The sequence below is a fragment of the Magallana gigas genome, chromosome 1 (genome assembly GCF_963853765.1).
Source record: "Magallana gigas chromosome 1, xbMagGiga1.1, whole genome shotgun sequence".
NCBI classification, from domain to species: Eukaryota; Metazoa; Mollusca; class Bivalvia; order Ostreida; family Ostreidae; genus Magallana; species Magallana gigas.
In genome coordinates this window covers 33,067,776-33,139,864 of record NC_088853.1, presented here as the reverse complement: position 1 = coordinate 33,139,864, position 72,089 = coordinate 33,067,776, and the positions used below count along the sequence as shown (strand labels likewise).

The 72,089-nt window shown below is 34.4% G+C and overlaps 2 protein-coding genes and 1 non-coding gene across 6 annotated transcripts; 1 reads left to right on the top strand and 2 right to left on the bottom strand.

The window, feature by feature from the left end:
* Positions 1 to 19,526: 19,526 nt before the first annotated feature.
* LOC117685954 (uncharacterized) lies at positions 19,527 to 26,741 on the top strand. 2 transcript variants are annotated; one of them, XR_010707696.1, is made up of 3 exons: positions 19,527 to 19,694; positions 19,903 to 26,462; positions 26,671 to 26,741. XR_010707696.1 is itself a non-coding variant. In XM_066066370.1 (2 exons), the coding sequence occupies exon 2, from the start codon at positions 19,991 to 19,993 to the stop codon at positions 25,949 to 25,951; it is 5,961 nt and encodes a 1,986-aa protein (XP_065922442.1). In that variant the 5' UTR covers positions 19,527 to 19,694; positions 19,903 to 19,990; the 3' UTR covers positions 25,952 to 26,627. The 2 variants fall into 2 exon arrangements, 1 of the variants encoding a protein (XP_065922442.1); XM_066066370.1 differs by lacking the exon at positions 26,671 to 26,741 and having other exon boundaries at positions 19,903 to 26,627.
* An 11,604-nt stretch (positions 26,742 to 38,345) lies between these two features.
* LOC117688716 (uncharacterized) lies at positions 38,346 to 48,038 on the bottom strand. Of its 2 annotated transcripts, none has more exons than XR_010707692.1 (3): positions 47,948 to 48,038; positions 39,463 to 39,510; positions 38,346 to 39,136 (listed from the first exon to the last, which is right to left on the bottom strand). It is a non-coding gene; the product is annotated as an uncharacterized protein (transcript). The 2 variants fall into 2 exon arrangements; XR_010707693.1 differs by lacking the exon at positions 47,948 to 48,038 and adding an exon at positions 46,024 to 47,941.
* Positions 48,039 to 50,705: 2,667 nt separating this feature from the next.
* On the bottom strand, positions 50,706 to 71,273 carry LOC105323209 (uncharacterized). 2 transcript variants are annotated; one of them, XM_066066300.1, is made up of 7 exons: positions 71,144 to 71,273; positions 68,397 to 68,624; positions 67,621 to 67,875; positions 67,340 to 67,477; positions 53,200 to 53,403; positions 52,953 to 53,055; positions 50,706 to 51,135 (listed from the first exon to the last, which is right to left on the bottom strand). In XM_066066300.1, the coding sequence occupies exons 1-7, from the start codon at positions 71,196 to 71,198 to the stop codon at positions 50,952 to 50,954; spliced, it is 1,167 nt and encodes a 388-aa protein (XP_065922372.1). In that variant the 5' UTR covers positions 71,199 to 71,273; the 3' UTR covers positions 50,706 to 50,951. The 2 variants fall into 2 exon arrangements, with proteins under 2 accessions (XP_065922372.1, XP_065922373.1); XM_066066301.1 differs by lacking the exons at positions 50,706 to 51,135; positions 52,953 to 53,055; positions 53,200 to 53,403 and adding exons at positions 64,308 to 64,833; positions 64,940 to 65,198.
* Between the last annotated feature and the right edge of the window lie 816 nt (positions 71,274 to 72,089).

Below are 72,089 nucleotides of genomic sequence, written 5' to 3'. Positions count from 1 at the left end.
TGCAGACATTTGTCAAACAAACGTATTTAACACGTCGCACACAAGGTACAGATGTGAAATAAAGTGCAACAAAATCAAAGGCTTTTATATAACATGATTCAGGCAGGTGTCCTTTTAGAAGTCGTGTTCAGCTTTGATTTAAATTAACTTTAGTGTATATGATAAATCATAATATACATGTACATTGTATATTTAAAAGAAACGTAATTTCGACCAAATTTTCTTAACCAAATTAAATTAAATAAGGATAAATTTTGGATGAGTACAACTTAAACGCCATTTCGACCCTTCTGGGATTAGATATTTTCAATTAATATTAATTAACATTATGTCGATAAGTCTCATTTCTAACTAAGCTTGCACAAATTAATTTTTTTTAGAACCAAGCTAGGTTAGCGCTTTCCAGTTCTTTCAGTACTTTGATTTTATGTTGTTGTTTGTAAAAAAATATGTCAACCAGACGCTACAAAAGTAAACTTGATATGCTGTTTGACATTTTGAAGCTGTTTAACAAGTTTCATGTTATTCCTCAAACGCTTGAAGAAAAAAGTGTGGAAAACTGAAGTGGGAGAAGCAGACAGACTGACGGACAGATTGACGGACGCATAAGAAAGCTATAGTCCCCTTCGGTGAAACCGGTAGGGGACTAAAAAAAGAAGCGTTCATTCAAAATCTCCTTTACTTACATTAACTTTTGTGCTCGTATGGTTACGTGTAAAACTCTGCGTGCTACTTGCTCTCCTAAAAATTCAAATCCATACGGTTGTTGCCGAACTCGGCATTTAAATGCCGAACCTTTTAAAAGCTGAAAATAAAGCCGGATTTTACTGAGTATAGTTACATTTGTTAGGCTTTAAAAACGTTCGGCAATAGGCTGTCGATATAAATTGTGTTTACATATTTTTTTTGTATTTAGTGCTGAATAGACAATGCAAGATAAAATTAAAAATGAAATGTGACAAACTTCAAGAACTGTCTATTTGAATTCATATAGAACTAGAAAGCAAAATATATCTTTTAGAAACGAAACATGATCTGCCTGATTTAACAAATGTAAATAAAAACATGACGCTGTGGCTGTTTGCATACAGAACGTCTCAGAGTTCTATGTTTCATTTAAATATTGACAGAGAGTATATACTTTAGTTTAATATTTATGATTTTAATTAAAGAATAAAATGTGTACGCTCTACGTAATAATATACATATCGCCACCATCTTTATTATTATTTTTTTTTTTGGGGGGGGGGGGTTCACATTTAGCTGGGTTTTCTTGCTTGAAACTCTTCGGTGATTTTATTTTGCGATCGTCTTTGTCTTTCTTGTGTTCAATTAGAGGATATATTTTTTTAACGAAAGAAATATATTATATCAGTTGCCTTTGACTGTATAGTGGATTTTACCGATGAATTTGTGTGCAAAAAGAATATAACTTGACATTGTTTTATACAGGTCATATGGAGTTTTGTTTAAGCTTTATATTACTCGAAGTTGTACTTAGATAATATTAAAAACGATTAAAAACTACTTTTGCCGATAAACATCACAGGTGGTGATAACGAACAGTGTTCAAAATCTAAAAAGTCTAAAGGAAAAATACAAAACAGGAGACGAATAAACACGGACCTCTTTAAAAAAAAAACCCTAAAAAAACAGAGGTAGGATCAAGTGCCACGGAGGAATGAGTATTCCCTGTTGACCGGCCATACCAGCCGTGTTCTTTGTCGTAATCCGGAAAACAGCAAACTCCGTAGACAATTAGGGTGATTAATGACGACCCAGTGTAGGATTGTATTCACTGACAAGGTTCGTTGTATCGACCAGAGAACACATGAAAAGATTACTTCAATCGATATTGCTGATAGTCCTGTTTTATCAACACTTTCTGATAGATTGCTTCATATCAGAAACTGTTCATATGTAGAGCATGTCCTTACGTATAAAATTAAAGTTTTTGAATACATTCTGCTTCATTTGAAATCAAAAGTATGTCTGCTTACAATGGGGCACAATTTGTATCCACGAGAATTCCAACAGATTACTGGAAGACCTGATTTTCAAAAATTACATAGATGTTGTCTATCAAGAATTTAATCATCTTTTTGTGATCGGCTTCGGCCGATCACTGTTGTGTCCATATGAGGCATCCGGCAAATGCTTCCACGTGCCCACACATTCCGCTTGAATAAGTAGTTCTTATAAAAACTTGAAGTTTGGTTTAGTATTTATATAACATTTTACTCAGGGTTTTTTTCAATTCATTTACCTTACGAGATGCAAACGTACATAAAATACAGTTTGACCTGTTAATTCAAGAATGCACATTTTGTCTCACGCGTAAGAATTTCGATCGAAAGATTCATTCAGTAGTGCAGTTGACCTCGATGAACTGACCTCGATCATAAGAAGATGCTCCATGAACTGACCTCGATCTATTGCTGTTGCATAATAGTAGCTAGGAAGACGGATTTATAAACAAGGTTGCATCATAATGCGACCTCAATAACAAGTTATGATGGCATTCAATGTTTTTCAGTCGTATTTTTATGCAACTCTTTCTGTGTATGTGTGTTAATGCTCTTTGAAGAGCCCTACCTAGTATTCTGAAGAAGAAGAAGATACATCAACATTTATTAATTACGTTAAAAATATAAAACTAGACAAGTAGTTTACGAACGGCTTTCCCCAAATTTATATCAAAATTAAATTTGTTGACGGTTTATAATGATGAAATTATGGTGAACAGATTCAAAATATTCTATATTTTGTAAAAATACAGTATTTTTTAATTATTTTACATCAAGTGATCATGTTGATTGCTTCTAGCTATCTATATATCATTATTGCCGATCATTCCTTTAAAAGAAATACTTGTTTAACTTCTTGCCTTGTCTGCAAATGTGATTTATAAGGCAAAATTTCTGTTTTATCCTAAGACTACTGTCAATTTAATGGTAGAGCCACTGTAACAGCCACAAACATGAACTTTAATTCTTGCTTGTGACGTTTCATTTTACAGCGTTCAACGTTTGACGTCATAATAAAACTAGTCATTCTAAGCCTTAAGTATCCTGTGTGTGTTACAGACTTATAACTGCAGTATCTTTTCACACACTTAACATGCAAAAAATATCTGGAATGTTAATATATGTTTATGTTAACATTAACAAGTTGATATGTATTGGTCATTTTATTGTAGTAAATTAAGAGCATTTTTTTTAAAAATTCATTCAAAACTTGACTTTTTTTTCGTTTTCAGTCGCATAACAAATGCATTATATATATATATATATATATATATATATATATATATATATATATATATATATATATATATATATATATATATATATATATATATATATATTTACATCCACCAAGTATGGTTTTTCCAGTTGTTATGAAATATAAATTGTAATTCATAGCTCTGTTAAAACTGACTTGACTGAAATAAACCGCCATGTTTATCGACGAGTTTTGATACTTCAATAATCTTAAATACCACTGTTTCCAAACTACGCTTTTCCAGTAAAATGAAAAATGTCCGTATTATCTGTTTTGTACCGATCACTTCATTTACCTCTTCAGGTTTCAATACACAACCAATAGTACGCATGAGTTTTAAGGAAGCATATGGAATCGATGATGCATGTAATTCCGCGATTAAAAAAATATTAGTTATTAAACACCCCCATTGTATGGCTCTATCGAACGTGGAGGACTCTGTTAAACGCGGAGCGGTTAATACGGAAGAGACAAGTTCTTTACTCCCCCCACATACTCGCTCATAAAATGTTTAATACAAATTTAATACAAGTTTAAATAATAAGGAGATGATTAAGCTTTCAGCTATTGCAAAATTTTTACACATTGAGAAAGAATTGTTTTCTGCTGTTGGTATTTTAACATCAAATCGTCGATAAATTTTGTAAACAAAAATATTAAGTAACAAGTTTGACCGTTCCACGCTGCTCTGTGTTTGGCAGAGTCCCCCGCGTTAGGTAGAGCCGTATGATGGAAGTTAATCTATTTTATCGGAAAATAATAAATTTTTGATCTGAATCAAAACAGTAACGTAATCGTAGGATTTTACGTATCACGATCGAACTTAGGCGCTAAATCGTCCACTTGCTTTCTGAACATCCCTGCGTACGGCAGTTTTGCATTGCAGCAGACATAAACACACCCGGATAAGGTGAAGACATTTGAAACTAGATGCTGCCATTAGACAGTAATACCCGCACCATGTGATTGCCCCTAAATAACACTGTTGTGTATCAGTTTAATTAAAAATGAAGGCTATATGCAAGCTCCGGTAATACAATTAAAATTTATAATTTTCATAACTGAAGGATGAGATCCCTTCCCATATGATAATACACATCGTGACATGAGCAGCACTTTATGTGCAATTTGGGGTAGAACTGTTTGCAGTGAATTTTCAGTTAATCAATAATCTTAACATGTTATGTCCTAGACAGTATAATGGTCTACATAATTATTACAAACAAAATTAAAAATTAAATTATGCCCCCTCCCCGAAGCGGTTGCCGGTTTTAGATTTGCTTCTGTGTGCCTACATAAACATCATCGTGTCCACAGATTTAGAGAAGAGGTGGGAGTGAGGAGTCCAGATCCCCCCTCCCCATGAAAATTCATTTATATCAATTGTAAAATTTCCAAAAATACACCTCGGACCCCAATGCTCTTACAGACATGTAAACGGTCAAACCCATTGCGCTTCAATGTTAGGTAACATTATTTGGGGGGGGGGGTAAATATTTAATCAATATTTAATATACTTTATTGTTTATCTCAATAAAAAGTATACATGTACATCACAATATGCAGGTGTCCTGCACCACCTTAAAGCTGTTATTCATCTAATAAAATAGTGCAAGTGGATTTGAAGAATAGGTCATAAAAATACATGCATGTTACAAATGAATGATCTTTGTCTGAAGTTACGTACACAACACAGGTCTGCATGTCTCATTAGCGGGTACTAGTTTTACCCAGCTCTTCGATTAGATGGGTTCACGTGTATATATACATGGGTGTTGCTAAAACGCGGAACGGAAGGGAAAACGGAAAATTGTGTCTAATGTTATTTACCTCATAGATTTGTTAATCATGCTAAAACGATATACTTTATGTACCTCTTTAATTTTTTTTGAAAGATTAGCAATATAAGATTATTTATTCAAGAATATTTTTTTCCTCAAAATTAACAGTACATGCATTGACCACTTTCTTCTGTTCCAAAATATCCTCGATTCACTTTTTGCTGTATATTGCGTGGACCCTGAGGTCCACGCAGAAAATATATAAGCGAGGTAAAACCGGATGCTATGGGGAAAATTCAGCCTGCGCATGAGCAAGCTTGGTTCCTGTGCGTAATGGGTAGCTCAGGGAACCAGGCTAGCACGTTTATCTGAATCGGGATCGAGATTCCGTGCCATATGCACACATAAGTTCAAAGGCGCTGTAATTGTAAAGTTGTCGGTAAACAGTACAGAAACAAAGTATTCCTTTTAAAGAAATGATTGGCATGTGATATGAACTATCAGTATTATGAAATAAGTTAATGTTATGCCGTAACTACAACATGCATCAAATACCGGTAGCATAATTTGCAATGTTTTGTTGTTTTCCGAATACACATCGTGACATGTAACTTGAATTTACATTTATAGTAGGCGAGGCCAGAGAACTTCCCGATTGAATTTTTTTAAGCATTTAAGTATGATTGAATAATTATGTCACTATAAAAATTGGAATCTCAAGAAAAATGCATCAACATATGAAATTTTTAATTTACACAAAGCTGTCACTGCATAGTCAACAAAGTAGTGCGAATCGTAATTTGTGCGCAAATAGTAGAATTCACCGAATGCCTGATACTATATATGCAAACTTCATTCATAGATAGATCAAAATTATTTTAGAAGTATGAATCCTTTAAATTCTGAGATAAAAAGTCAGGGCTATACATACATGTATACGTAATACAACGTACAGATTTAGTGGTTAAAAGCAGAGGGCTAGAGTCGGTGGAGTCTCTGATAATCTTAAGGCTTTCACGTTTTCGTTGGAAACACATGCAAATGGTACGAAAGCCGAGAAGGATCATTCGAGATTCGAGATTCGAAATACGAGATTCAATATCTAAATTAACCAATCAAATCATGGATCTGAAACCTGTATCCTAGCAACATCAAACTGTTCTAAATAAAGATCATTCGTACATGCTCTTTCCTACAAATAAATGTCTTTATAGCTCTTAATAAATGCTATGTTCACTTCTCCCTACCTAACTAAATAATTATTTACTTTTACACAGAATATCTAAGTAGACTAGTAATAATGCAGTGTGCTTCGCGGATCTAAGTGATTCTGTTTGCCCTGGTGCATTTCAACTTGATGCGTTTGAACCCTGGGGTATTTCACCACCAGTAATAGTTTAAAACCCGGGTTTATTCACCCCTTTTTTGTAAAAATGCGGTTATGGTAGAGAACTTCATAAGCGTAGCTAATTTTTTCTGTAGGAGGTCCTAGGCCAATTTTAAAAAATTTTACTATGTAAATTTAATAAGCTCCAATTTTCCCGAGGAGGGGGTCCAGACCCTTTCTAGATCCCCGCATGAAGATTAGTACATGTATCTAAATAATCTAAATATAAATAACCTGTCCTGTTTCACTAATAAATATAAGCATTACTTATCGTTTTTATGTATGCATACAGTGATACACTTGTACTATGATTATAAACAAATCATTGAGATATTATCACATTATACGGTATTAATAAATACAATTTATTTTCCTTTTCCTCAGTAAACAACTTATTATGAGTCTTATTTTTGGAATTGTTTTCAATATAGAAGGATACCTACTCTCTACAATTAAAAGTAGGGATGATAGGGTGCCAATTTGTTCACATTGCCGATTTCTTGTGCAGAGAACAGTAAAACTTTTTAAAAATTTGATTGTGCATGAATATTTGTTGTAATTGTTGTACATGTATTTTGTTATAATTCATTCATTGATATATCAATAAGAAAGATTAAAAGCATATGTTTCACAGCCAAGTTTCTCTGTAGTTTCCTACCCCCCCCCCCCCCCCCCCCCCCGCACCAAAATTGACAATAATAACATATGTCATACAAATGTTTACTTTTTTTGTAAGTAAATCTCTAAAGATGTAAATAAGCACTGCAAACAAAGATGTGTGTATTTAATATACTACTACATTACACTAAGCCAGATCAAATGTAATCAGGGTGAAGCTACAAGGGGTGAGTGGTGCAAATTTACCAATTTGTCGCCATACACACAGAACACCAACTAAAGAAACTGTGAGTGGTGTGTGGAATGCATAAAATTATTATAAAATTATCTCAAATAATCAGTGCAAAAACCAACAAATAGACTGTTATTTGTTACATATCCTGCAAAAACATTGATAAAAAATGCTATCGTCCCATTACATAGCCGATTAAGTTAATGTGTACATATGGTCAACGTACATGTAATTCTAATATACAAGAAGGCGGACGTATTAGGCGTGGATCCAGAAAATTAAATTTCAAAAATGATCGGTTGAATTACATTAAATGCTTTGAAAATTGTTTTAAACTATCGCACGGGTCAAAATGCATGATAGAAGTTATGTACAGTGTAATTTGAAACTTTCATTTTATATCAATATGTAGTATTACCTATTATAACAAATGAGAGTATAGCACAACTGCCACAAGCAATACATGTCCTTTACCGGCACCACCTCCCTCCCCATAAAAAAATGAAACAATTGTCGTTTTATTTGCTAAAATGTGTGTGGTTCAAGATTTTTTTAAAGGACATACCCGATTAGAATTGAAAAAGAGTCGTACGTTTAAAACTAATTTTGTCAATTTTTTTAGATTCATTGGTTATATTTTGGTCCATTTGGGTAAATAGATGCACCAGCGCAGCTCTTATTTATATATAATCAGGCCATAAATTCAAAATATTTTCAAAAATTAATAGCTTTAAATCCAGTGGATGAAAAAAAGGAAAGCAAGTCGAACTCGATGAGTGCTAATACCTGTGTTGAATGAATGGTACAGTAGGATATGCGCAAAAAAGTCCCGTCTACTATTTCCTACCCTATATTTATTGGAATATTAAATCCAATTATAAGAGTCAAACTAAAAATCAAGTACGGATATGTACCTGTTTATCAAAAGTAAAACTACTCATAATTTATCTACAGTGCATCGTTATGGAGCTACACAAAAAGTTTTATATTAATTTGCCGAGCCAAATAAAAAAACCCCCTGGAAAACGAAGAGAAAACAAAGTGGGGACAGAATAACTGGCAAACTAAATAGGACTTTATAGCCCCCCCCCCCCCCCCCCCCCAGATTATTGGAGTACAACATCCGCACACAATTTAAAGAAAATTTCATGTTTTTTTTTTATCATTTTCGCTAGCTAATGTAAGACATCACAAATACCCCAAACCCCCTCACGGAAAAGGAAATGCTAGGTGATGAGAGAGAGAGAGAGAGAGAGAGAGAGAGAGAGAGAGAGAGAGAGAGAGAGAGTCGATGTAAATCACAGGTGCGCTAACACCGTTAAAATTAAAGCTTGCTTGTTGGTCTGCCCTACCCTAGCTACCTCCTCTCTTTTCTCCTTTTAGAGGCTTAATTATTGTCCATATATGCTTGTAACAAATCAAATCAATTTCAAATTCTAAATCAAAACTGAATTTGACACTACAAAACTCTCTCTCTGTCTGTCTGTCTGTCTGTCTGTCTCTCTCTCTCTCTCTCTCTCTCTCTCTCTCTCTCTCTCTCTCTCATATCGACATATTCTTATCTGGATTTTTTACTTTGAGGTTGTAAATCCAGGCACGTAGCATCGTTTTTGAAAGTGGGGGGGGGGGGGGGGCCAGACCCATCCAAAAAATCTTGACATGCAAAAAAAAAAAAAAAAAAAAAAGGAGATTTAAAGTCTCCAAAAATCTTCAAAATCCTAATCCGTGGGGGGGGGGGGGGGGGGGAGGGAATCAACTATACTTCCAAAAAAAATTCTTCCCTACCAAAATTTTTTTTCCTCCAAATCATGAAATTCCTAATCCGTGGGGGGGTGGGGGGGTGGGGGGGTGGGGGGTGGGGGGGGGGGGGGGTTAACTTCAATTTCACTACTCATTTCCTTATTTTCATATCAATTTTTTCCTAACTTCCAAAAAAGTGGGGGGGGCAACTCCATTATGATTCATTTTTTTATATGTAAATTTTAAAAAATTTGTTCCTGCGAGAAAAAGTGGGGGGCCAGGCCCCCCCCTGGCCCCCCCTGATGCTACGTTCTGCAGAGTAGTGAAATTGAAGTTAACCCCCCCCCCCCCCCCGGATTAGGATTTTGAAGATTTTTGGAAACTTTAAATTTCCTTTTTTTTTTTTTTTTTTTTTTTTTGCTTGTCAAGATTTTTTGGATGGGTCTGGCCCCCCCACTTTCAAAAACGATGCTACGTGCCTGAGTTCATAACATGAAGAATTAATCTTTTATTCACTATCAATAACTGATAATGTTGATTCTCTGTACTGTGAAAACATTTGAACAGCTGACTGATATTCACCTTTATTGAACTGTAAAAATCAAAGTACAGTTGAAAGAAAAATGAGTATATCATGGTTTATCGGTTGATAGAATTGCTCACATCATATTTAGATTTCATGTGCTGGGTTCATTATTGTTACAAATTCTTATTTTTTTCCCATTATTTTCAAATCATTAAAACGCAAGATTTCTAAATACACACAGTTAAATAAGATATGAAATTGTCAAGTTAAGTAACATTAATTTAAATTTTCAAGATTAGAATAAAATGTTGACAAGTTTCACCTGATATCAAATTTTTATATAGAATAATCCATTTATATAAGGTTCTGTCTGTCTATGTTGCATACACTTTCATGATATGCCTATATGAATTTTATATATTTCTTAAAATCATACTTTCATATAAGTCCTTATTATATGTTATAAGTAATAGTACCAGTAATATCAGGTTTTTTTTTTAATACAGACTTTTCAAACCTCCAAGAGATGAGAACATCACTGGTATGTGTTAACGAGGTCATTCCTAATACAAGACACAATGCGGAAAAATATAAGACTAATGTAAAGAACTGAAACCATGAGTGATGAAGAGAAGAGCTGATAATCAGATTATTGTCTCTGTTATGTTCATCCTGATAAAGCCTTTCCCGATTGATGCCCTGGATCATTTATTTGGTAATTTAAGGATGACAATATTTATTTCAACATTTATGATATAATATTAAGACAATTAATAAGCAGCACAACATATCCTGAAACATGAAACTGGATCAAACCAGTGATAATCTACCATTTATGATTTATTACATTTACTTGGATTTGAAAACCATTTCTGAAACTCCAAAAGTCATGAATAATTTGGACATATAATGCATACAATTAAGAATTAGTATTGTAAAAGAATATATATTATGATAATGCATATGCTATAAGAAATACAATTGATAGATATCAATTCAAAAGGTGTTTATACTGACCAAGTGCAGTAATGAAGTTTGTAATGGCTACGGTATATTCTGTTCATGTGGAGAAACTGGTTTTTAAAATATATGTCTTATGTTTATAATTATGTTTAATTTGATGATTGCATAGTATATCAAATCATCATTTCTGTCTATTAGTGTCTGTCTGTCCATCCATTTATCTGTATGAAGTCTGTTTTATTTTATAACCCTGATGAGGTTACTGATGTAGATCAAGTTGAGATCATCATTATGACACTTACATACAACAAGCCTCACAGAAAATATCAGTCCTCTTAAATTACAGAGTTTTTGAATGAGTTATGAATGTATGGTTGAGTAAAATTTTTATTTTAAATATTTTTTGAAATGATTTTTGTGAATAAGAATATTTTTGTTATAACTTATCCTTATCTATATTTTTATCATTTTTGCATGAAAAAAATATACAAATCCTAGTTAGGCCACACCAATATAATTTCTTGCTTGTCGGACATTAAGTGGAAAAGGGTACAAGCGGGCTAGCGATAAAATAATAAGATTATTATTTTTTGTAGCCAAATTTTGAGGCGGTCCATAATGATATGATTTGTAAAGTTTTATTTAAACACGAGCATGCAGGATCCGATAAAAAAAAAATTTAATTGGTGTGGCCTTCCACATGTTCTATATTTTAGTTCAAATTGAGGCTGAACCATTGTAATATATTACCCTGCATAATCATTCTGATAAAGTCTCAATCATACATTATAAATAGCATTAAGACCAATATGGGGACCAAGGAAGGGTTCAAAGTTCAAAGGAATTATAGGATTGCATACAGTCATGTATATACATAAGGACAAATCATAAATCATTTCAGAATCTGCAGTGTTGTTTAGTCCAATCAGATAATATGATTTAAAGAATTATCATGATTAAGTATCAAATTTCATTTTATACCTGTAATCATTTGAAAGATTCTCCTATTTTCCAACACCCATTTTAATGCAATACCTTACAAATCAGACAAAACTTTTAAAGATTGATAGAGGAAATTCAAATTAATTACAATCAGTATATGATTTTGATGAAATCTGTGATTTATTTGATTTGATTGTATTTTAAATCTATTAACAAAGGCTTAATAAAGATTGTGTGTATTAAAGTTTTCATGCATGTTTTTCTTTTTTGTGTACAGAGACTAGAGTTTATTGATTATATCAGATGCACAACTATGACACTCTGTTAATTACCATTAAAATAAACTCTTAAGGAAGTGAAAAAATTGTTAAATTAAAGAATCATTTTCTCTTTATATGATTGGTTTTTAGAAATACTACCATTTATGGCAGTGTTGACTTTCATGAAGCGAGCAGAGTGATTTTTTGTAAAAGTCAGATCAGAGGAAATTCGGATTTTCAGCCTTTTTAATTCAATTAGTTGTAGTATTTACAACACAACTCCTTTAATTTTGTTCGACAAGAACTTATGCAGGTTCACAGTATAACTAGTTGAAAGAAATCGCCATTTAAAACTGAATTATACGTCTTTTTTTAACAGCATGTAGGGTTTGTAGCATCTATTTCAATAGAGGTCAGAGGAAATTCAGACGTTATTATCTTTTTTTCTAATTCACGAACATGCCAATTATTGATTACTACTTTTTTGCTATTTATCATTTCTTCAAAATTACATTAAAAAAAAATAAGAGTGTAATTATAGGAAATTGTATTTTTTGCAATTTTTCTAGCTCGGGTCACGTCAAAAAATGTCACTTTTTTAGTGGTCAGAGGAAATTCAAAGTAAAATAGCGGATTAAATAAAAGGAATTCTTATAATCCATTTTCAGATAAATAGAGTATTTTATTAACCTTTTTAATATTTTGGTGAGAAAAGTTTTCTAGTTAATTGTAAATATGTCTTTTATGACATTTTAAATTTGCATGTAAGGTTTGTTGTCTCGTTCTAATTTTTTGAACATGGGTAAGTTTAAAGGTCGTTGCCATGGAAACGAACTCACGAACATATGCTTAAAATGTTTTTTTTGACAAAAACAAATGGATTAGAGTCTGTTTAAACAATTTTTTCAATTATTCAATTAGTTTCATGTCAGGTTCACATGTCCTTAAACATTCTATGAGCGAGTATGTGGGGGGGAGTAAAGAATTTGTCTTTTCCGTATTAACCGCTCCGCGTTTAACAGAGTCCTCCACGTTCGATAGAGCCATACAATGGGGGTGTTTAATAAGTAATATTTTTTTAATCGCGGAATTACATGCATCTTCGATTCCATATGCTTCCTTAAAACTCTTGCGTACTATTGGTTGTGTATTGAAACCTGAAGAGGTAAATGAAGTGATCGGTACAAAGCAGATAATATGGACATTTTTCATTTTACTGGAAAAGCGTAGTTTGGAAACAGTGGTATTTAAGATTATTGAAGTATCAGAACTCGTCGATAAACATGGCGGTTTATTTCAGTCAAGTCAGTTTTAAGAGAGCTATGAATTACAATTTATATCATCTTAACTGTGTACCCCTACCAAATGTTTAGTTTTATATCTTGCGTAGGATTTTCTTATTCTGGTAAGAAATAGTATTTAATGAAGGTACAATGTCAAAGATTACGTGTATGCAAAAATAAGTGTAAAATTCGAATACTTTACCATATTTTTTTTTGTTATTCTACCAAGGGACCATATGGCACAATATCTTTTGAACGCCCATTGTTGCTCAGGTGAGCGATGTGGCCCCATGGGGCTCTTGTTAATTAAACTGGTACAAAAAAGTGTTATTTAGGGGCAAACACATGGTGCGGGTATTACTGTCTAATGGCAGCATCTAGTCTTGATTTTCATTCATAAAATCATTAAAAGCTGCATATTTCACTAAATAATTTGAGAATGTTGTTTCTGTTAACATCATTACCAAATTGTTGGAAAAATGAAATTGAAAAATTAATTAATCTTTTGCCTTTATAAAGGGGGGGGGGGGGTGTTAACATCACAATGGTTTATGTCATTTTGCTGGTAAATAGATAAGAAATACCTGTAATATATGCTCATGTTTAATAAATAAATAAAGCAAGTAAAATCAATATTTATCAAGAATGTATCATAATCAACTTGACAGATACTATAGTGATTGCTTTTCTGTGACAAACTGTTCAACAAGACTTGTGTTTTCTGATTTTCAGTATTATTCAGTCTTAATGTGGAATTTATGAAAATTGACTTTCTTCTTGTTCTTGTTCTTTCTTCTGTCTCTTTGATATTAAGAGGCAGTGCAGTTGATAAGAAAACCAATGCCTACATGTGAAATGATAAATATTTATCAATTTCAAATTCAATATCTATAGGTATCAATGAAAAATATTATAATAAGTTACATTATATAATAATATGATTTTTTTTTTAAAATAAGCAACCAAATATAGACGACTTTTTCCCCCAATTGCGTCATAGTTGCTGAGCGCAGACATTAATTGGTCACGTGACGCACCCGCCATTACAACCGTGAAAAATGTATAAAGGCGGAAGTTGTGAATCGTGTGCGGTTTTTCGCTGCACTAACAACAGAATAAAAGTTGTATATATGGAAGCAATCTTTTTGTCAAGAGCACAAAAGTATTTTTCACAATAATTGCCCTTGTGTTGTCCCGTTCAACCTGTATACAGTACCTAAAGAAAAGGAGAACGAGAGACTGAAATGGAAGCGGGCATTACATCGGAATAATATGCCGAACTAGAGTCGAGCTCGTTGCAAAGCAACGAGTAGGTCTTCCGTCGCAACTTCGTGTCGCGAAAGGATTGTCCATCAGTCTCATTAAAATACCTCCTTCTCCTGACACTTGTCAGAGCCTGACAGACCCTGTATTGATAAAAGGTCATCTTTACATGACAATTTCTTCTTACGAATTAGAGCTTTAGAAAATTGATTGGAACTCTTCAAATGGAGACAAAAAAAATTAATTCATACCTGTTTTCTATGTAACCTCTAGATTGCGTATTGCACTACTCATTAAACAGATAAAGGCATATCTTTGCTAAGTAGGTGTTTATTTAATTTGTATGCAAATGTGGAGGTCAAGTGGGTATAGTCTGTTATTGATACAGGTCTATCAGAACCTGGCGAGTGTAAGGAGAAGGGAAATGGTTTTTAATTATACTGGATTATCAATATGATAATAGTAAGTTCAAGAAATCGAAAACGAGACTCAATTTCAAAGTATTATTTTCATACCAGGCAAGTTCTTCGTTTAACTTACTTCAAGTTTAGGATAACTTTAAAAAGTACATCATTTATGTACATGTATATAATTAATTTAATTATAATAAAAGTGTGGATGTTGCGGTGGGGGAAATGACCTAAAAATCAATTTTCTAAGCGTTAACTTAAGGGAAATTTTGGTTGAGAGAAAGGGGGCATTGCTCCCACTGGACCATCTAAAAGGTACTGTTAGCAAGCTCACAAATGATATCCCCGCTAAGAAAGAAGTCATTACTCACGTATTTCTCTATTAGAGAATAATGGATGGTTCGTTTTCTTTAATAAGTGAGTCAGACAAGGCAGGGTATATTTACAGGTCACAAGTAATCTTTATGACAAACTCTAGCTTTTACTCATTTCCATTAATACAAGATATGACACATGTTTAATATGACTTTGAACTTGCGCAACTGACCCTGGGTCAAGTTCATGACACATCATCGGTCATCAGGAATCTTTACATGAAATAGAAACTCCCAATGTTTCTCCTTAAATGACTTAGGAACAAATCATTACACACCCTTAGGTCATAAGCAATCTTTGTGTGAAGTAAGAAATTCCAAAGTGGACCGGAAACAAATTTTGCACTTTTCCTGCCAGTGACCTTTACTTTGTCCAAATGACCTTGGGTTTAGGTCATGAAGCTTCGTCAGTTAACGAGTATTATTTGTATGAAGTAAGAACACTTCCAATGTTTCTCCATCAGAAAGATATAGACCGGACACGACGTACGGACGGACAAGGTGATTTTTATTTAACCCCCCCCCCCTCAATTTTTTTTCGTGGGGTTTAAAAATCTTTTTCGCCCGTTTTGTGCGGCACAAAAAAGACCTATATTTTTCAATTATTTCTATCATATCACATATAAATATACATGTAAATGTATGATTTGTATGCACATTTGAGTTCTTCTCATCATCGTCGGAAAGGATAAGAAACCCTTGGGGTCCAATAATGTCTTTTCATGGGCATTTGTCAATTTGCATCACTAAATGATTTCCAAGCGGTAATAAGCTATCAAAGCTATTGAGATGTTACATGTAGATATTGAATTTCTATAGATTTAAATTTAAGGTTAGGAAAAACAACACTTTTTTATACAGTAAAACAAAAATCTAAAATAGCTTTATGTACGCGTACACATAAGTAAGAAGATGTAGCGAAAGCTATAAAGACTTTATTTCTTCTGTTCTAGACTTTTTCAGAGTTAACAAGCTACAAGTTAACAATCTCCCATTTTGACAAGCTAGATTAAAAATAAAATATTTAGCTGAGTTTTAATCTGCATTACAACCTCATATTACACAACTTCAATGATTTTTTTTATCAATGTGCATATAACAATAAGTAAAATCCCCAAGAACAAATATCTATCGCAATTAAATGCATACATTTTTGGGAGGCAGAAAAGTCGCTATATTATAGTCTGCAAGTCAATTGAACTACTACAATTATTTCAAAGAAAAAAGAAACTGTCGACACTTGCAGTACTCTGATGATTTAATGACGATCGACCGACTTTATTGCTTAATGTAGTCGTATATCATTACTTCTAATCCTGAGAACAAATTTTATTTAATATTTGACTTAAAACTGTTAACTTATAAAACCAGAGACATAAATAACTTTTTAAGTTATTTGAGTCTCTGATAATATATATTTTATTCTGTTCATAACTATAGAAGTTTAGCGTGTTCAACAGGTTAATTTTTTAGCCACATTCTCAGATTACGATATCGCACCTTTAATGTGAGGTTGATTGACATCGAATATTTAAACACTTATTGTTTAACAATTGACCGCTGCATTGAAAGCATCCTTCCAAATGTTACTCAATTATTTATCGATTGCTGATCTGCAGCCCAGGGGCAATATTCTAGGCTATGTGCGCTGACGCGACACGAGATTTTCGGTCGCACGTGGAGCGGATTCATTTGACTTAGCATAGACTGACCGAATAAACACACGGGTGGGAAGGTGACATACATTGAGGAGAAAAATGTACACATGTTAAGCAGTCGCCAAAAATGGGTCTTCGCCACATTTTAAAAAAAAAAATCCCTTGCACTGTGATCATGAAACCGATAAAATCTAAACAAATCTTGTTTAAAAACTCATGTGAACATTCTAAAAATAATCACTAAATCCCTCAATTCTATCGTGTCAGCCTCTACCGCCAATCGCAACTTCTCGGGCCTTTCTGGCAAGCTCGGAAAAACACTTCGAATGTATTACCTAGGCGTCCATGACGACCCCCCTTTTTTTAAAACTTGATATAATTACAACACATTTTATGATCTGTTGAAATGTGAGCTATATTTCATTAAAGGTATCAATATACACTAAAATATAACACAGAAACGACATACAAAACTTCTTGCCGATACTTATTTTAATGGGAAGCGACTCCATTTTGTATAATATTCTAACATCCGGTGATGTTAATACATTCGAGGTGTTTTTCCAAACTTGCCAGAAAGGCCAGAGAAGTTGCAATTGCCTCTACCGCATGTGTTAATTTGATATTTGATTTTTTTTATCCTGCCTTGAACGCTTGGAGACTGTTTCATTTTCTTAATTCGGCTAAATAATGCTTCCAATTTTGAGCGCGCTCTCTCTCTCTCTCCTTCTCTCTCATTTTAGGTGCAACCTTATGAAGACGTCAACTACTTTCTACGATATCTATAAAACCTCTCAGCACTATCTAGCGGAAATATTCGTGGGTAAATAAAAAAAAATCTTAAATTGAGACACAAGTCAATCTTAAATGTACCGGTCAAAATCTCGAATAAACAAATAGTTGGAATCGTACAAAATATCAATAAACATGCACGTGTGATCAAGTACATGCAGAAGAACACGAGCTACCGCGGATAACTTGTCCACTCGCGCGGGATCTCCTTGGCTATGTTCTAGGGGTGATCATTTGAAGGTTTAATCTTTGTGGTTTTTCGTTGTTTATCTATAACATTATTAGTACATGTATAGTTTTTAGAACATTTTAGAATTACAAATTCACTATTGATTTATGTCTGATGATGTTTCTGATTTGGAACAATATCGCTTTTATCAATTTTTAGAGGGGCTTCTCAATTCACATTCTAATGTTTCATTCAATAAATTGAAGGTGAACAAAAAGAACATAAAATTGAAACAGTTGTTGTATATATATCTTGTTATTAGATAACCGCTGACCTCTAGGTAGTGCAGCCGCGACCGATTTCCTCGGCCGCGGATGAGGGATCGGATAACTTACGTAAAGTTAAAACACACATAAAAAGCTCAGAACCCAGGAAGATTTACAATGTTTGCAGTATGATGAATAAACTCTAATTAATATAAGTTTTTTCCCCTTTAATCCCACAGTTGATCTATCTGTCTGATACTGCTTCAGTTCGAGTTTATGATTAAACAGAACGATTTCTTATTCTATCGTTTAATTCAAATTAAGAAGAGTAAGCTTTAATGTCATTGTGTACGATTCTTGTGTTTGCTGCTAAGTAAAATCACATATGACAGACGCGATTCTTGTGTATTAGATAACCGCTGACCGCCTTGTAGTCCAGCCGCGACCTTGGCGATCGAATTTCTCGGCCGCGGGCGAGATGGGTTATGTAATGACGCACACAACTAAGAATTTAGGTCGATTTGAAATGCTTGCAGTAAAATGACTAAAATCCATTTCATGGAAGTTATTTTTTTTTAAAATCTAGTTTATGTATCTCACTAGATAAGAAAAAGAACGTTTATATTTTCTCGTTTTTGTTTTTCTTAACGGTTGTCCACTATAGGACCTAAACAGAGGTTACTCCAAAAAAAAAGGCTGTAAGAAAAACATGTACACGTATACTTTTTAGACACTTTTTCAAATGAATCAAAGCATCCCGTATATGCTGGAACACTTTCAGCTGTTAATATATGTACGTTATTCGCACGAAGACGATTCGCTTACTTGCCAAATGAATACAGGTACATGTTAACAAGACAAGCTTTTTACACTCATAATACGCATTACCGGTACAAAATAGTTTTGTAACGACATTGATAACACAATAATGAACAACTTTTCTATCGACAGCTATAGCGAAATATTAACCATTTTTGAGTTATAAAGCGAAGACTTTTAAGTGCTCTAGACCCCTAATTTACGGGGCCAGCCCTTTTTCAATGGTGACAAGTGAAAGCCCTTGACATTTTGCATATATTTTGTTCTATATGTGTTTAGAGAAAATTTTAAACTAAAGAGCTACATAACAAAAACACAACACAAAATCAGCATTTTTTGAAACACAAATTCAAATTAATTTTTTGAAACTTTAAAGGAGGAAAATTGTAAACACAAAACTCGGAGGACAACGTTCAAACTCTCTATTTTGAAGATTTGTGACTTTGTAACACAGGCTGTGAGCGATTTCAGAGCCTTTGCGTGCACAAGAATGCCTATATTTTGGGGAAAAAGGGGAATAACTCGGTACCGGAAGTGTCGATATCAACGATTTTCCATAGATATTGAGAAATAGTAACTACCAATAAGCTCTGCAAATTTGAACTTTATAGGACAACAAACAAGCAAGATATTTGAGTTTTAAAAAACGTCTAGAAGAAAAAAAAGAATAAAAAGAATTACCAACAGAATCAGTACAAGATCTTCCGTTGAAAACGGAAGACCTTAAAAATGAATTTTGTGTTCCACCCTGTGGTGGATCGCATTCCGTTTCTATCCGATCCGTTCATATCAGTTTATTTTGTCGAAATTGTCACGAACTGTTTTCCGTATTAACTTTTGGCGCTATATTCTAGCTTCGCACATTTTCCTATGTTCCAAGGCATTCTGTCTTTCTACTCTTGCCAAAACTTACAGTCATTACCAGTGTAAGTAAACATATATGTATTTTGTACATTATTTCTTTCATAATTCGGTATTACCATGGTTTCTATAAACCTTTCGGTATATAACGGTGTAATGTTTACATTTTTCGGTTCACTTGACCTACATTGTCAACCTATACCTGTATCGTAGTGTTTACATAGTTTTTACATTTGTACTTTATTCTAAGTTTGTGTTTTGTTTTGTTTGCAGCTTTTACGATATTAAATCGTTATCTATCTGTCTACGTTGTCTGAATCAATCGGGAGACAGAATAGTAAAAGACTGAGACTACAACAGTATGGCGGACGAGAAGGGAAACCTTGACCATGTTGAATCGCCCGAAGCACAGAACCCAGAGGAATCTACCGCAGAGAGAGAAAAACGCATAAGAACTCTTACCGAAAAAGGAAAAGAGCTGTATGAGACTCATTGTGTGCGGTTTGTTAATGAATTAGAGAAATGCAAGGATCAGTTATCAAACGAACTCATGACAATCGCAATTGTGAAATCCAACCCAAAAGAAATCAGGGAAGCAATACAAAGATTAGAGATTGGATGTGCAAAATACGAACTCACTCATAAAAACTATGTGGCATTGCTAGAAGGCTATTCAACAGAACAGAGCCTTAGACAGAAAAACATCCAAGTAAGTGAATACCAAGAGGTAAACATGAAGACACAGAGTGCACTAGAGGCAGCAAAAAAGCACTTGACACTCATTGATAAAGATAAAGAATCTCAAAAAACATCATCATCCAAACGAAGTGCCATAAAACTCAAACTGGCTGAAGAAACAGCAAGACTAAAGCTTATTGAAGCCCAGTTGGCAGAAGAAGAAAAGAAGGCGAGTATAGAGAGAAGACGTGCAGAGCTAAGTACCATGTTTGAACTTAACAGAACGAAACAGGAAGTAGCTGAAGAGGAATCCGATGATGACCTGAACTCACAAGAAGATGATCCTCTTAAAGATATTCCCAAACTGTCAGGCGTTGAGAAGACAAGGAACTTTATAGAAAATGCAAATTTTAAATCCCTGCAGACAGAAACAAGTTTCATGAAAAATGAAAAAATGCCTCCACAAGTGTTTAGTCAGCAAACACCTGACGTGCACGTCGACCAACTCAGGCAGCGACAACACACTCTAAGCCATTTTCCGAGTTACCCAGTATCTGCGCCCGCACCATCAGCTGCACATTATCCAAATCAACTGAGTGAATTTCATAATTTTCTGTTAAAGAAAGACATTACCATGAATAGATTTATGAAATTTGATGACAATCCAACAAATTATTCAGTGTGGAAGGCTTCATTCAAGAATATTGTAGAGAGCCTCATTTTGACACCACAGGAGGAGACAGATCTCCTGGTGAAGTGGTTAGGGCCTGACTCCTCAAGACAAGCTCTAAGTTTAAGAGCAGCAAACATCCACAATCCAATTGTTGGGTTGCAACGCATCTGGGCTAGACTTGACGAAAGATATGGCGCACCAGAGTTGATAGAAAGTTCGATCAGAAAAAAGTTAGCTTCCTTTCAGCGCATCCAACTTCCTCGAGACGCTCGACACATGTATGATCTGGTCGACATCCTGTCAGAAATACAGTGTCTGAAAGAAGACTCAAACTATGCAGCCTTGCTTTCCTTCTATGACACCTCTTCAGGCGTGAACCCTATCATAGCAAAGCTGCCTCAGTTTCTTCAGAACAAGTGGATGGATCGCGCGGCAAGATACAAGAAATCCAGAAGTGTAACATTCCCACCTTTCACAGTGTTCATAGACTTCGTCAGTGAGATGGCATCAACCTTAAATGACCCTTGTTTCATGTTTGATTACAGAAAGGTCAATGAAGAACCGAAGCCAGTGCAGAAACAAAGACAATGTTATGTAACGACCAAAAAAACTGGTGTGAAACAGGACGAGAGATCTGAATACAAACAGAAAGTCTTGTGCCCAATACACCCCAAGTCGCGAACTCATGAGTTGAAGGACTGCAAAGAATTTTTCAAGAGATCCTTTGATGAAAAGAAAGGACTGTTAAAAGAACATAGAGCCTGCTTCAGATGCTGCAGTTTAGAACATTTAAGGACTGACTGTAAAACATCTCTGAAATGTTCGGAGTGCAATAGCACTTCACACATGACCGCCATGCACATGTCAAAGACACCCTTGGGAACAGAACCAGTGACACAGACAAAGACAGAGAGAGTTGATGGCGGGGAGCATCTTGATGTCATCCCAATCAGCTCCAAATGTACGGCTATCTGCGGAAAATCCTTCAAGGGACGCTCTTGTGCCAAGACTTTAGCTGTCAACATCTACAAAACTGGGAATCCTGAGAGGTCAACTAAAGTTTATGCCAGGCTTGATGAGCACTGCAACAGGTCGCTTATCAGTCCTGAAGTGCTAGACACACTAGGAATCCATACAGCGGAAACACAGTACACATTAACATCCTGTTCAGGAAGCTACCAAACAGCCGGCAGAATAGCTCATAATCTTACCATCCAGTCACTAGACAAGGACTACAACTTAGAACTTCCTACGGTGATTGAGTGCCCTGAAATTCCAAATGATGTGACTGAAATCCCGACGCCAGACGTTGCGCAGCATTTTCCCCACCTACAGGGCATTGCAAACATGATACCCCCATATGACCCAGATGTGCCTATAGGTCTTCTCATTGGCAGAGACGTGACAGAAGCTCATCACGTGCTGGATCAGATAATAGGACCCAAAGATACACCCTTTGCTCAAAGGCTTCATCATGGTTGGGTCATCATTGGAGAAGCCTGCTTAGAGAGAACTAGGACTCCCTTTATGGTAAACAGCAAGAAAACCTCTGTCAGAAGAGATGGACGTCCTTCTTTGTTTGAACCATGCAGCAAAGGCATTTCCGTAAAACGGCTGGATACTAACAAACCCCCAGACAAGGATCAGAGAGTAGCCAGTTCTTACTCAGGCGACAATCTCTTTCGTAAAGAAGATGATGATAATGAAGTCGGACTATCGGTAGAGGATAGACACTTCTTAGAAATAATGGATAAAGAAATGGTGAGAGGAGGAGATGGAAATTGGACGGCACCATTGCCATTTCGACCACACGCTCCCTTACCAAACAACAAAGAGTTAGCAGAACGCCGCGCTTACATCTTAGATAAGAGTCTCCAGAAGAATATTACAAAGAGAAAACACTTTGTCGAGTTCATGAAAAAAGTGCTCGAATCAGCAGCTGAAGTGGCTCCCGAACTAACTAAGGACAAAGAAGCATGGTACTTGCCCCTCTTTGGAGTATACCACCCAAAGAAACCAGAGAAGATCAGAGGAGTGTTTGACTCATCAGCTGAGTTCAACGGAATGTCCCTGAACAAGATTCTCACCACTGGACCTAACCTTACAAACAACTTACAGGGAATACTGATTCGATTCAGGAAGGAGAAATGTGCAATAGTAGCAGACATAGAACAGATGTTCTATTCCTTTCTAGTCAGGGAGGATCACAGAGATCATTTGAGGTTCCTTTGGTATAGGGACAATGACGCAGATGCCCCCCTAATTGAGTACAGGATGAAGGCTCATGCGTTCGGGAGTTCACCCTCACCTGCCGTAGCTACATACGGTCTTAGAAAATGTGTTCAACAGACAGATGTCTATGGTGATGATGTAGCAGAATTCGTGACCCACAATTTCTACGTGGATGACGGTCTCACCTCCTTAACTTCTGCGGAAGAGGCTATCGATCTCCTTAAAAGGACACAAACTGCTCTGAAAACTGAAGGTAATCTACATCTCCACAAAATCGCCTCAAATGACCCTGTAGTCATGAGTGCCTTTCCCCGGGAAGATTTGTGTAAGGAGATGGTGTCACTCAACACGGAAAAGGATACGCTTCCGGTTCACCAGAGCCTTGGTGTGTCTTGGGATTTGCATCTCGATGCCTTCACCTTCCAGATACAACTTGAAGAGAAGCCTGACACACGGCGAGGCTGTTTGTCCACTCTTAACAGCATTTATGATCCTATGGGGTTCGTCGCTCCAATACTGCTTCCAGGAAAAATTCTCCTCCGAGAGATCACGAAATCATCAGACTGGGATGAAACTTTGGAACCTGGAACAGCCGAAAGTTGGCGTATGTGGAAAAACTCTTTATCCTCGCTGGAAAATGTAATGGTCCCACGAATGTACTTTAAAGAGTCTTTGAGCCACTTGGACTGGGTACAACTACATGTATTTTCAGACGCCTCGGAGTTAGCTGTGTCAGCCGTTGCGTATCTCAGGTCTTGCTACAAAGGAGAAATCAGTGTGTCCTTTATTATGGGAAAGGCAAAACTGGCTCCCTCCAAAGGCCACACAATACCTCGCCTGGAGCTTTGCGCAGCTTTGTTGGCTACAGAAGTTGGAGAATTCATCAGGAAGAATTTACAGACCACATTAGAAGAGATTCGATACCATACAGACAGCAAGGTTGTGTTGGGCTACCTTAACAACAAAACCAGACGCTTCTTCAACTATGTCAGCAATCGCGTAGAGCGCATATTATCAGTGACAGAGCCAAAGCAATGGTTTTATGTGTCGACAGTTGACAACCCAGCAGATCATGGTACAAGGGGCCTGAGATCTGTTGGAGACCTCCAAGAAAAATGGCTTAAGGGACCGTCTTTCTTGATACACCCTGAACTCAGCGCTACGCAGGAGTATTCACTCGTGTCACCTGAATTGGATAAGGAGATCAGAATTGAAGTGAAGAAAACGACTTGTGCGTTGGATGAGGATTTCGCGGACAGATGCAACAGATTCAGTCGTTGGCACAAGTTAGTTAGTGTAATAACTCTCATTAAGGGACGTGCTAGACGTCGTTTCAAAAGGAAAGGAGGAAACGAACCAGTGAGGCTGAGGGAGGAGTCTGAAGAGGTCCTAATCAAGATCATTCAGAAGCAAGCATATGGAGACGAAATAGCTTCATTGAGTACAAAGTCACCTGTCTCCAAAGCAAGTCCTCTGTGTCGTTTATCTCCTGTCTTGGACGAAAAAGGGATCCTGCGAGTTGGTGGGAGACTTTCTCAGAGCAGCCTACCAGTAGAACAGCGGAACCCAATCATTCTACCCGGAAAGTCCCATCTAACCGTTCTACTTGTACGTCATATTCATGAACTTGTGCACCACCAAGGCAGACTCATTACCGAGGGCGCTCTTCGCAACCATGGGTACTGGGTGACGGGCTCTAAGAGAGTCGTTTCTTCTCTTATACACAAATGTATAGTGTGTCGAAAGCTCAGAGGAAACTTTGAATACCAGAAGATGGCAGACTTGCCCACGGATCGCATTGAGCCAGGGCCTCCATTCACATCTGTGGGAGTAGATACGTTTGGCCCATGGATGGTTATATCAAGGAAAACTAGAGGGGGTATGGCACACAACAAGAGGTGGGCTTTGCTTTTTACCTGCCTCACAACCAGAGCAGTTCATATAGAAGTAGTAGAAGATATGACTAGTTCTTCTGTAATTAACGCAATCCGTCGCCTCGTGGCCGTCAGAGGAGAGGTCAGAGAGTTTCGCTCTGACCGAGGTACCAACTTCGTTGGAGCCGCTGACGAGATGAAGACAAATGTAGTAAACATTGAAGATGAGCCATTTAAAGACCACCTAGACCGCCATGGGATAACTTGGATCTTCAACGCACCCCACTCCTCCCACATGGGTGGAGTGTGGGAACGCATGATAGGCATGGCAAGGAGGATCTTGGACTCAATGTTTCTTAGACAGCAACGTGAGATCACCCACGAAGTCCTCGTTACACTGATGGCAGAGGTCAGCGCCATCATTAACTCGAGACCCATTACTGCTATTTCATATGACTCAAACGCTCCCATGATTCTCAGTCCTTCGTTACTTCTCACTCAGAGGACCACAGGATGCCCCACTTTATGTGAAGGTTTGGATATCAAGGACATCTACAAGGCACAGTGGCGCCATGTCCAAGTTTTAGCAAACACCTTCTGGAAACAGTGGAAGGAACAGTTTCTCCAGAGCCTGCAATCTCGTCGCAAGTGGACTGAGGAAAGACCAAACATCAAAATAGGAGATGTGATTTTGCTGAAGGACTCGAGCTTACCCAGATTTCAGTGGCCGGTTGGAACCGTAGAGAGTGTGTATCCGTCTCATATTGATAACCATGTGCGTAAAGTGCAAGTTCGAATTGTAAGAGATGGTAAACCAGTAATCCTCACCCGTCCTATTACTGAACTGGTGCTGTTAATAAACTGAACTACTACCAAAGAGACTTTAATTTTTCACACTTCAAAGTACATTGATCTATCTGTATTTGTATACAGTGCTATTTTTTATTGTCAGGTAGTTGTATGAGATCTTTAGACATGCAAATGAAACCAGTTTTGGGTAACTTCTAGTCATTGTCAGTATTACAGGTACTATGTTAAGGGTTGTCAGAAAAGGGATTTTTTAGGGTATTTGATGCATTCATTTTTTAGTGTGAAAGGTACACAGTAAGGTTTGTGAAATTTGTTTTCTAGTTATAATTGTACATCATTTTTCAAACAAATAGTATGTTAGCAATATCTTGCAGATATCGGACGGGGAGTGTGGTGGATCGCATTCCGTTTCTATCCGATCCGTTCATATCAGTTTATTTTGTCGAAATTGTCACGAACTGTTTTCCGTATTAACTTTTGGCGCTATATTCTAGCTTCGCACATTTTCCTATGTTCCAAGGCATTCTGTCTTTCTACTCTTGCCAAAACTTACAGTCATTACCAGTGTAAGTAAACATATATGTATTTTGTACATTATTTCTTTCATAATTCGGTATTACCATGGTTTCTATAAACCTTTCGGTATATAACGGTGTAATGTTTACATTTTTCGGTTCATTTGACCTACATTGTCAACCTATACCTGTATCGTAGTGTTTACATAGTTTTTACATTTGTACTTTATTCTAAGTTTGTGTTTTGTTTTGTTTGCAGCTTTTACGATATTAAATCGTTATCTATCTGTCTACGTTGTCTGAATCAATCGGGAGACAGAATACACCCATTTCATTGACGGAAGACCAACAGCAAGAAATCCAACGCCCAGTTTAAAGTAATGGATAAATAACGAGATAACTATGTTAGGTTAGTGTACAATGCCCGTGCATCATTGTAGGAAAATTCGGGTTGATAGTTTAGTCTACCATCCCGAATATTTATGAATGAAAACATCAACAGAAATGTAACAATGAATGTGCATGAGACTTTTTGGTGCTATTTAAATAATCTTACACATAAAGATTGTGTATTAATAATCTGAAGTATATTCTTGACATACATGTATATTCAAACAGTTGTCAAACTGTCGTATGGTTATAAATAGGACATTATGCATTACTATTTTCACCGTCTATGCTTTTCTATAGATATTACAGTGATATTTCAAACAATATTTAGTAGCTTACCAATAAGCAATACTAATGAAAGTAATCATATGACAATTTAATTTACATTAGTATATAAAAAACATATGTATATATTTATGTTGAATTTAGTATTATTTTTAAAAATGCATTGTAGGGTATGAAGCTCCCATCAAAGTTGGGCGTCGACTTCTAAAGAGAAAGTCTGTAACTAAAGAAAAATTGCAGACAATATGGGTATGTTTATGTATGTTTGCATAAGCGGGGAGGGGGGGGGGGGTTCTTATGTATTACTTTTTGAGAGCTACAAATAAAAATGAAAAACAATTATTTCTCTTTCTTTCTCTTCTCTCATGCTTCTAACATCGGAGAGCAGCATAATTTTGTTAGCTGCTATTAACAAACAAATGTCAATATTGAAGAGTAATATCAAAAATCAACAACGCATTCAAGTTTGAAATAAGCGTTGTAAAATCAATCCCCAATTTCATCGATGTGTAGCCGAATATTAATGCATCTTAAAGTAGTTCATGGAAATTCATACGCAATGTATCTGTCCAAAATGCATAGCCTTGTTCTTAAAACACATAAAATAAGAAAAAAGCTAATAATACATTCCTTGCTGAATATATTAGCAAGACAGAAAAAATGGACAAAACACAGGTCTCTGTAACTATTTGGTATAGCAGAAGCATTTACTTTGAGGCTGTTCAGGTTGCTATTGTGCTATTTATAGTAACATTGGTGATTTGTCTGCAGTGAGGGCTCTGCTTTCAGCAAAGCCCGGCTAAAATTCACTTGACACTTGGGATTTCCAGTGGGACTTTTAAGGGTTTAAGGAGAAGACTTCATTCACAATGAACAAATATATAATTGTTTTATGTAGATTATGTTTGCTTATGTTTGACAATTATGTTTTGGTATACTTTTGTTATAGGTTTGAACCCACACTAAAACAACAAAAGCTGGTTTCTGAAGATGGAGTTGAAACTGTCAACACTAATCAGTTTACCATTAAACCAAAGACAACATCATTTTCCACTCAAACAGACATGACCGAAATCAGATTAGCAGACACGCAGTTGATAGATCCCACACTGCATGAGCATGAATATGCATTGTGTGTTTCAAGATCTAGAGATACAGTACACAGACGAGAGCCAGTGAGACTGAAGACAAATAAGTAAATTGCAGCACTCTAAATATTCGCTTAACCTCTGATGACATATCATCCGACTCCTTTTCCTTGCTGTACACAGGACTGCCTTTGAAAACTTTTAGATCTATGTTATGCAAAATATGGATGACCCAATTAAATTTACTATGCCTGTTTCAGATCAAGTTTTTTTGGTTCTTGTGACATTAAGGCTAAATCTACTGTTTGGGGATATTGTAAACAGATTTGGGATATCAGAGTCTCATGTATGCACCATTTTCAATCAAAGACTCTCTTTTCTGGCTTTAAAACTGAAAAACATTATAGTTTGGCTTCCTTGTGAAACAATTAAAGAAACTATGCCGAAGTCTTTTCGTGAAAACTATCCAAAGACTACATTAATCATTTATTGTGCCGAGACTTTCTTTCAACGAGCTAAAAACGTGAAAACCTACAATCATTACAAGTCCCACAATACAGGAAAGTATTTGGTTGGTATTGCACTACATGGACAAACTATGTTTATCTCAAAGGGTTTTGGAGGACGTTCTAGTAATAAAACAATTGTAGAAGAATCTGGCATTTTAAACTATCTTCTTCCTGGAGATGAAATTATGGCCGATCTAGGCTTTACCATTGGTGACCTTCTATTTCCTCTCAAAGTGAAACTTTAATTTCTAGCTTTTACCAAAGTTAAAGACAAACTTTCGGAAGAGGATTAACAAAAACGCGAAGAATTGCCACCGTACGAATTCATGTGGAAAGGGCTATACGACGTTTATATGTGTTCCGCATACTAAGTCAGGTAGTTCCAGTTACCTACGCAAAGAAACTCAGTGACTTCTTGATTGTCTGTATTGCTTTGGTAAATCTGCGATCTGTTCTTATTAAAGATGATGATAATGAGTGACAGATGATATTTGAAAGTTTCAGTGATGTAACAGTAAATGATACACAAGTAATAGCTTTCCAAAAAGCTTGCCTGACTTAACAAAATTATTAAATGGAAGCATGCATGTATCAATTAGGCTACCTTATCAGTAATGAATTTTAATTTTCGCTGCTGACCATATATTCATAAACGGAACGTGCAAATTTAAGACGAAATGTCAGTCTTTTTTCGATCTAGAACATGTACATATATACTAGTATCACTTGAAATTCAATTGTTTTATTAATTAATTTATTCTAAAGAATGTACACATATCATATAAGTGCAGCTTGAAAGCTGGAGATTAAATAGTCATTCTTTTTTAAATTGAATTTGTTATATTAAGATGCAAAATCAACTGAAAGGCGTTTTTCAAAATTTCCAACCATATAAAATATGAAAGGGTATACAAACACGTTTTGTTTTTTAATGTGTGTGGGCAGCTTGATCAAAATTATTTTGACAAGCAATAAAAAAAGGGTTCATTCTCAAATGCATGACTGTAACTTCCGTATTTGCAGTTTCATTTAGTACATGCTCTTACAAAAGTTGAAGGGGGGGGGGGGCAAATCCATGATTTTCATTTTATTATATAAAAGTTAGGAAAAGTGCCTGCTGCAAAAAAAGTAGGGAGGGGGAAAGCAGTCCCCCACTCCCACCCCAACCCCCGATGCTACGTGCCTGTGATATTTACAGAGCATGTTGTGCTCTGTGGTATTCGCATGATCCCAACAGACTCGTCCACTAATCGTCGCGCAAAATCTATGAATGAGACATAATGGCGCGAAGTCCTGCTTTACCATTCACGCAACGGCTGAGATCTTGATGAACTCATCCATTGGCAGGGATCCATGGGGAGGGGGTCAAGTGAATTTTTTGACATTTGTTTTGTAACAGCTACATGTATATTATACTTGTATTATCGGATGTTTTGAAAGAGATCTATCGAATTATTAAACACACTTGATTAGTTGTTGTTAAATGTAGTAATGTACATTTAGTAAGACCCGCGAGTTGTAACCCCTTTTCAAGATTAATGAAATCGCCCAACTGAACGAAAATTGGGTCACAACCCGCTTTGGTGATTTAGTTCCTCCAGTAAACATTATTGCTGTATAAACATATCTTTGTTTTAATCCAAACTTGTAATAATGATAATCAAACACCAATTATTACTTACATTGAATCGTAATAGGCAATATGTTACGACTTGTTGCGATGACCCCCTCCCCCTTTTTCACCGTTCTAATATGGTGGAATGATGCTCTATTTTTTAATCAGGATTACACACGCGCACTGCATGATGAACATCTCTTTTACTTGAAACCTCTTGCTCGCTGTTTTTATATTACATCCAATATAACATTTTCATCAGTTGTGAATGTTAATGCTGACACCTTAAACATGCAACTGTTAATCTTTTTTTGTGAAATATCATGATATTGCTTGATCCCATTGTATGCACTGTTTCGGAGAATGTAAATTTTAAACCTTATATATGCCTGACGTCATGACGTCAAGCAATGCTAATATTTGAAGGTTTTACTGATGTAAATGACACAAAGTTGAAACATGAATAATATAATTGTATTGGGTTTTATATACCAGTCTAATTAAGGTCAAGTTCATGATTCCTTGAGTATATCTGCTCATAATATGACAAATGCTAAATAATGTATTTTAGGCAAAACCAATGCCACATCTTGAATTAAGACTATTGTAATATGTCTTTATTAATACCGTGTAAAATAAATTCATCATGAATATTTTTTTCAAACAGTTGAAGATAAGAGGATGTTGTGTGTTAATGAACTTATTTTGAATACTCTTCATGTTCAGGAAAAAATAATTATCAACGATTGAAAAAATAACTGTATAATTTCAGCAATAAGTCTAACATCGAAAACTTCATTCAACTACATGTACATTTGTATATACATGTATGCAACAGTTAGGAAATTTAACATGTTTCTTACTAATTTTAAATCACATTCAAAGTCATGAACTACTCTTGGTAAAAGTTTGTTGAAGTAAAAACAACATAGTCTTGAAATAGCTGCTTTACAAAACTGTTGGTCATATTGTACATCAATGACCTTGTATTTTTTTTTATTTGTCCATATAACAAGTTTGCACAGCTGCACATGTGTTACATGCAAAGTTAATTTCATTTGAAGGTAATAGCCCCTTGAACTGTTATTCTCAACATATTATGTACCATTTTGCAAGGATTTCACAACATCATATTAACCAACTGTAAATAAGCTGCAAAGTGTTTGATCATTCTTAAGTACTGGGAATTTAATTTTCAAAAGACATTTTGAACCATCAGCATTGGTTATTATTCCATCTGGGGAACACTTAGCCAGGGTTCTTCAAAGAAAACCATGGTTCCTGTTTCTTCTCTGTGCCATCCAGATGAATGCAATTGTTGTTTTGCAAGAATTTCACCTTCTTGTCCATGTCTAGTAAATTTGTTTCCTGTGAAGGAAGGGTACATATGCTCTCTTAAGAAGTTATCACTATTTGTAGTGTCACGAACGGGAACTTTGTGAGTACTACTGCTAGTTATTCTTATCTTTCTGCTGTTGTGCCACAATTCAGATACACTTTGTGAAATAGTTGCCATCGATAACGATTAAATTTGGGCATCATTAAAATGTATGTACCTGTAATAAAACGCACAACACTTATCACAAGATAGCTCACCTGTATGCTCAGTATGAGGCTAAGATGAAGGTTCAAAAAGAGAGTTTTATATTTGCGTGCACAGATATACTTAAAAGTGATTTTTCTAAAGAAAGAACTATACCCGCACTTTCTAAAGAAAGTTCGCGTATATTGTTGTTACCCTGTTCCGTCTGTCCGTCCGTCCGTCTGTCACGTTTTACTTTCTCAAACTGCTCTTACATCTTATAAACCAGCAAACTGAACTCTTGGAGTTTGATTTTGGGTTTTATGTTGTTTTGTAAAAAGGTTTCAAAAATTCTCTGTTAGTCCTGGGGGTTAAATTGTTAAAAAATGACGTTTTTTCCACAAAAGACCTTCTTCCTCGAACTCCTCCTACATTTCCAACAGTAGACAAATCATCTTTTGGAATATGTTTTAGGGTATCCTATAGATGCGCAATAAGGTTTCGGAACTTTCAATTTTGTCCTGGGGGTCATTTAATGGCTGAAAAATGACGGGTTTTTTTTAACAATCAAAAACTGGTTTCAAAAACGTCATTTTTTTGGCAGTAGCCAAATGATCTTTTAGAATATGATTTGGGGTGTCATATTGAGGTGTGATCAGGTTCCAGAATTTTTTTTTTAATAAGGGGATCAGTGGGCAACAAAAAATGACGTTTTTTGCAAAAGAGTATGGTTCCCAGAACTCCTCTTACAACTTTTGGAGTAGCTACGTCATCTCTTGGGATATAATTGGGGCTGTCCTATAGATATGCAATAAGGTTTTAAAAAAATAAATTTCATCCAGGGAGTCAAATAGCAGGAAACTGACGTTTATCACTAAAAAAAACATAGATCCAAGAGCTTCTCTTATTATTTAATGGATAGACACATCATATCTTGGGATATGATAGGGACTGTTCTATAGATGTGCAGTAAGGTTTTAAAAATTTAAATTTTACCCAGGGAGTCAAAAAATAGAAGAAAATTGACGTTTATCACTTCCAAAAAACATAGATCCTAGAACTCCTTTTATGATTTAATGGATAGACACATCATATATGGATGTGATAGGGACTGTTCCACAGATGTGCATTACGGATTTGAAAAATTAAATTTAACCCTGAGGCCCATTACCTACATACCTTTTGATGCCCCTTAAGGATCAAGAATATATATGGTTAAGGGGTGGGGATCTCAACCGTTTTCGAGATATTCGTGCACTTCCTGTTCGAGGGGGGTCATGACCACCCCCGGGGCCCATGACCTATATACCGTTTGATGCCCCTTGACACAAGGAACATGAATATTTATGGTTTAGGGGTCATGATAATAACAGTTTCTGAGATATATGGTAATTTCAAATTCCTGGGGGTGGGGATGACCCCAGGGGTCAGATCTAATAAACCCTATATATTGCCAGTAACAGTCAATATATGATTATGAAAACCCTATATTATTATCTTAAGTTTGTCCGTTTTCAAGTTACCATTTACAATAGATTCTACGACTCTTCCTACAAGGTTCATTGTTTGACCCCACACCCTTTTGACCCCCCCCCCTTCCCAAATCTAACCCAAAATGATAAAAATCAAACCAGGGTGCACAACTAAGATATGCAGGCCTTTCATATCCTAGAGTGTTGTACAATTCTGTTCAGCCATTTCTGAGAAACAAGTTCAGAGCGGGAAAGAAGAAAAAGAAGAAGACGAAGAATAATCATACATGTATTACGAACCATACAAAAATCAATAAGTCTCCAAATTTCATTCGGGAGACTTAATAATAAAGATTAAATAGAGATAGAACATCAAACATCAATAATTTAAAGATAATTGACAAGTCATGATTCTAAGGGGGTCAGGATGTCCCCTTAGAGTCATGACTTCATTGCCTTAATGATCTGATGCGCCATGACCTAAGGAGGAAAAATATCTTTGGATTAAGGTAGAGATCTCAATGGTTTTTATGATATTTGATAATATGTACATGATATATGATTCAAATTAAGAACCCAGATATAGATCAATCATCTATGTTTTGTAATACTTCCTATGTATATATACATGTATAAGTTGGTGTTTTGTTCTATACTATTCATGTTCATGACTGTAGTATGGCTTAGTCTTCTTTTAAATTACATTAAAAAATTGTCAAATATATATGACTTGGAACCCCCACCCCAAAACAAACTCAAATATAAACTGCCCCCCCCCTTAATTGTCGAATGATCTATTAAAATCAAAATATAATTTGGGTGTCTAAAAACTTTTATAAACTGGTAAAATATGTTATTCTTAAACAAAATTACATTTCACCTTGCATATTTGACAAATGATCTATTGAGATATGATCAGAGGTCATATTTCTACCTTGGGATCAGTAATCAGTATTCATTGACAAATTAAAATTAATAACAATAAATGATTCAAATTATAAATGTTTATACTCCACATATACCCCCCCCCCCCCAATCTAAAGATTCAGTCTTCTTAATACATTCTTACATGTGTACAGTAGCAAATTTTAATCATTTCTTGATTGCTTTTTTCTCTCCTATGCACATTAACATTTTGGAAATTGGTCAATTTTAAAGATTTATAAACAAAATGTTATATGCATGTGTATTTGCCTATTTGGGCCATTGTAAAGTCTCCTAAACAAAGCCATGACATCATTAGGCTAGGAATTACCCACATGGATAAAACACTACTGTAACAAATGAATAAGATAAAATTCTTTATTATTTCTAGTTCTAGAATGTCAGGATGTCTCAAAGGAGGCATAATCTATATACAATTTGACGCGCAATGACACAAAGAGCAAGAATAAATTATATGGTTTAGGGATGAGAATCTCAGATATCAGAAGTTAACAAAATATACAGTTTATCTTCATTTCCGATCTCATAAAGGGGGGTGGGGTTTATAGACAACACCTGGCCATTAACGTATTTTACACCATTTGATCATGCATCATAATAACATTAGAATATATTTTGTATTTTCCTGTTTCGTGGGGCCAGAACAGTCCCATAAGGTCATGACCTACATTGTATTTGATGCAGTATAATACGTTAAGAAAGAAATACTCCTTCCTTCCTATTATAACTCATATAAAATGATAAGTGTCTACACTTACGTACATGTAATATACAAAATTGATTATTTAGGGTCAATATGGGGTCAACTCAATAGTGCATGTCTGCCAAATGAAAAAATAACTTTTGCAACTAAAATGACAGAAACTTTAAACCCCTGTCACACCGAAGCTGCGTCCTGACGGCGATCCCGCTGCGTCCTTAAATAATGTAAAACGCCAAGGTAAACGCAGTAGAGTCTCCTACAGCGCCGTAACAACGCAACAGCATCTTCGTCCGTCGCAGTGGGATCGCCTTGAACATTTTAAAACGCCATGCGACGGCGCGCACTTTGAACATGCACAAAGTACGCGCCGTGGCTCTGCGTTCTGATAAACACGCCGTACAAGCGTAGTGAGGTCGCCGTGAAATCTCCAACAGCGCCACGAGAGTTCCGTCTGCGCGCTCAAGGAACGCAGCTAATCGCAGTGTAGACGCAGTGATAAGTCAATTGCGCTTGCATGGAGACCTCACGGAGTCCTTTGGGATCTCACGGCGTCTCTATCCCGCTCTCACTGCGCACCCACAGCGTTTGGACAAGTTGTTTTTCATTTGGCAGCGTTCACACAGCGACCCCAAAGAGCTGTTGCTGCGGTCATCGCGCTCTCGTGACATTTCTTCTGCGTTTTTACCGCGCTCCCACGGCGTTTCTTTTGCGTTGTCATCAAGACACAAAAACTCGAACAATGGCTGTTGTACAATAGGAAGCGATGTAATCATTATCAAACTGCATGTATGTAGATGACGATGTAAAACGTAGCATTTGCTAATATTCCAAGACCTATCAATGGATGTAGATGGAATTAAGATGTTTTCACATCTTTTCTGTTTTCTAGCAACTATTAACAGATCTTTTTGTAGACCTGACTACTAAGAGTTTTGTCCTAGTCCTTCACAAATTGTTCAGAAGTAGTTATGTTTCCATAACAATGTACTTTTTCATAAAATAAAAACAATTTTTTAACCATTTATTTACTAGTTGTAAAATCTTGTTTATTTCCCAAAACAATTGTATAAATTAATGTTAACCTACTAAGAAGTAAAGAACGTCTCGTGCACGCAGTCAGCGCGCAGAACACGCCGTGGACGCGCGGTTAAAACTCCTAGCACGTCATGATTGCTCGGCGGAGACTCTGCGAGAGCGCAGTTAATCGCAAATTAGAACTCAGTGGAAACGCAGTTACACGCCGTGGGAGCTCCATAAAAACGCGTCGATCGCCGTCAGGACGCCGTGACATCTCCACTTGTACAATTTTCAAATAAAATTGTCATTTTTTCTGAATTTTCCTTGCGATTCTACGGCACTTCCATGAATTTTAAAACGCCGGGACCACGCAGCTTGATGTGACAGGGCCTTTACAAATGCGATAGGATAAGTAACGATGATAAGCTTATTTAAATATTAAAAGATGATGATACAGTTTGCTGTCAAAGGGAGATCACATTTAAAAAGTGAAAGTAGAACTTATGTATGCTGGCATCTCATTATATTGTGCTACTGCTACTACATGTATTATGCTTACCTATATTGGTCAACATCATAATGATAATCCAATTAAAACACAATAATGAATTCCTTTAGCTGATCTTAACTAATCCTTTTCTGTATGGAAAACACAGACATGTATGTATACAATCGAAGAGCTGGGTAAAAATAGTACCCGCTAATAAGACCTGCAGACCTGTGTTGTGTACGTAACTTCAGACAAATATCAGTTATTTGTAACATGCATGTATTTTTATGACCTATTCTTCAAATCCACTTGCACTATTTTATTAGGTAAATAAAAGCTTTAAGGTGGTGCAGGACACCTGCATATTGTGATGTATACTTCCTATTGAGATCAAGTATATTAAATTGTAATTAATTAAATATTTACCCCCCAAATAATGTTACCTAACATTGAAGCGCAATGGGTTAAAGCGTTTACATGTCTGTAAGAGCATTGGGGTCCAAGGTGTATTTTTTTTTTTTTTTTTTACAATTGATATAAATGAATTTCCAGGAGAGGGGGGAGGGGGGGGGGGGCTGGACCCCTCACTCCCACCCCTTCTCTAAATATGTGCACACGATGATGTACATGTAGGCACACAGAAGCAAATCTAAAACCGGCAACCGTCATGGGGAGGGGGCATAATTTAATGTTTTATTTTGTTTGTAATAATTATATAGACCATTATACTTTCTATGACATGAAATGTTGAGATTATTGATTAACTGAAAATTCACTGCAAACAGTTCAACCCCAAATTGCACATAAAGTGCTGCTCATGTGCATTATCATATTGGAAGGGATCTCATCCTTCAGTTATGAAAATTATAATTTTAAATGTAATACCAGAGCTTGCATGTGGCCTTCATTTTTAATTATACTGGTACAAAACAGTGTTATTTATGGGCAAACACTTGGTGCGGGTATTACTGTCCAATGACAGCGTCTAGTTCTTTAATTTCTGAGTTTTCCACAAAATATTTGAAAGGTTGATGTGATATAAACATTGGGAATATAGATGTTGTGTTTTGTGGTTTTTCAGCATTGTTAATCTCACTGCCATATTAAGTTTTTTAAACTCCATATCTTCAAGAACACCTGGTTCAAGGTGTCTTGTCGCACCCTTATTCCACTGCAGCTGGTCATCTGTACACGATTTTCCCGTAAAACCTAATCTTACAGCATGCTCAATTTTCCGCAAAAGTGCGCCTACATGACTGCACGTTTTACTGTTCCCAGCCATGCATGAACATCCCCCGTTTAGAATTGTGCCGATCATATCACAGAATACCCATGCATTGTTAAACTCTGAATTTATTTTTTGTGACGGGCGCACTGCAGATGTCAGAATTACTGTATTATGAATATTAAAATGAAGAATTTCCCCAACAGAACCGCTTTTAAAATAATCGGACCTTTAATCGAAAAATATAATAAAGTTTCACATAATAAACATTCATTGGCAAGAATTTTATGTAACCAGGGAATGGTTGCTACAGCGTTTGGTAATCTAGCGTCAAGGCTACAATGGCGGCTGTTTTCCGCGACATCTATCGGGATGAAATTCTACTATGGGAAGTAACTGAAAAAAGTCGTCTATATGGTCATATTGACCCCACCTTAGAGCCTGAACCCCTGATAAAGGGGCCATACATTTTTGATAGAGGGCTTCATGGACATCATAACCACGCAACCAGTTTTTTACTAACATATGTGGGAGTAGAGAAGATTTTTGAAAATTTGGCTTTTTTTTTTGCATATTTGGCCCCATCTGCGGCGCCCGGGGATGTAAAATTGATGATGCAGGGCGACGGTCGAAAACGGATAGCAATAGGTCACTCAGTTTTCTCAGGTGACCTAAAAGAAAGAAAAAAAACCCTGACTATTTATTTATTTGACAGTGGTTAATACATGTATTGCAAAGGACAATTTTCAGGTATTTGTTTTATCACATAGTCGTTGTGCATTGATATTAAATTCACATTTGAATAGTGTGGCAATTAGTTATTCTGAACATTCAGTGGCTGTAGCAATACGTATGCTGGAAATCGTATGTATAACAAATCGGATCTGATTCGATCATCTTCGACTTTTCTACTTCTGTCATGATTGTTCCGTTGGGTGTCATATCTTCCAAGAAGATCACTTCTTACACTAACTGAAGCATTTGCGAAGTTTAGTAAGTCAATCCATGCATCTTCAGTATAGGCCAAGATCCTACAACGATCATGTAGCATAAGGTTTCTCAAACCAATAGCGTATCCATATTCGTCGGGGTAAGGGTAATTGTTATGTAGCTCTCCAACGCAAGACATCCTGCGTACATTGTACAAATTTGTGACATACACGTCTATATAAACATTGACATGTCTATTCAAGAAATTTAGCAATTCCAGCGAACAATTTTTTTGAGGGTTCGAGCAAGGAGAATTGCTCATGAAAATTGTTACTGTCCTAAGGTCCGTTCTTTGTTCCAGGTCCATTAAAAGTAATTGCTCTGCGTGGTGGTTTGGCGAGGTTTGCTTTACTACAGGGGTAAGATCGGAATTTACTCTGCAGATTAAATATGTTCTTTTAGCATGGTCCCATCCGTAAGCGTGATGCAGGACTGTTTCATACATATGCCGGATCATTGCATCGTATTGTGCTTCTATAATGTAAAATGTTACAAAGAATTATAAAAGAAAAACAAACAAAAAACAAATTACATACAAACAAAATCAACCGACAAATAATTGTTTAGATTTGTTTGTGCATGCCTTACTTTAACCGTTTTTCTTTAAAATTGTTACTATTCAATTTAATTTAAAGTGCGCGCCTTGATTTGTCATATCAACATATACATGTATCAGCTCTTTTTTCTCAACATGAACCGTATCAAGAAAACAGACAATTGTTTACAAAATATTGCATGTTAATCATTACTCATATATATGCTATGCCGTCATTAAAAAACAAAATACAAAAAAACCCTACCGTTTCCACCTTCTGCCATTCTAGTCCTCTAGATATCCACAAGTGTACCTGTAAGTTGAATTAGTGCCTTAGTTTATTTTAAATCATTACTGATAGTAAACAATGCATATACATGTTGAATTATGATTACAAGGAACGATTAAACATTGCATTACTGGTCCGATTTACTGACGCAAAAAACATCCTTTCATTGAATGTGGAACTAGTCCGAATTTTCTATTTACACACGCCTTGCCGGTAGATGGCGAGCTGCGCTCGCTATAACACTATGCTAGACTATCATTAGAAATCTTGTCAAGCCAAAAAAAAAATAATCTCCCCAAAATCATGAAATTCCTAATCCACTGGAGAGGGTGGGGTATTTAACCTATAACTTTTATCTTTAATACATGTATCATTTAATCTTCAAAGTCACTCAATTTCTCTTAACATCATTCAGTTTTTTAATATATACACCCAAAAGGGGGGGGGGGGGTTGCGGGAAAGACTTCGATGTAAAATAGTTCAACTGTTAGGAGGTTGTATTTGTTTCCGTATTGAAATGCTCCATATAGATATTTAAAACATTAAGATTTTCTAACTACATCTAAGATTCATTCTAACTAATTGTTTATTAAGGTCTTCCGTTTCCAACGGAAGACCTTTCTATTATTGTGCTGGTTAAGATTATTCTTATTAAGGTCTTCCGTTTCCAACGGAAGACCTTATTGTTATTGCTTTGTTTCTTTTTAGGGTCTTCCGTTTCCAACGGAAGACCCTCTTGTTATTCTACGGTTTCTTTTTCTTTATTATTCTTTTTTTTCTTTTTCTGACTTTTTTGGAGCGCTATTTCTCAAAAACTATACAACCGATATGCACAAAATTTTCAGGACTGATAAAGCATGATCGGTGCTACATATTATAAATTTTGAAAATGATGACGTCACTTCCGGTTTCAGATATTGACGATTTTGTAAATTTTTAAGGGTCATTTTGTCCACGCATCTCCTCCAAAACTAATAAAGATAGAAGCCTGAAATTTTCAGGGATTGTAGATGAATGTATGTAGATGTACCCCCATGCTTTCAATTATGAAAATTGCTCAAGGCCTCGAAGCTCGTCTGAACCTGAAAATTAGCACCAAATTTTTTCACGAAATTTTCGCACATTTTCTGTAATATCTTTTGATGTATAAATATTTTGTTAACACATGTAATGCAAAAGTTGCTTAATTTTGCAAGACCTTTTATTTGATATCAAGAAAAAGGGGCTGGCCCCTCAAATTAGGGGCCAAGATGGCTCTAAAGTCTTCTTACAATAACTCTTTACTGAAAAATATTTTGTTATTAATTATAGAAGCAAAAATGCTCACTGTACAGCTGTTTATCTATTCAGTACAATACCTTAGTCATATGTTACGTAATTAGGGGTTTCAAGGGGCCAGAATTTGAAAAATTTGATCATTAATATCAGAAAAAGGAGAAATATTTTGAAAAGCACTGTAGAACAAAAGTTGCTTAAAATAATGTTCTCAACAATACGAAAACTAAAAAATTTGTTGTTGATGGCCCCGGTAAGGAGTTAAAGGGTCGGCCCCTAAAACACATTTATACAGATATCTTGAGAAAGGTTAACAATTTCTAAACACTTGTTGAACAAAATATGTTTATATTTGCAAGACCTTTAATTTGATATCAAGAAAAAGGGGCTGGCCCTCATATTAGGGGCCAAGGGGGCTCTAAAGTCTTTTTATCATAACTCTTTACTGAAAAATATTTTGTTATTATTTATTGAAGCAAAAATGCTCATTGTACAGCTGTTTATCTACACAGTATCATACCTAAGTCATATGTTACGTAATTAGGGGTTTCAAGGGGCCAGAAGTTGAAAAATTTGATCATCAATATATGAAAAAGGAGAAATATTTAGAAAGTAATGTAGAACAAAAGTTGTTCAAAATAATGTTCTTAACAAAATGATACAAACAATGTTGTTGTTAGTGGCCCCTATAAGGGGTTAAAGGGTCAGCCCCTAAAACACAGTTGTTTAGATATCTCGATAACGTTTTACAGTTTGTGAACACTTGAAGAACAAAATATGTTTAAATTAGCGAGACCTTTTATTTGATATCAAGAAAAAGGGGCTGACCCCTCAAATTAGGGGCCTGAAGGGCTATTAAGTCTTTTTATAATAACTCTTTTCTCACCAATAATTTGATATTAATCATGAAGCAACAAAGAAGCTTTTTTATGCTTAATTTTAAACTGAAATCCGTTTTAAAATCGGACGATGCATTACAATAATATTGGGATTTAAAAATTTAGTTTTCCGGAAATTGATTCCGCGTCCTTGGTTTAAAAAATAGCGTAATGTTCAAAATAAAATTAACTCGTACCAAAAATTATTGCTAAGTCGTACTTGAACAGATTCGGATTTTTTTCGTTAAGTCGTTCTTGAAATCGGAAAGGTTTTTGTTAAGTCATACTTAAAATCATTCGGATTTTGTTAAGTCGTACCAGGAATAATTCGATTTTTCATATTTTATTTTAGTTACTCTTTTTGTTGGCTTAAGAGCTCTGCTTCTTACAGGAACTTCCAGCTTTACTTCTGACATTAACGGAAGACCCACTCGTTGCTTTGCAACGAGCTTTGCTCTAGTTCCCTTTTATTTTTTTTTTCTTACGCTTTTTTGTACAAGCGATTTTTTGAAAACGACTCGACCGATTTTCGTGAAAATTTCAGATCTTGTAGATATTGATAAAAACCTTATATATAATTTTTTATTTTAATGACGTCATTTCCGTTCGGGAGATATTGACGTTTTAGTGATTTTTAGAGGGTCATTTTGTCCTGCTATCTCCTCCTAAACGAAAAAAGATATTGAATTTAAATTTTCAGGGATTGTAGACAAAAGATTGTAGATGTGTTTAAAGGCATTTGTGGTTGTCTGGCTTCAAAGGCGTTGAAGCTCGCCTGGACCCGAAAATCGAGTTTAAAAAAACGACGTAATTTTTAATGGTTTTCGTTCTTTATCTCCTTTCCTGAAAATATTTTACCATAACATATAGAGCAAATAAAATTTATATTTACAGGATCTTCCGTTTGATAACAAGAAAAAGGGGCTGGTCCCTAAAATAAGGGGCCAAAAGGGCTCTAAAGTCTTTCTCACATAGCACTTTACTGAGAAATATTTTGTAATATGTTTAAGAAGCAAAAATGTTCATCTTTTTCTAATAAAACCATACATTATAATTTTTTTATTATGCGTTACGTAATTAGGGGTTTTAAGGGGCCAAAAGTCCAAAATTTCGATCGAATATATCTCAAAAAGGACAAATATTTTGGAAAGCAATATAGAATAAAAGATGTTTAGAATGATGTTTTAAACAATATTCAATCATAAAATTTTCGTTATCTGGCCCCAATAAGGAGATTAGGGGTCGGCCCCTAAAACGTCATATCCCAGATAGCTCAAAAACGGCAAAGAATTTCTAAACACTTGTTGAACAAAATATGTTTAATATCAAAAGAACTTTCGTATGATGCCAAGAAAAAGGGGCTGGCCCTTCAATTTAGGGACCAAAAGGGCTCTAAAGTCTTTCTTCCATAGCACTTTACTGAAAAATGTTTTGTTTTATGTTTAGGAAGCAAAAATGTTCATCTCACATTTATTTAACAACATATTATAATTATTTTTATACTTGTTCCGTATTAAGGGGTTTTAATGGGTTTTAAGGGGCCAGAAGTACCAAACTTTGATAACATACCTCAAACAGAACAAATATTTTAAAAAACATTATTTTGAAAATCAATATAGAATAAAATGCTGAGAATGATGTTCCTAATAAAATTCAACCATCATTTTTTTTTGTTGCCCCAATAAGGAGATAAAGGGTCAAATATCAAAGTCAAGGTCATATAACCTTCAAAAAATCGCACGGAAGACCTCCTCGTTGCTCGCAACGAGATCGTGTCTAGTTTTTCTTTTTTTTCTTTTTTTTCTTCCTAGACGCGAACTTTGAGGCTTCATATCGTGCTCATTTGTGAACGGTTTTTGCTCAAATTTTCAGGGCTAATGGACTTTACAAAACACTATCTTCCTCAATTCATAAAAGTTAGAATTCCCTGTCCGGTAACGAGTTATTCCCCTTTTAAATTTTTTTAGGGCCTTTGGTTTCCAGACAAAGGCTCCGAGACTATGATAGCAGGGAATGGGAATCCAACGAATTTGAATAGCAGAGACATTGTAGTGGTGCACATTAGTTTTTGTTTTTAGATTACGTTTTTTATTTAGGAAAAGGTAGGGGGTCAAAAAACAGGATTCCAAAAAGTGCAAAAATTTAGACATATTTTCCTTTTATATCTTTTTAACGAAAAATATTTTGTTAAGACATGTTGAATAAAAGTTGTACAGAATATCAAGGGCTTACATTTAACACCAATAAAAAAGGCCAATAGCCCCTAAAAGTTTTTGCTTAATAACTCAAAAACGGTTAGGATTTTGATATGGATGTCGCTGGAAAAGTTGTTTGTTGGGATCTCATAAAGGTCGTAATAATATTTTTTTGTAAGTGATTTGTGTAGTATGAGTGTAAAAAGCTTTACATGTTGACATGTACCTGTTTTCATTTGACAAGTTAACGAAAGTCTTTGTGCGTACAACTGGCATAAAGTTGCCGCTGAAAGTATGCTGGTTTATACAGGAGGCATTAATTTATAAGAATTTTTTTTTTTGTTGGAGTTCATGCTTTTTTTTAGGAGTTTAAGTCATTGTTGTTAAGTTCTTATAGTGAACAATCATTAAAAATGGCAATTGGAAAACAAAACATTCTTTTTCTTTTCTTTTTAACCACAAAATATGGAATTAAAAAACTCTATGCATTACATTTTATTTATTAACTCCATGCATTTAAAATCTACCTTGAATCAGAGCTGTGTGTGTGTGTACCATTACGTAAGCTCTCCCTCGCCCGCGGCCGAGAAAATCGGTCACCATGCTCGCGGCTGGACTACCTAGCGGTCAGCGGTTATCTAATACACGAGAGTTGCGTCTCTCATATATGAGTTTACTTAGCCGCGAACTCAAGAATTGTTTTAGTTTTGATTACACAAAATCTTTTGTGGATTAAACGATTGGATGTCAAGTAAGAAATTGTTCATTTAATTAATAAAAGCAATGTCATTCTCTAAAGCAATAATAGACAAAGATCAATTGTGGGGTTTAAGTTTAAAATATATAACTTCTATTTGATAGAGTAAGGTCATTATATTGCAAACTTTTCAAATCTTCCTTGGTTGTGAGCTGTGCGTTTCTGTGCGTTGTACCTTTACGAAATATATTCTTTGCCCACGGCCGAGGAGATCAGCGACGGCTGCATTACCTAGCGGTAAGCGGTTATTTAATACACAAGATTCGCACACCGCGACTTACACTTACATGCATATGAACGTGTTTGAGTTAATATAGCCGTATATACAAGAACTGTTTTAATTTTATGTTATAAAAGTTTGTCCTACTTGTATATATTTAATTAAATATTTGAGTGTAAATGAATATTAATGAACGATATTACTCCAAATCGGAAAAATCGTTAGACATAAACTAATGGTTGGTTTGTTTATGTAAACTACTTTAAAAACTGTACAATTAATGTGTTAAATCAACACCCCCCCCCCCTCAAATATTAAACATTTAAATGATGATAATCCCTCGCACATGGCTGAGGAGATCCGGCGCGAGTGGATAAGTGATCCGCGGTCGGTTCGTGTTCTTCTACATGTACCTTATGACGCGTTTATGTTTCATATTTTGCACGGACACAACTATATTTTATTATGTTTTCAACTATTATATTGGTTTAAGATGAAAAGATATTTATTTATTTAACTTGTACAGTTGATTAAGCATTGATTTATACGATAGCGTATAAGGTAGTGTAAAAATCAAATCAAATTATAATCAAAGTTCCATGTTACATGTTTGCGGTAGGTGGTAGCACGAGAAAGAAATGCCCTGAATTGAGGCATTCGATGATTATTTTAAAAAATATTCACATGAGTTTATCGGTCACATATTAATCACTACTGTAGTTTCATTGTGGAAGCGAACTCATTGCTGCCCCCCCCCCCCTCCTCCCGCCCCGCTGACTGGTGCTCGCGCTGGATTTTTTTTTTAATTGGAGAAAAGATAGCAAGATCTGTCGAAAATCATTTTTGGTGGTTTCTTATGTGTAACATTTTGTTTCACTTTCCCACCCCTTTGTTTATTCGGCCATTCTGTGTTAATTCAATTGCCGCATGCGACCGAAAATCTTGTGTCGCTTCAGCGCACACAGCTCAGAACATTTATTGCCCCAGGTCATCAATTGTTATGTAATTGAGTAACAGTTGGAAGGGTGATTTTACTACATAAAATAATAAAATCATAATATAATCTATTTGAATTGAGTACCATGCGTATAGATTCCCATAATAATTATTTTTTTTATTACCTTTCTATGTTTACATTTAATTTTGTTCAAATAATTAATAAATTTTCTATCATTTAAATTGTGTGCTTCATCAAATACGTATTCCGATTACCTTGAAGTCATTAATTTTCCATTGGCTTTTGACAAAAGAGAGACGCCTGACCATCCAATGAAAACAAATACACAGAGTTTGATTGACAGGTTTAGCCAGGTGCAGGTCTCACCCGATGTCCGAGGTTATGTGTGCTGCTTGTACACAGCCGAATGGTCTCAGTAAGAGTTATCGATGTAAATAAATAATAAAAATACATGCTTATCAAAACATGATCGTGCAAGTTAAAGTTGATTTAGGTTTGTTCCAATTCTAAACTTGCACATAGTCTTAAAAAATTTAGAAATATTTTAATATAGAAGTTATCTTTGAGAAAGGTTTACGTGTTTTGTAGGCGGGTTCAGTTTAAAAAAGAAATACAATTTCTGACATGAATCATGAGTACATACTGTTTATAACAATGCTTGCTACTCTTGAAAATTTAACTCGCCATTAAACATCTCACTTTTTAAAGAATGTTTGAAACGATTACATAAACTCTGCTCGACAAATAGTTTTCCTAAAATATTTTCTTCCTTTCTTTGTTTCAAAACACGTTTTATATACAGGCTTTCAATCACAACACGTTTTTATAACAAAAGCAGAACTGAAAGTATAGTCATTACAATCGTTTGACAGCATATAACATATATTTTCAACTCGCAGCAACAACGGAAGACCTACTCGGGGCTTTGCCACGAGCTCTGCTCTAGTTTAAAATAAGGTTTTAGTTAATATATTTTTAATATATTTTTAGTGTTAGTTAATATATTAACTTATTTTATATTATTATTTGAGTCAAACCTACAAAGTCTATAAAAAGAAATTTCAGTTGGATTGTGTCAATACTAAACTGGTTCTCATTACAATGCAGCGTGCAGTTTTACCGATTTTTTTTATTGACATGCCTGTGAATTGGCGTTAATGTTTCTAAGAGACTAAAACTATGTACTAAAAAATTGATATTTTTGCATTAAAACCATTTTTCTCCATAGTTATTTATACATGTATTTTCAAAGCAATAAGCATTTTGATTAATTTTAGATTTTAATCAAAGTATATACAGGGATTATTCTTAATATTGTACACCTTTTGTTGTTCTCAAATGAATTAGGGCAGTTTGTATATTGAAATTAACAAAGCTGTTCAGCATGACTTTGCTCTAGAAAATAAGCCAGCCTGTTTGATTGATAAAACTTATCTAGATAAGCTAGTGCAAGACTGACTCAAAACGTATACAAATTATACATGATAACGTGATGTCAACGTCGGTCTATAATCAGTTCAGCCCTGACCTATTTTAAAATCAGCTCAGTAGTATCTAACGGATCTCATCTTCAGTGTCTCATAAACTTATATATCAATATTGAAAAAAACTAAATCATTGTCTCAAAGGTAGGAGCTCTAGAGTTTCTACACTGAAAATAAATTGTATTTATGCATTCTTAGAACAAGGTATTATTTACTACATAACATAACAAAACAGCCAAACTTACTGCAAAGATAAGAAATGGGTCATCCATACTCTTAGAAAAATAGGTAAACAAAACAATAAGAATTCGACCGTTTTACAAAAATAATTATTTCTCTAGACGATATTTTGTCGGTGTATTTTGGTTTATTTCATTTAAGAATCACCGACATGGTTTAATTTTTTAAATAAACACAAAAACACACACATAAATCGTTTAATAACTCCTTAGCTAATTACTATATATGTCTTCACAAAACTAATAGAACATTTTAATTTCAGAACCTTTTATTCTGAAGCCTCTAGATATATATTAGCTTTTCGTGAATCGAGCATAAAAACCTATCATTGATTGTACAATTAGCTCATCCAGTTAATTTTAGTATATCTTTATTCGTAAAAATGCATTTCTTTATGATTTACATGTATTGTTCTCGACGGTAAATATGATATAAACTATAAGCCACATCTTACCTCTTCCCAGCTTGTAGTGTTCTGCTTCACAAACATCACATGATTCTACGTAAAGATAACGTTAACAATGCTAGTCCTTTATCATTAAACTATCAAACTTATGCACTCGTCACTCATCAATAGATAATATAGTCATGTATATTGTACATGTAAATAGGTACACCAGATAAAACATAAAAACAAATATATAATCTGCGTAATACAACGTGCAAAAGATACAAAAAATTACATTTAAGGAATGAATTCATTATTCATTTGTTTTATACGAAATAAAATGGTGTGGGGCAGTTTACGCTTTATATACCGCGAAGTGATTTTTTTAAAAAAGCGTAAACTGTTTCAAACCATATTTTATCGTTTAAAACTAATATATATTGAATTGATTGCTTATAATTTATTCTTTTAATACTCTTAATGTAGATAAAAATGGTAATTTGACGCATAGCATAGCACGGTTTGCTTTTTGTATGATATGATAAATGTTACTCGCGCTGTATGGTCTTTTTTCACATGATATGATATCATTATGCTTCCTGTTTGAAAGAGTGTATAGAAAAAGTGTTATACATGTATTTAGCTGCAATAATGTAGCCCTCTCCGATTTTTTTTATATCTGATGTTTACTGGAGAGGGCTACAATTCCACAGGATCTCCGTAACGGTGCTAAATTAATTTTTTAATGCAACTGAGTTTCGGTCTAAAAATTTCGATTTTATGTTTGACTTCCTTTAGATAAAATGATTTTTTTAATTCAGGTTGAACAAACTAACCGTATATAAATCAAAACCTCGCCCTATTCATCGCTTCACACTATTTATGTTTCTTTTTTAAAATTTGATATGAAATTTTGCACAAATTTATGCAATCATAAAATCATGAGTGTTTACTATAATACTGCTTGAATTTCTGTGTAAAAATCATATGGATTTTTATTAATATACTTTAGTAATTTATCATAAACAAATTAAATGTGAATAGATTTATTTCTTCTAACATTTCTAACTTCGATCGCTAAGACTGAATCATCTTTCTATCGATCATTATTACATGCTGTCATGCATTTTGATCGTGTGCTTACGATAAACAAGAAATCGATTTTGCATGGTTAAAGTAAAATGAGAACCGTACAAAGGGTAATTAAGGGAGGAAAAATATCGTCCGGTAGAAATAAAAAGCTGATTTACTTTTATAATAGAAAACATCTACAAGTTTTTTTTCTGTAGATTCAAAATAAAACTCTCGATGAAATCTAAACCAGGTGTCTCTGAAACCAGTCTGGGTAAGGCCTACGTTGTTTATACACAGTTGAACTCTCGGCACGTGCTATTCATACCCGCAGTCTTCGAGAGGTTGACCCGTTATAAACACAATAAAAAAGTCACACAGAGGTGGGAATGATTATCATGATTAAGCACATATTGTTTAAGCAATACGGTAGGATATATCCAAATCTTGAGGAATACATTTAATTACACTGACGATAGATGGACCGTAACATTAGCGGGTGAAATGAAATCTCCGGTGAACTATTTCATATACAGTATTATATACTACTTTAGACTCGATCAACAACAAAGACACAGGGTTGCATGTGCTACCGTATTCATGCATCCAGGTTAAGTTACTATCCCCCAGTGAACACCAGTTTGTATACATGGCAGGGAAGTGCAAATTAGTGCATAATAAATATAATTTAAGGAAGAAATGTTCAACAAGTCCCAGGATTGAGGGGGGGGGGGGAGGGGGTACTTGTACCTGTAAAGAATACATTTGTATGTATGGAAACGATCAAAAAAGTAATCTAACCGCTTAAGATAAGTTTTCTGAAATCGCAGACTTGTACCCCATGCACTGTACAGCTGAAGAATGACACTTGCATTCCGAATCGGTGCATGGTCAAAAGGCAGCCGTTTGACGTTTCAGCCTAAGAGCGTCCGCCATTTTTTTCTTAATTGTACTTTTAGTTCGATAGTCTTTGCTTCCTCGTCATTTTTTTTTTATAAATATGCCATGTTACTTACTGCTAATAAGAAAATATACTTAGTATTTACCTAGGTTACTGCTGTACTCCGCCATTGTTATCCAACAATGCATTGCGTGCATCACAAAACCGTTTTGTGGGACACCCCGCTGGATGTTTATAGATAGACAAAATGTTCAAAGCGAGGAACTTTGACGCGATGTTCTAAAAATAGATTTTGAGTTGTGGGACATTTTTTGATATATCCGTGTGGGTCAAAAAAACAGTTTTTGTTTATGTTAATAATATCATTTTCAACCTTCCTTTGAATTTTGGACTACATGGTTTATGGGTCAAAATATAGATGAACCATAAACCACTTAAGGATCCCACAACGTGAGTCTGAGATACATGAAATATCCCACAACACGGCTCTTGTATAACTATATATATATATATATATATATATATATATATATATATATATATATATATATATTTATATTTATATATATATATATATATATATATACACCAAAAATGTAACGCATCAATAAGTGTTTTACATTGTATATCAGCTTCAGCTGTTGATATATAAACACAGCAATTAAAGCAATAATTTGACAATTTCATGTATAAAAGTGTACTTGTATAGTTATATCAGATAACAAATGACAAGAACCCCCCCCCCCAAAAAAAAAAAAAGATAATTAGAAATGATAATTTATGGGTTTTGTTCACTCTAGGAAGAATATGGATGGCCTATATGATATGATTTGTATAAAATATAAAATATATTGAAAACAAAAATAACAAAAGAAAAACATTACATTCAAACTATTTTTTCTTGCTACGGTTTCTTATCATAAACCCAAAAAGAAAGAAAATAAATGTGCATACAAAGTTTATTGGGATACAATTCATAAAGGTTACGACATATATACAATAAATGACAATTTAAATTAATTACCACATCTATCGATGCGATTTTGCATAAAACATACGAAATCTCAGTTTCATAACTACTACATTTACATGTATTGTCTATTTATTAGTTGATGGCCCTTGGAGATGATCGTAGTTAGATGGTCCGCTGAGTTGACCCAATTCTTGGTATCCGGCGTTTTCTTCCGCTGTATCATAAATCCCAGGGGTGGAAATGGTATCAGTGTCCTTCTTTTCCTCTTGATTAACATCATGTCTCTTGCATGCTTTGTTTCTAAAAATCCTGCAACATTAAAGTTACGTTTCATAATTGAGCGGTAAATGACTGTTTTGCCTATAGTGTATTCATATCTATACTTATAAATTAAGGCATTTTGCAAATAAACTACAAAACGCCTGCTCCAAAGTAACTGCTTACACCTTTAGTATTTCAACACATGTGATCATGAGATGATGTCCGTAAGGTATAACTGAATTTTAACTGATAAGATATAACTGTGAAATTAATTAAAAATTTACTTTCATTTTCGAGAAATAAGCCCGAAATAGCAAAAATGAGAGTAAGGTGGTAGACACGCTTTGTCGGATCCAAGTCAGGGATAGTCTCGATCAAAATATATACTTGCAGTGAAAAAATATTGAATTAATACATAAAAAGTGAATATATTTATAGTGAGCCTATTTAGAAAATACATAGAAGCTAAGATTTGACAAATGTTGAATAAATAAAATGAGTCGATTCCTTTCTTCAGTGGATGGTTTTAGTTTTGATACTCATAGGCTTGCGAAGCACGACCTCTGATGAGAGAATGGGATAGAACTTTCCACAACGGGGTAACCAAGAAAGCGGATTGACTAATTAACGAAAAGTGTAGGACGAGTTCATCATGCATCGCGGGCAGATACCTTGGATCGGACTTTGACTAATACAAAAAGTTAATAAATTGAATGGAACAATTAATGCTATTTTAGTATTGATGGAAAGAACTTTTCAGAACGGGGTGGAAAGAAACGGGTTGACTAAATAACATCATGGCGGAGTGTGTAGGGTGAGGTAACCATCGGACAGATACTTTGAATCTGACAAGTTTGGTTTAAATAATGCCAATAAATATGCATAACATAGCTTGCTTTAATTTCATACATTTTCATATCATGACATATTGGTAGTAAAACTTAGACATTAGTTTGTAAACATTATTTAATGAACAGATTCTACGTCTATATGGATAAATGATGTATGCATACAACGGTTAAGTTTAATTAGGGTGCCCCGACTCTTTATGTTGTTTTCCAAAACAGTCTTTTATCTGAAATACTTATTTGAGACAGTAATAGAAATTTTACTGAAATGCACTAAATACCAATTTACTGGTTTGAAATGAACATAACATTCTTATTTTTTATTTTTTTTAGTCAGATGCAACAATTATAATTAAAGCCACGTATATGTATATATAATCCATTTCAGTTTAGATTTGTCATCCCTGCCCACTCCTCTAAATATCCAACATTGCAGTTTTTTTTTTATTTCAATTTTTAAGAATAAGTTAAGGAAAAAATCGGACAAACTATGTACATTAAATGAACCAAAAAATATGGTTTAACATATTAAACATTATTTCATATAAATGTGTAAAATGTTAATTCCCGCGCTTGCGCGGGGTATCATCAAGTGTATTTAATCTTTCCTATGCGGACCTTATTGATTTTTTTTTAGTTTATTCCATTTTAAATGTTTAATGTTTAATGTTTGGTTTGATAAATATATTTTTCATTTTCTTTTTATTAAACTGATTGGTTTTAATTTATATTGATGTACAACTCAATCAAATTATGAAGAATGAGGCAATGAATAAACAATTTTAGGAACAAGACGCTCTATGTACATGTATGCAAGTACATAAAATACTAAATTTTACTTTGTTAAGCTGAATTAACATATAACTAATAATGATGTGTTTCTTTCATTTCATCGCGTACTGTTCAGAATGTATCATTTAAAAAAGAAACACTTGGTTGGTTTTAAATTAAATTCAAATTCTAGATAATATGCTTACACATTATAGTCTGTAATCATGTAAATAAATAATAACATACCGGGTTATTGTAAAAATGTTGAGGAGCAGACTGATGCAAAGGACTGTAATCACTACATACAACCTGGACCTATTTTCTGTGTTTGGCACCGGTGATTGTTTACCTGTAAAAATAAAAAAAACTAACAACATATATTAAACCATATTTAAGTAAAATTTCTTTACTGTAACTCAAATTTCAAGGACATCTCTTAGATATACTTTACAACCTTGGTTACAAGCTTTGTCACAGAATACCCAGAACTTGCCTACTGGACAGTCTCCGTTACATCGTCCTGTTAATCGATCACACCCTGACGGACAACACGTACATTGTCGGTCACATTTGTCTCCAAAGAACCCCGTTTTACATCCCAAAGTACACAAACCAGTAGTGTCATTACAAGTACTATTTTCACAGTTACGGTTGCATTCCAGAGAACAGGAAGATCCATAATGATTTGAGTCACATCCTGTTTATTGAAGAAAATAATAAGAAGTGAGGAATTTGTTTTTATTGACAAGTCGAACGTTCTTTTTGACAAAAACACAGCCGATAGGAACGTGAAATGGTGTTTTTATTAAGTAGTACATTGGGTTAACTTCTTTAACCCAAAGAATCACATCAACCAAGTATGATTCCCTCTAGTTCTAAAGAAAATTAATTGGAATTCATAGCTCTGTTGAAACTGACAGGACTGAAATATACACGTTGCGTTTATCAATTGGTCGAAACATTAATCGACTTAGCTAGGAAAAATCTGGACTGCACGAAAGCATCACTATGATGTCAGACTCAACCTCCCATTTAAGATGATTTACCCGTTCTGTTTATTTAACGTATTGATGTACATTAATAATGTATTAGTTAATTTTGCCTACTCTTTACGATTAATTCATTAATCTGTTAAAAGGAGGATGTAAATAGAAACAACAAAACACTTTCATTGATTATCCATGCGGGTTATGACGGTAGCGAACAACGCAGAAAAAGTACATTATCTGCTAGGGCGTGTTATATTATTTATATTCATTTTTTTTTTGCAATGTTGTCACCTTCATATCGTGCATAAATCACCAGAAAAAGCATTTCTTTGTTTGTTTTGGGCTTACTATACACACCCAGTTTTGTCCCTCCAATTAAAAAAAAACAGGCCCGAGGTTATAAAACTTTCTTGAGTACGATCGCGTACTCCAAATCGTACTCCGTGCTCGAAATCGTACTCGTACTCAAGGTATCGAGGTTATAAAACTTGTTCATACTCATACTCGTCCTCCAGCTGAGTACATAACGGCGATTTTCTGAGTAAGCTTTGAAGCTTTCTCAAAAGTCGTACTCAAGACATTTAATCTAAATAAAATGCAGTGCAAACATACAATATTGTTCATATTGTAACGTTGCTGTATTACATGCTATTATTTAATCATATGTACATGTATATGAATTAAAATGGAAAGTGTTTATCCTTATATCAATAACATTTCTAGATATATTGGAGGTTAAATTAAGAGTAAGGGCGAACTGCAACCAAGATTATCAAAATAACTTTTAAATAGTTTGCTTCATTAGTTAATGTACATATACTTATTAATCTACGAGCAAAATACTATCGTTGAATAGCTCGACTTTTTAAGAATTTGTGTTAGTCAAATACCACCCATACACCCCATCATTTAAAACAGAGAAATCAATGTACATGTATCGTTATTAATCAATTTCAATCAGATGTACATGCACTCGCTGGATCCCTTTTTTGATTATAGTGAAAATGTAGGTTAGATCTAAACATTACAAAGGATGGGGGATGCATTAAAGTCTAACACTTTCTATTACTTACTTATAAATCAATTATCATTAATGTTGCATGCCACAAAACTTGGAAAGGGAAACATTTTATAGAATAAGCGGTAAATCAGTGGCGGAGTAAAGGAGGTCGCACCCCCCCCCCCCCCCTAGCCCTAAACCAAATTGTCCAAAATAAAGTTAAATCATACTCCTTCTGGCAAAGAACATGTACAACTTGCGAGTCTTATTAGTAATTATCTTGTTTTTAACTTGTGGGATTTCTCTACATTATATTGATTTCAATGGTGCAATATGAAGAAAACGTGTGTGTTCAATGATGTCACTAAAAAAAACTCAGAAAAAAAACATTTTGGTTACGCTGTCCATGTGTTCAAATATGACCAGTCACCCATATACCCAACTTTAAGTAATTGGTTATACTAACTAGTGTTTTAACGAATCTTCCATTGTTATTATAATATAAGCTGGTATATATATAGTTATCTTTTATTAAAACTTCATTAATTTACATTGTCCCATTGAACTTGATTTTTAAACTGATTAATTTACAGTCATTCAAAAGAAAAACAATTAAAGGATATGTTTCTTGGATTTCTACAAGACAGAGGGGTTTGATGACTGTAGGTCTTAAATCTACAAACCTTTAAAGATTGTAAATAGTTTTATTACTTTAAGTATACCGGTAATCACGAGAAGAAATATCTCAAACGTCTATTTGAATATCAAAGAAAAGTTACCATGGAACATCACCTACCTTACGATCTTAATTATTATTTATTTCAAATTAAAACATCGAGATCATAGACATGTCTAAGTATACGTAAGGTGAAATGCATTGTTTGGCTGAACATTTGATTATAAACGCTCGAATATAAGGGTGGTGGGTTCCGGTGACCCCAAAGTCTTAAGTATTATATTAGTATCTTTCTACAATTGAATATTTAAAAATAAAACTTGGTGTTATGACATCAAATTTTATTCTTAAATGCACACTTATGGAAAAACATTAAGTATGGTCGAAGTATATATTCTGCTTGAGAATTCAGGTAATTTACAGTTAATTAAAAGCTTGTTTATGTAAAAAAAAGAAAAGAAAAAGATAACACTTTAATTAATCATAACCCGCATGATAAAGGCTAGAATTTATGAAAGAGAGAGAGAGAGAGAAAGATGAAGGGGGTTATTGTTATTCTATGCAATCGATTGAAAATACATGTACTATTTGTGATAAAATAGCTTCTTCGCATTTTCATGTGAGAGATTTTTCTGTATGCTTAGCTGTGGGAATATTCATTTCTTAAATTGTTTTATTTTAATTAGCAAGTAACTATTTAGATAATTCATATAGTAATTCCTTTTTTATCTAAAGTAACCAAATTTTTATGCCAAATGCATCAAAATTAACACATGTATTTCGAATCTTAAAGATGAATAGGAAAAGTCTTGCTCTAAAATATCAATTGACGTTACTTAAGATTAATCAAAGTACTGAAGTACTGAAAGCCGGGCTCTTTTGCTGTGTCTTTATGCATATTGTGTAGTAAAGACTGAAAATCTCTCTCTCTCTCTCTCTCTCTCTCTCTCGCTCGCTCGCTCTCTCTCTCTCGTGCTTTTAAAGTCAGCAAAGCATCAGAGAGCGACCAAATTTTGTAAGCGGCTATAAACAAAAAATATGTCTGTCTAGTAGAAGTTAAAAAGTTCAACAGTTGCTGCCTTGAATTTTGCAACAAGCATTATATATTCAATCCCCATTTCTTCATCGCGCAGCAAAGTAGTTCACGTTGTTTCGCTAACGTGGTCCTCATATTTGAAATTTCAAAAATATTTCAAATAGTGAATTTTCTTAAACTCTCGTGCACATTGAAACAACGTTGTTTCGCTAACGTGGTCCTCATATTTGAAATTTCAAAAATATTTCAAATAGTGAATTTTCCTAAACTCTCGTGCACATTCTCAAAAATATTGAAATGAGAAACTTTACGTGTGTCCTTGGCCTTTGGCATATGTTCATTAATTCAAGTCGAAAGCCCACCGCCACCCCACCCCTTCAAGATATAAGATGTTTTTTTCTCACTAGAATTAAGGCAAATTTAGCATGTTGCAATTAAATTGGAATACCCATATAATTTCCTTAGTGTATACTTTATGAGTGTGAAAATAAACTGATCTTCTTAGTATTTTTGTGATTTTCCCAAGTATATGTTTCTATTTTTGAATTTAACTCTTCCCTGTTTTTCCTAATACAGGAACTGCTCACTAAATATCTTAAGAGATATCCACTTGGGGGCAGTGACTTTCAAGTTTTGTATTGGCGTCGTGTTTGACCTTTTCCTCCCATGTAAAATATCAAAATCGTTAAAAAAGCCAGGAAAACTTAAGATATATCGAACTAAAATCTTTGTTGAAATACTCTCTTCATATCTGTGTAAATTCTTACTTTTTTTATATTCATATCGTTCCTTACAACATAATTTTACTTAATCATTACATGCATGAATCACTATCTGAGTCCCATGAGAGAGAGAAAGAGAGAGAGAGAGAGAGAATTGACAAAACCTATATAGTTGTTTTCAAAATAGCACTCGTGTACATATAGCAAGCTATGTAAAAGGATGTGCAATGTTGATTAAAAAACTTTTAATTACATAATACTGCAGCAAACATATTTGTTTTCATCATTGAAATTTTTAGAAGTGAAGAGTTCATTCATACAATGGTCATTCTATTGAGTTAACTTAACATTACAAACCAATGCTTAATTATAGAACTACGCATACAGTAAAATTCTAAATATATGCTTAAAATTGCGTTACGCGTACAGTATGAAATAATGACAACTCATGATAATCTGAGGATTTTTTCTAATTCTATTTGCATCGATATCAAATTATCAGATTATTCTCTTAAAGTATACATCTACCTCCCCAGGACCCCTATTCAGTCGCAATATATTAATGATTGTATTTCGTACAAAATAATCATTTCAATTTTGGAATGTGACCTTAGATATTGATTGTCAAAAAGTTCATTGAAAATCATGTTGCAAAAGGAATACAACTGTTTATATTTGTGCCAGTTTATTACCATAACGTATTGAATTGTTAGAGGAAGTTTTTATTTTACACCCATTTATCAATTCGTTTGATTAAAATCTTCGACTGTTCGCAGAGCTACATGTACCTCTTCTATTTGTTTATTTGCTTCGACAACCAGCACTGCCCATAACTGTGCACTTCCGTTCCTACACTGTGCATGTGGTATATTAGTTTTTGTAAATAAATCGTAGAATCAGTGGATCGGTATATAAAGTCCCTTCCGTGATTTTGTCTTAAAGTTTTTGACTTAATCTTTATAAGACACTTTAAAGGTTAAATGAAGTTCCTTTCATGATCTTGTATTAAGGTTTATCAGACTTTTTAAACACTTAGATATAGTTCCTTCCATGATCTTGTCTTAAAAAATTCCACTTCATCTTTATCAGACAGTTTAAACATTTAAATAAAGTTTCTTCCGTGATCTTAATATTTTTGACTTTATCTCTATCGGACACTTTAAACATTTTGTTCAAACATCATTTTGAAGAAACTGAAAGAGAGAGATTTCATTTGTAATTCACTAATATGTTATCGTTTAAAGTAATACACATTGTAATAGAATCCTACAAAGCAGTTTCCGTCCACGTACTACACCTGTCAATCAAATCAGCCCCGAGCTGCACCACGTGCTCTTTCCGTGATAAAGTTTTTCAAGTCCGAAGAAAATATAAATTGATATGTTTGAAAATAAAGTATTTTATAGTGTTTTTAATGTATAATATGATTCTTACACACTCTATGTGTGAATGTTGATTTTTTACATACTACGTTGTTCAAGCAGAAAACTACACGTGTAAAGCGCGTCTCTCTCTCTCTCTCTCTCTCTCTCTCTCTCTCTCTTAGTGTAGATTTGGGTGCGAACAATATTGTGAAACATGAGCAGATCCAATTTGTTTTTAACATCTTTCAAGTCCAGTCCAATCATTCCCATTTCCATTTCTTTTTCATCAAATGATATTTTTTAATTGAGATTGCTTATCACATTTTCAGAGAGTCGAAGACCCCCCTCCCCGTTTCCCTCTACCTTCTTCGAGTTCACTGTTCATGCATTTAAAATTAAGACCTGTTATCAGAAAGATTATGAAAGCTTTTGCTTCCTGTACTTTAGTGAATAACCAATGGAATCCGTAAGGTACTTGTATTTACATGTGACTGACTCACTACACCTTGGAATAGTTTTTCAAAATCAACAGATATTTTCTTGATTAGAAAAGATGCAATGTGGCATAATGCATCAGAAGTAAATACTTCTGATGCATTATGCCACATTGCATCTTTTCTAATCTTCTTTCGCCTATATGACTTACATGTAAATACATGTAAGTCATATAGGCGAAAATATATACAATTTTGTATTTAAACACTTATAATTTCAAAAGTTCAATGAAAATGAAATGAAACGCATGCAAATTTAAACTTGTTATCTGTGGTTCACAAGCCCGAAAGCCATGCACAGATACCGGTATATTTTACAACACAGGTAGACTTATTTCTCCCGTAAATATGCATGGCGTCGTGTTTAAAATTTCGATTTTAGTTTTTAACATAAATTTCATGATATATATGTTTAAGTCGCATATATAAGTCATATGCCATTGGATTTGATAAATTCAAGGCTTTTAAAAATGTTTGGTGTTGCGCATATTTGAAACACGGCACATTTCGGCAAATAACGTCCCTTGTTCTGTGTCGCATGCTGTCCATCCCTGTCCTAGGAATTCAAGTTTGTGGGCAAAGTAGTTTTGTGCTGCTTTAGTAAAGCTCCTGCTGGCGTAGCTCACAACTGTATTCACATCACCTTGTGTCTGATACAACACTTTTCCCAGAGCAATCTGGTGTAACCTGCATAGCCAAGTTTAGGTGGAGTTGCTAATGTCGCCTTACGTCTGTGAAAAAGCATTCTAGTCCTCTCCATTTTCAGACAATTCCTCTTTTCTTGCTTGAGATTTTACTCTCTGTTAGTATGGGCATTGACTCTGATAAAGGTTTTGCTATCTTGCTGAAGTTTCTGTGGAATTTGCGGTAATTACCGATAAAACCTAAACATGTCCTACCTTCCTCCGGAGTTGAAGATATGAGCCAGTTGAGAATTATGTTGAGAATTATGTTTGTCTCCACTGGGTCTGTCTCAATACAGCAATATTTTGCTTACAATCGAATACAACAACCTTAACAAGAACTTTAACTCCTTCATGAAGATAAATTTTCTACAAAAGGAATTTTTTACTGGATATATTGACATAATGCTTTTAAACAGTCATCTGAAATAGAAAACAACATTAGTAGGTTCAGTTATTCTGAGAGTCCATCTGCATCGTTGTTCTTATAGCCAGGTCTGTATTGAATATCTAAATCAAAATTAGCTAAAGAAGCCAACCAACGCTGACCTGCAGAGTCTTACTTCTAAGTCGGTTATTATCCTTCAAGACTTTAGTCTTACTCACTAGTAAATAATCCTTAAATTTGTTGCATGCTGCCCATTTCAGTCAAAAGAATTCAAGTTTGTGGGCAAAGTAGTTTTGTGCTGCTTTAATGAAGCTCCTACCGGCGTAGCTCACCACTGTCTTCACATCTCCTTGTGTCTGATACAAAACTTTCCCCAGAGCAATCTGGTGTAATCTGCATAGCAAAGTGTTGATGGAGTTGCTAATGCTCCTTTCAGTCTGTCAAAAAGCATTCTGTTCCTCCCCATTTCCCGTAATTTCCTCGTTTCTTGCTTGAGTGTTTACTCTATTAGTATTGGCATTGACTCTGATAAAGGTTTTGCTATCTTGCTGAAGTTTCTGAGGAATTTGCGGTAATTACCGATATAACCTTAAAATGTCCTAACTTCCTCCGGAGTTGTAGGTCTGAGCCAGTTGAGAATTATGTTTGTCTTCTCTGGGTCTGTCTCCATACCTTGCTTAGAAAGTACTAGTATATTACCTACATACCTGACCTTTTTTTAAAAGAAAGCACACTTCTTAGGAGAAAGCTTCAACCCCGATGTCCTTAATTTATCAAATACTTGTTGAAGTCTATCTAGGTGTTCTTCATATGTTCCTGAGAAGATGATAATGTCATGAAGAAAAATAAAACAGATGTTAAGGTTCAATTCTCTAAGACAGTATTCCAGAAGTCTTTGGTAAGTGGACGGGCTGTTGAAAAGGCCAAAGGGCACCCTATTGTACTCAAAGAAGCCAATATTACTTTCCTTTTTCATTTATCTTCTGATCCCCTCCTCTTATATTGTAAAATTGACAATTCTTGAACCCTTTTCTTAAAGTGATTTAAAAAAGCAAGCTACACTGTATACAAAAATAAGTCATGTCTTGTGTAACAAACATTTTTAAAATAATTCACAAAATAAATAATAATCTATCATTTGAAATCTTGCACATTGCATTTGGGCAGGTTGATAAAGAGTAATCATCGACAGTCTCAGATTACTGCGGAAACGTTAACACATTGGTAAATAATAAATTGTCTTACGTATTACAGTCATACATGCACTTGAAAATTAGTACAATAAATATCATAGTAAATTAAAGCTGCCAGTTGCCCAAACCTATGAGTGCCTCATTATGTGCTCAAGGACTGCTTGCTTAACATTTTACTAAAGTCTATCGTTTCATCGTGTGTGTCATGAATTTCCTTTCGTTGCTGCATCTTCATATAAAATTTGTTTCAGCTATGTCACAGTGTAACTCTTTAAGTAATCACAATTGGGTATTTATTTCAGTAGCGCAGTGGGTGCGACATCGTTCTACTAACCTGCAGGGACCCGTTTCATCAAAGGTCGTAAGTTTTGGACCTAATTTCAGTCTACTTCCGAGACTTACGCCAAAACTTACTCCGGCGTATTTTGCGTTTCACTAAGCAGCGTAACTGTGGATGTAAATAATAGGACTTAATATACGGCGTAAGTCCTTGACAACGCCTTACTGAACATGCGCAAAAGTTTTCCTAATAATAGTAAGAGGGCGTGTTTTTAATGTTTTGATATGTAAAAGAGTATGAAGTTATGATATACATGAAATAAAGATTAATTAATCAGATTACCTTTTTTTTATAGAGGCACGTCAATGAAATTGGTTATTACTCCTTGGATTAAATCAATATTCTTATAAATTCAACATTAGATTAAAATGTTTTAAGAAAAGTTATATAAAATTTAAACAATCTCTGTGCATAATTAAAGTGGACTGTGTTCAATTAAGATTCTCTCTTTAATGGTTTAATTGTATATTTGTTTACCTATAGCAATTTAAGACAAATGTGTTTTCTTTCAATTACTCAAAAAATAAAGTGACCCATTTAAAAAAATAATTTACACTCCAATAGGAAACTAAATGCGTAATGATGCACTATCTTGAACATTGAACAAGAAAACTGCCGAAACGACTCAGCGGAGCATGAACTTTCTGCTGACTCTTCAAACCTCTCTTTTTCCGATATGAAACAGTTGTGTTGAAAAAGAAGGTAAAGGAGAGAGAGAGAGAGAGAGAAAGAGAGAGAGAGAAAAAAAGAAAAGAGAGAGAGAGAGATAATAGATCAGTATAGTAGATAAATAGAAAAAATTACACAAATATACATCTCATCAGTAATCACTAACTAGTTTAATATACATGAATTGTTTTCCTTCCAATCGGATTTGAAACGCACATAGCATGTATATTACCGTTTAGCCGAAATTAACTTGAATTAATTTCGTGTTTTTGAACGTCTGCTGCTTTTTTCTGCGACTGTAAACATGGACGAATCTAGCTCTTCTACAAACAAAAAAAGGAAGCCAAATTGGACAGAAGATGAAATGCAGATACTTTCCTCATCAATTCGAGAGAATGAAGAAATTCTGTTTGGAAAATTTTCTTCATCAATAACCGCTGAAAAGAAAAAAAGCTGTGTGGGAGAACATTACAAAGCTGTAAGTAGTTAAAATGAGTAGTTTTAAGAGTTTTAAAGTGTTAAATTACACACAAAAATTAAAAGGGAAATAATACCGCCTTCGAAAAAAATATTATACTTTGCTTTTTAATGCCCCGTCGTCAAATATTCATGGATCCGCGCTTGTTTGCTATGATTATAGACTATTCAATTCTGGTTAGTGGTGAGGAAAAATGTAATTTATTTTTTGTCGATCAATTCATTTTTACACTACACTTATCATTTACAATTGCAATTGGTCAACTATACTATACTAGAATACGAGAGAAACCTCACTGTTGTGAAAAGCAGTAATTTGTTCACCCCCCCCCCACCCCCGCGCACAAAAACACACTTCCAAATTTTTTGGCTTCACATTTTCGTAAAAATAACTGTTATTAATAACTTTCTCATAGAATCAACGCTGCTTCATTAACTTGCTGAAGAAGGGAAGTGGACGAGGTAAAGAAGAAATGGAAAGACGCACGCACAAATGTAAAGAAGAAGGAAGCGATGCGAAAAAAGCAGTCAACGACAACAGGAGGGGCCCACCAACCGAGGTCTATTTTAAGCCATGGGAACTTGATGTATGAAAATAAATTTGATTTAGATGTTTTGCCTTTTCCTTCTGAATTAAACATGGTAGTTATTTAAATTAATAAATGAACATATTATATTTGTTATAGTTTATTTAATTACAGGTTTTAGCAAAGATTCCCGAAGAACTTATTCATAGAATAGAGGGTGGGGTTGACACAGGAAGGGCTCGCGAAACAGGTACAGTTATGATTTGATTTATGATTTGGTGCCTTTTAGGAATGCAAAAAAAAAGGATACCAGTATTACATACGAATTGGGTAACACATACAAATTTAAAGCATAAGTTATTGCTTTTAATCTAGCATCTCTCTCAGCCAAGAGTTTGGATCCACAGTTGTCATTTGTTGGTAGGTATTTATTTATTTTATCAAATGTTATTTAAAGATAATAGCATAGTTGTAGTATTTTCATTTTTTTCGTATTAAATATTCAAATAAGATTTAAAGTTCATTGAACTGAATTTTTAACAAAAATTAAATTTTGAAGTCACTGAAGTTGAACTTCCTGATGAGAACGCCGACGCTGGTGTACCAGAAAATGTTCATGAAGAGAAAAAAATACCGAGGCAACGATGAAAAGGAGAAGAACTAGAAAGAAGGGTAGGACACATTTTCATATTTTTAACGTTTTTTTCTGCAAGAAAATATTTTACATCCGAGATTATTATTTTTTCGCACAGGTAGAGAGGATTTATACCAACAAGGCTCAGAGATGGATGAACTGATTCAAATAAAAAGATTCAGAGCTAGCATTGAAGAGAGAAGACTCGAGATCGAAGAGAGGAAAGCTGGTGCTCTTGAGCGCATAGCGTCTGCGTTGGACAAAAAGAATAGATAGGACCACAAAAAGAATAAATTATGGTTGTGAACACCTGCCTTTTTTTTTGGGGGGGGGGGGGTGTTCTGTAATTAAACATTCGACAAGTGTCGGTATCATATCATTCATACGTATATTACAGACATAGGAGTTCCCAAATGTTTAAAATCATTATAACTCAATAACTTGTTTTGGAGTTGGGAAGTGTTATCTCCATGCAAAAGCGAAATAAACTGCAAAAAATAAAAATACAATATCAATACCATGAGGTGTTAAATTTATGTTGTTGTAAAAAATAATTATACTTTGCATTCATTTACAGATTTTGATTATATACAATATAAATTTTTGTTTAAGAAAACTTTATACATGCATTTTAGTTGATGGATATTCATAATAAATATTAAAATAGTTTATTTCATAAATAACAAAATTAATATAAACTGTCTTATTCAGGTCAAATGTCATAACAAGCCAGCCACACGTATCCTCAGTTGCTGCGCTGTTCCCTGTACATTTGCAATAACGACATCATTACGGTTAATGTTTTGAACAGGCCCTTGTTGTCGGAGGGGAACTTTCGCAATGATCGCTGTGTTGTGCAGTCTGAAACATGTTTCAATGACTTTGGAGCATCTTTGCGGTGAAAACCGAAGTCCCCCACCACTTGAATGCAAACACTTTTAAAAGAATTTGTGGAAAGTATATCATTTCAGCAATAAATAAGTTCGTATGTATTTCAAATTAAAATGTCTACATACGAGTTAGAAGTAAAAAAAAAAATACCGAAATCTGGATTTTAAAACTCCGAATGCCCTCTCAACAACTATTCTCGTCTTTGATAGAGCTTCATTGTACTTTTCTTCTTGGGGGTTACTTGGTGACAAAAATGGTGTAAGTAACCATTCTTTCAGGGGGTAACCTGAATCCCCAAGTAACCATCCCCCCTTCTGGCAATGTTTCCATGATTGCTGGGACGCCAGAAGACCGGAGCACATACGCGTCGTTGCTGGCTCCGGGAAAACATGTGTTGATGTGGAGAAATCTTTGAATAAAATCATAGAAGATTTTTACATTTACGAAAATAACTTTTAATTTGAACTCATTGTTAACACTATCTCTAGACAACATCTCGATCACATGTACATTATTAGATTGTTCAATTATTTATTTCAAAAAATATATTTCAATTACCGCATATTTGGGTCAGCCACAGCCTGGATGTTCAAGGCGCAGAAATTTTTCCTGCAAATAAATGCAGGTTCTGCCAACCCACTCATCCCTTTGATTGGTATAAGGGTCCCGTCAATAGCCCCTGCACAAGTGGGAGAATGCGCTATCTTAAAGAAATCAGCTTTTAAAGAACGTAAAGTATATGCATCATTAGGGAACATGATGTTCTCCATCGTCGAATTGATGGCCCCACAAACTAAAATGTATATATACATGTGTACTAATAAAATGTCATCTGTAATAACTTTATTTATATATGTACAATAAATCATCATAAACCTTTGTGAATCTCTCTCTCTCTCTCTCTCTCTCTCTCTCTCTCTCTCTCTCTCTCCTTAATATCATATCATAACTTAAAAAGAAAAAAAAGAAGCAAACACATTTTAAAGGATTATATTTTGCGGTTGTTTTATTATCACTATTTTTCCAAAGTATAAAACTGACTACACGTACCTTCATGAACAATTGTGCTAACTGATGCACGAGAAATGCCATGCAAGTCCCCTACCTCTGAATAAAAATCTTAGTGTCACAAGCACCTTGTATAATATAAATATATAATATAAAAACAGCATATAGTTATTTATCATATAAATTATGTATGTAATAATTAAAAAAAATGTTAAATAATACCATTTGAAATTTGAATTAAAGTTTTATAACACACATACATGAATGAATACTTTTGTGTTTGTTTAATAATTCATGTATTTTTATCACAGGATGAAGTGCTCTTATACCTGTGTATAAGTTGGAACTGCATTAGTTCTCCTCGTGGACCTCCCAACAATGGGATCAACGCTGTTTATAATGTCAACGATGACATGTCTTGGAAAGCGGTACCTCTCAATAAGGTCCACGTCATCTAAGCTTTCGAGTACGTTTGTGCGGTCTCTAAAAACCCTCACCCTCCTTAGAGAATGTTTATAACGTCTCCGGAGCAAGAGCAAAGTCGCCATGTCTTTTGTTTACGTTTGGAACTTACGCCTACCCATGAGTAGACGTAGAATTTTGGCTTAACTTTAGTCCGTCGTAAAGATACGCCCTTTGATGAAACGCAAAATAGCGCGGTTGTCCCGAACTTACACCGGCGTAGAACTACGCCTGGGCGTACGACCTTTGATGAAACAGGCCCCAGGGCCCGAGATCGAATATCGAAGGGGCTTTTGTTTATTTCTTTTTATGAAAGCAACACATATTTAAAAAGTTATTTTTTTTCCAAAACGTTCACATTTTTTCAACAAAAATTTCAAGTCAAATGCATGCTTGAATTTCATATCTTGAAGGAATATAACAATCGGACTTGTATTACAAAGTTTTCGAGTGTTGTGGAGGACCCGTAACACTGTTCGTAGTTTTACTGCATTTTTTGTTTAAAGAAAATAATTTAGGAGTTGCCTTGCAATGGGACAGCTTTTAAAGATACTGGTTCAAAGGAAATGTGATATAATGGTAGAACTAGTTAAATAAATAAAATGTAAGCTATTTTACCTTTTTATTGATGTCTAATTCCATATGCATGTCGTTGATATGCATACTTTTTAACCAGGTTAATAATTAAACTTTAAACTGATGAAATGCAACATGTTAGAAAACATCTCCTAACCTGTAAAAACTTAAGTACTCGGTATAAGTTAACAAAATGTGAAATATTAGTATCTATTTCACTTTTGTTTATGCTTAGAGATTAGACAAATTTATGATCGGCACAATGTTAAAGTTGCGTAAATTAATTATTGTATCCCGAAGTACAAATGCAATGTCCGAATGCCTATATAATGTATATAATGTCATCTTATTCATTACATTATCCCTTGCATGGTATCTGTTTGAACGTCCAGTTATACTGTTAAACAGTTCGTCCCGATTTTATTGCATACAAAAGGATAAATGACTGAATAATGACTGCTGTATCTAACTGTAGGAGAAAATGCCTCAACCCCGTTTACTTACCCTGGTCACAAAGTGGTCCCTGTAATCCGAGAATACATTTGAGGCAGTGACCTGTGTTAATGTCACAGTGTCCCTCATGACAGTTTTTTGGACATCTATTTTTAAAGATTTCTCCGTTTTTTATAGACACATTGCAGCCTAAAACACAGAAGCAGAATATAAACAAAAATTATGTTCTTCAGTTCCTGTCAAATAAGCGGTTATAAAGGTGATGATTTTAAAAAAAAAATTGACGTATTCATGTTATTAATAAAACAATATTTCCCATGCATTAAACTCACCATAAACCTCTACTTCACACAAATCGTTGTAGGCATACTTTGAATAGAAAACAGGGTACTCAACATTCTGTTTACGTTCATTGTAGTAGATGACGTAGCGTCCAGAAACACAACAGTTGATTGTAATGTCCTCCAATATCATTTCTTGTTTTGTTTGATTTTCATGGAAACAGAGATGGCCGGTTTCCTTTAAAGTTGTATTGGAAACGTACAAATAAAATCCAGCCATCCTTCTGGCATTTTCGTTTTGAACTTCTTGAAAAAAGTTTTTACATTATGAAATTGTTAATATATTCATCAGAACCGGCTATGTATTTGATATTACTTTGTTTCATTGTAGCTGAATCATATGTACGTTCATATACGAAAAAAGGCAGTTACTTGTAAATATTTATTTTTTTATGCTTTTTAGATATATGTTTGAGATTGTTTAAACCCTTTACACACATTTTCTTTTACAAAATACGTTCTTGTTTGATTATTACCCATGCACAAATGGATACAGTTTCTATTTAATATTTGAAATTAAAATAAAATATAGTAAGGTTAAAATGAGAAGTTAACATAAAAAGCGACAGGTAAAATACTTCCACCTGTAATCATAAACTAAAAAAAAATGATATGCGCGTTCGAAAAAATTATCTAGAATAAACACAACATAACAATAATGTATAGACTTATATTATGGTTTAAACTTATAAATGCCACTAAATAGATATTTTGAACTGATGATTAATACACATATGTTTTTTCCCTATATAATGATTTATTCATACTTGGCTGATTATCAGTTCTATAGTAGATGTTGATATGGCTGATACTGAACACATTCCCCAGGTCTACTCTCCATGTAGCTGTATATTGATTGATTGCTGACACTGAACATTGACCTCCAGGGAGTGACCGATCATTGTATAAACCATCCACTGCATTATCTCCACTATAGTATCTAGGATCAGGCCAGGGATGTTCTTGCCAGGTTGGTTTACCAAGTGCTATATTTTCTTTTAAGAAAAAGCGTATTATAATGGACACATGGCGGACTCTAAAAACAATAACTCTTAATTAAATGTGCCGTCAGATGTTTTGGCTTATAAACCAAGACTCATTCTGTCTTGAATTAATATCGTTACTAATATAATTACTCTCAAAATGTGAGACAGCAATAAATACATTTGTAGTAACATGTTTAAGACAAACTAACTTTAAATATAATGATAAACAAGATGTATTTTCGTTTTGTTAGTTTATTTTTGTCTTAGTTTATGGTACACATAATTCATTTTTCATCATTTTTTTTTAAATTGTTGAGCTTAAGGAGGCGGACCCAGTTCATTTCCACAATAAATTTTTATACCCCCGCTCCGAAGGAGAGGGGGTATACTGTTTTACCCTTGTGTGTCTGTCTGTCTGTCCGTCCGTCTGTCTGTCTGTCCGTCTGTCTGTCTGTCCGTCCGTAACAAAAATTTCTGTCGAATTAATCTCAGCAACTATTTATCGCAGATGCTTGAAATTTTTACACAGTGTTTGTTAAGGCATGCCATATCGTGGGATATATTTTTGTACCAATCGGACGTCAACTTCCTGTTAAATGACGACTTTGCTTATTTTTTAACTAAAATTTTCAAACAAATTTTCGTCAAAGATTTCTCAGCAACTATCTATCGCAGATGCTTGAAATTTTTACACAATATTTGTATAGGCATGCCATATCGTGGGATATATTTTTGTAACAATCAGACGTCAAATTCCTGTTAAATGACGACTTTGTTTATTTTTAGCAAAAATTTTCAAACAAATATTTGTCAAAGAATTCTCAGCAACTGTTTATCGCAGATGCTTGAAATTTTTACACAGTATTTGTATAAGCATGCTATATCGTGGGATTTATTTTTGTACCAATTGGACGTCAACTTCCTGTTTAATGAGTACTTTGTTTATTTTTAGCCAAAATTTTCAAACAAATTTCCGTCAAAGATTTCTCGGCAGCTATTTATCGCAGATGCTTGAAATTTTAACACACAATTTGTTTTGGCATGCCATATTGTGGGATATATTTTTGTACTAATCAGATGTCAACTTCCTGTTAAATGACGACTTTGTTTATTTTAAGCAAATATTTTCAAACAAATTTTTGTCAAAGAATTCTCAGCAACTGTTTATCGCAGATGCTTGAAATTTTTACACAGTATTTGTATAAGCATGCTATATCGTGGGATGTATTTTTGTACCAATCGGACGTCAACTTCCTGTTAAATGAGTACTTTGTTTATTTTTAGCCAAAATTTTCAAACAAATTTCCGTCAAAGATTTCTCAGCAACTATTTATCGCAGATGCTTGAAATTTTAACACACTATTTGTTTTGGCATGCCATATTGTGGGATATATTTTTGTATCAATCGGACGTCAACTTCCTGTTTAATGAGTACTTTGTTTATTTTAGCCAAAATTTTCAAACCAATTTTCCTCAAAGATTTCTCAGCAGCTATTTATCGCAGATGCTTGAAATTTTAACACACTATTTGTTTAGGCATGCCATATTGTGGGATATATTTCTGTACCAATCGGATGCCAGCTTTCTGTTAAATGTCGACTTTGCTTATTTTGCATATTCACATCAGAGCGGGGGTATCACTAGTGAGCATTGGCTCACAGATATCTTGTTTATTCAAATTTTGATATAATGTTAATCAGTTAATGTCGAGTGAAAATCAATGCAACAATTACATCATCATCGACTTCCTTATTTTACTGTGGGCGTTTCAATAAATATAATTATTTTATCACAAGAAAATAAATAAATCAAAAGACATTATAGTACCCAAAAAAATCAGTGTTTGGGTACGCTTATCTTCAGATATAATAGAAAGTAATGTGAAATTTATGTGGTGTTGTATAAAAACTGATATTTTAAAAATTCCGCAATAGATTTTTTACTCTAATTAAATTGTAATATTAAGTGGTCAATTACCTTACCGATGAACAGAAAAAAATGTAGGTCATCGACTTAAATTTTTTGAAGAGCTGTTTTAAAGTTCACTGCATGGTTCTTTTTTCTTCAGAAAAATGATTGAAAAGGACAAAAGTAATTATTGCCTGACGTTACATTAACTGCTAACATGTATATACATAACTATTGTTAAGTTAAGATATAAATTCAATATCTACCATATAATAACACTATAAACTGCCTTTTGGGCATTTTAGAATTTTATAAACCAGGGAAATATAACGGACTTGTCGCAAACACAGAAAATTCGGACTAATTTTTTTCTTGATTTTTCTCCTCTAAAAATATTTCAGCATCACAAATTATGTTCAGTAGAATGAAAATTTTAATTTTATTATTTTCTTTTATTCTGATGTACGTATTTACGACAGTCATATTTATAGCATATGCGCGGATTTCTGCGCAGAGGTGCACAATCTTGTACGGTCCGTCGTCCTTAACGATAAATTAAATGCAGGCACAATGTATTTGCGCAAACTGTTTGCATTTTTTACATGTATCTATCTACTTACCGGAACCGAAAGCGCGTGTAACGAGCAGCAACACTAGGGCGATATGGAAATACATTCTAATACACCTTGAGGCTGAAAAAAAATTAAAAAAAAAAATTTGGTGTGTTTTTGACAACCTCTATGTTTAAATTTCTAAGGATAGTCTATACACTAATATTTCTAGACTAATGCTCATGCGCGAATCCTTAAATTTCTTTTCGGGGTGAGAGGGTGGTGTTTCCAATAAATAATTGTTTGGTTTTCCAGATTATATTCAGAGCATAGAAATAATATTGTATTCAAGATTTTGAAGAACAAATATCTGGTCTAATTAACTGATCATTCTTTTACATGCATTTAGCTTGACAATTTATTATAGCGGGGTTTTTAAAAAATGTTTTTACAATCCTTGTTCAATATATTGGATTGTTGTTTTGTTTTGTTTTTTTGTTTAGATCCTTTCACAGGAGAATTTGCAATATTTTAGAAAGACAAAACGGTAAAAGTCATCAGTGCTTTTAAGATACATGTAGGACATGTAATTAGACGCCAGTTTTGTAGAAGAGAAGGTATCCTGGTAAGACTTCTAGTAAAGAAATATTTCACTGAACAAAATATCGTTAAATTTTGTTTGGTCCGATCTATGAATGTTACTTGATCAAACCCAAAATCAACACAAACCAAATATCTGAGATAGTTATACAATCAAACATGAGCAGAATTGGTCTCTTGTAAAAGATTGAAATGTATGAAGGAAGTAAAATAATTCCGTATGAATATACAAAAAAATACTCAAACAAATCATGAACGTCTTTACAGAGTTGAACCGTTTGTTCTATTCCCAAGACTGATTTTATTGAACCCACATGCTATTGTCAAAAACTCACTTTAACAAGCTTTGTGAAAAATGTGTACAGGTTTATTTTTGGATTTTCAAAAACATTTTCGTTATTTTTAGCAAATAAAA

Bases quoted from the DNA above. Each gene is read 5' to 3' on its own strand.
- LOC117685954 (XM_066066370.1), top strand. From the start codon at position 19,991: ATGGCGGACGAGAAGGGAAACCTTGACCATGTTGAATCGCCCGAAGCA.
- LOC105323209 (XM_066066300.1), bottom strand. From the start codon at position 71,198: ATGTATTTCCATATCGCCCTAGTGTTGCTGCTCGTTACACGCGCTTTC. The intron at 67,876-68,396 runs GTATGAATAAAT...ACTTTTTTCAAG, and splicing joins TAGAACTGATAATCAGCCAA to AAGTTCAAAACGAAAATGCC. The intron at 53,056-53,199 runs GCAAGTTCTGGG...TTATTTTTACAG, and splicing joins TAACGGAGACTGTCCAGTAG to GTAAACAATCACCGGTGCCA.